The 72,089-nt window shown below is 43.7% G+C and overlaps 1 long non-coding RNA gene across 1 annotated transcript; it reads left to right on the plus strand.

Annotated features, from left to right (window-relative positions):
* Nucleotides 1-10,911: 10,911 nt before the first annotated feature.
* LOC118556642 lies at nucleotides 10,912-27,258 on the plus strand. Its single transcript, XR_004927267.1, has 4 exons — nucleotides 10,912-11,631; nucleotides 16,933-17,041; nucleotides 26,803-26,867; nucleotides 26,977-27,258. It is a non-coding gene; the product is annotated as an uncharacterized LOC118556642 (long non-coding RNA).
* Nucleotides 27,259-72,089: the final 44,831 nt, after the last annotated feature.

Below are 72,089 nucleotides of genomic sequence, written 5' to 3' on the forward strand. Positions count from 1 at the left end.
CCTTGGAACGTTAAACATTTTTGTGTCGGGTTGAATACCGGGTTCACCTCAGAAATCCTTACATGTACCTGCCTGAGTCTGACTGATAACGTGTGTTGCCTAATCTAAGTTTGTCCCTGGACTATCTGAGCTTGCCTGATCCCCGTCTGTTACCTTGCCTGTTGTGTACTGAACCTGACCGGCTACCCGACCACTGAGCCTGCCTGACCTCGTTTAGCCTGTAAGCCTGCACTGATATCGACCTTGGATCGGTTTCGTTACTCTGTGCCCGGATTCCGCTCTGAATTGTCCTGCTTTTTTGATCACCCGGTATTTGACTTGGATCTGTACTGACTACAAGCTTTGTCTTGCCCTGTACTTATCACAATCTGTCCAGGAATAAACCTTCTTAAAACATATGTCCTGTTTGTCTGATTCAAATTCTGGGTCCACCCGTTCAGTTCATGACATTGCTGTCAACTCTTTCTGTAAGTAATAAAGTGATTTTAGGATTTGCATGGAATAGAATAGATGATATAATATGCTGATATAATAAACTGGGTACATAAAGCCAGTTTAAAAAAATCCATTCCATTATTTGTTTACCCAGGTTGAGGATAGAGGATGATGCCCATGCCAGCTGGCCCTTAAAGTACTTTAAGTGCCACAAGTCAGTCACAGCCTAGAGGTTCTTTTTTCTTAGCACCCTTAGAAGAAGATAAAACACCTGACATTACAGTGAGTAAACACAAAAATAGCACAGACAGAAAGTGGCTTTCGTGCTGTGTAGAGAACCATACACTGTTTTATGATTTGTTATAACTCATAGTATGTGTCATATCTCTCAGAGACCTGTTTCGTATTGATTCAGAGGGACTGAAGTGTGATGATATCTTTATTTCTTTGTAAGACTTGCCTACTATGCTCTTAACTCAACATCTAGCTAACATCAGTGCTATTGCGGTAATTTGGATGGTATAGTGCCATGAGGCTAGTATTGTGACACCCGTTCCAGGCATTGATGACTTTCTGTGTAACGATTGTTATGGGCCGGCTGTCTCACCATCCAGGGCTGTTTTGTAGTCCCGGTCTGTCCCTGCCACAAACTACTTCTCTGCTGGTTTGGTTGTGCAAGGATCCCTTTTAAGTTCAGCCTATTACACATGATAAACATCCTAAAGAGAAGGCGATGATTATACATCAGCATACATGTTTTATTCAATAGATAATGTGTGACCATATCGTAATGATTGGTTTTAAAGATGAGATGTGGACTTTGGGGGTGAGGCTGATTGGTTAAACAGGAAAATGGGTAGTGGAGTCACTGGGTTAGACCTCCAGCTCTCCTTTATAGATCCTTAATCTATAGACTGGGTTAATATTAATTGTTGCTGGTCAGTCCTCCTCTTCAGATAAATGCTGACATCAACATCTTTATCATATGAGGTTCAGAACTTGCACCACTGTAAGCACCTATCAGTGTAGGTCATATTGTCATATGAAATGCAGTATGAGGGCTCTGCTAGATGCTGTGATGTCCTATAACTGTGATGTTAAGAGTGTGATCTCTGCTGCCATCATCTGTTAAAATATCAGCATAATAGTCAGTGACTTGAAAAATCTTAACAAGCTGACAATTTTAAGTCCGTTCTGTTTGAGGGATTGTTCTAAAACCTCTGGAGCTGATTCTGCGAATAAGGATTGTTCATAAAATGAAGAACATTGTGGAAACCCCTTGAGCATTATACATACAAACACAATGTTTTCAGAGAGAGGCTTCTTCAAACCTGGAGTAATACAATCCACTACCATCACCACCTACGGTGATTTCTGAAGAAATCTGTATAATATGAGTTACAGCAACATTTATTTTCCCTTGTGGATTTATAAAGTAAGAATTGTGATTCAAATTAATGGCCACATTTGACCTGGGCTGGAACCTTTAAAGTAAAATAAAACAAACTGGACTCCACATTCATGCAAAACTGGCTGTGGCAGCACACGCCTGAGTCAGCATGCTGGGCTCCTGATTGGACCATCTCTTGAAGCCATGGTTCAATTTAGACCTTCCACCACCTTTAAAAGACTCTCAGAGAAACAATTAAATGGGGAGCCGCATTAGGAACAGCTGACATTAATTGCTCCTCCCGTACTGCTTGGAAGCTCTTTGTGAAACAGTTGTGTTGAGACCTTAGTCGTTGCTTCACCTTTTGAATATTGACTGCTTGTGAATTTGCCACCAGTTAACTTTAGCTTCCCTTCATTGGCTTCCTGTTAAATCAAAAATATCATTTTAAATTCTCCTTTTCTCGTATAAAGCCCTTAATAATCAAGCTCCATCATATATCAGAGCTCTGATTACCCCGTATGTTCCTAACAGAGCACTTTGCTCTCAGACTGCAGGTCTGCTGGTGGTTCCTAGAGTCTCTAAAAGTAGAATGGGAGGCAGATCCTTTAGCTGTCAGGCTCCTCTCCTGTGGAACCAACTCCCAGTTTTGGTCCGTGAGGCAGACACCCTGTCTACTTTTAAGACTAATCTTAAAACTTTCCTTTTTGACAAAGGTTATAGTTAGAGTGGCTCATGTTGCCCTGACCTACCTATGTGTCAGGGTTCTCTGTGCTTCTCTGCTCTAACTCTACTCCTCAGGTGTGTCTAGTTGGCTGAGGGGGCGTGGCCCACACCTGCGGCTCGTTGCAGGCGGCTTCCTCTGGCTTCTTAAGCAAAGCGCTGACAGATGGAAGACGCCAGAGCCTTAACCAGTCGTGGTACGACGTGGCCTCTGTCCCAACTCTTGGAAACCAGCTTGTGAGTTTTTTCGCTCTTTTGACTTTGACTAATTTTGGTTCTCCCTGTTTTTTGTCTCAGTTTTTGGTGCTTGGAAGCACTCACCTGTCTTGACGTCTAGTCCGAAGAAACAGACCTGCAGAATCCGTCTGCTCAGATTTTGCTCTGGCGCTCCCCTCATACTTCCTGGATGTTACCCAGCGAGGCCTGAGATCCCCTCTCCCGGATTCTGCTGGTTCTGCTCTCACTCTGGTCAATCCATCTGTCACCATTGCCGACGAGGCTCGCTCTGGATCCCTCGCCAGTAACATCTGCCGTCCTCAGCCACTAGCTGCCTATCATCAGCAGAGTAGAATCACAGAGTTTCCCCGACGCTACTTCTTCCCGGTTAGGTCCGCCCAGCCCAATGGTAAGCAGCGTAGCTTGTAGCAGTTCTCCTGGTTCTCCTTTCAGAGTCACTAATTCCCTCTCTCTTGCAGACTCTCCAGCCGTGACGTTCTGACCCTGCCGAATCGTCTGTAGTTTCGTCCGTAGATCTGCCTGTTTCCAAAATAAACATCTTAAAACTGTGCTTTGCTTCCCGATCGTATCTGCATGTGGGCTCGTCACCTGAAAACCATGACACTATGGGGGTGTGCTTTCATGGGCTTAGGCTACTGGAGGACATCAGGATTTATTTTTCTCACTCTATCGAGTTCTACTGTTCTTCAATTATGCATTGCTTGTCAACATTTTGTGCTCTCTCTTTTTTTTTCTTCATAGTAGGTACATCTGGTCTGACGTTCTGTTATCTGAGACATCATCCAGAGAAGATAGCTCACCCGCTACTACCATCTAATGTAGAACAGATTACTGGATCAATGTTTGCTTCTGTGCTTGTTTGTCTCTCTTGTTGTGTCTCTGCTCTGTCTTCTGTAACCCCAGTCGGTCGAGGCAAATGACCGTTCATACTGAGCCCGGTTCTGGTTCTGCCGGAGGTTTTCCTTCCCGCTAATGGGGAGCTTTTCTTTCCACTGTCGCTTCATGCTTGCTCAGTATGAGGGATTGCAGCAAAGCCATGTACAATGCAGACGACTCTCCCTGTGGCTCTGCGCTTCTCCAGGAGTGAATGCTGCTTGTCGGGACTTTGAAGCAATCAACTGGTTTCCTTATATAGGAAATTTTTGACCAATCTGTATAATATGATTGATTTTGACTTTGTAAAGTGCCTCAAGATGACATGTTTAATGAATTGGCACTATATAAATAAAATTGAATTGAATTGAATGTATTTACATATATGTGTACACATATATATATATATACACACACACACACACACACACACACACACACACACACACACACACACACACACACACACACACACACACACACATATATATATATATATATATATGAATAACATGTAAAATATTTCAGCACCTAATTTCCTAGTAGTTGATAGTGTTATTACATCCACTGACTGTAGAATTACCTGCTTGTTGTTGCAACCAAATCCTATGGGATTCTGTGAGAGTAGGAGTAGCAAGATGGCGGCCAGTGACTTCAGTTTTTTGGCAAAATCAGCAATCCAGTGTATACTAGAGATCAGTGTTCAACACCTGGTCCATGTTGTTTTTGTCATGCAGACTGTTTTTTGAAATTACAATATCTTCATTGATATCTTATGACTCCTCTTACCTCCACATTTAGTCATAATGTTCTCAGGCTCTTCTGTGCAAGTTGTTAATATAGCTAATTTTGACATAATTACAGGTTTATAATTATTCATTAATAACACGAGGCCAGAAGCTTTCTTTTGAAGTGAAATAATATTCTTATGAAATATTTATAAGCCCCAGGTCTGCAGATCAAACTGATCTTCATACATTATAACAGCCTTAGAGGGTGCTAAGAATGAGGATTATTTAATTTGTAATGACTTTACAGTGACTTCAGTTTGGAAGGTAAAACCACCTGGACACTGTGGTGTAAATTTCTCCAATTGGTAGGAGTGGCCTATTTCAGGTAGCTGAAGGTTCAGTTGTTATCAGTTGAAGTCAATGGCATGTGGCAAGCTTAAATTGTGAATATTTAGCTTAAGTAACACCTATGTTTTTTATGTAAAATTGAATTTGGGTGAAACAAAGTTATTCTGCTTTAAAGATGGTTGAGCTGACTTTGTACTGTCTCCAATCATTTACAAACAGAAATATAATCTGAGTGGCTGAGTCAGAGGGAGCCTATTTGAAACAATGTTCTTTTCTGTTCATCCTCCTGTTATTGTGTGTCAGCTCATGCCTTCAACCTTTGAATGGTTTATTTTCCAAGACAGTCTGACAAGTTCGTTTTACCTGCAAATGAACTCTGCAGCTCCTCCTATAGCTGGGGGCTTTGGGAGAACTTTGTTATCCACTAAACAAACAGTGAATTCTAGGTCTGTGTCCTGAGGCTGTGATATTTCCACCAAACATGACTCTGCTATGGTAGTACTTGAAGCTTCAGTAATAAGTTTAGTCAACTTTAATCAGGGGAGAGTTGTTTGAGATTATATTTACTACAAAGTTAAAACGAAAGCAGAAACATGGTTAACAAAATACTTGTTAATAAAACATTGTGAAAATTTCCCCCTAAAAACCAAAAAAAGTGGTCATGTGAACTAGATTTGCTTGATTCTTGAGCCATTGCTGGGGGCTGAACATAATGATTACTGCAAATAGCCCCTGGGCCACTCTTTGGAAACAGCTGTCCGAAGACCACTGGATCCTTGTCCTTTTATCTTGAGACTTTATGTACACCTTTACCTTGTTTTACATAGTAACAATTTCACAATTTAGAAACTTTGTAAAAAACAAAACAAAAAAACAAACAAACACTGTTATCAGTGCAGTATAATCCAGTCCAGAATTCATGTCTATGTGTTGTATTTTTTGATTGTCTAATTCAAAAAATAAACAGATAAACATGCTAATTACATAAAAAACATGAGTTAGTAGTAAAACAAAAAGTATTGGAACTCATTTTGTATTTACAGTCAGAGTATATTTGGGTTCTCAGGCAGGATTTACAATAATTTAATGTTGGAGAAGTCTTAATATAAATGGGGCAGTTTGTAAGCTTTTGAACAGCAACAGCAAAGGACTTGGCCTCGGAACAGCCAGAAGCATTTTCTACACAGATCTCAGTGATTTTAGAGTTATCTTTATTGTGATTACCATTTGCATCATCAATCACATATCTGGACAAGATTTTGTTTCTTTGCTTGAGAAAGGCACCGAAACAAACCACAAGAAAGCAGCATTATTTTTAATGGAAATTAGTAGAATTGCAATGGAACTAACTCTAAAAACAGTAATAAGGGAAAAATATGTACAAAAAATATAAATAACATAAAAAATACAAAGAAATAGAAATATACCCTATGTTGTACATTGTGACATAATGGAAAGTTTCTATATTCCACTTGGATAGGAAAGAAAAAGAGACAGGGGAGTTAAACCCCTGGAGCAAACTTAACCAGTAATCAGTCTTGGCTGAGTGGTGGAGAAAGAGGGTGAGGGGCAGGGGCTCAGGGTTAATTTGAGTTCAGCAATCTTTACAGGGTATGAGAAAAAGCTGTTGCGGAACCTGGCTTGTCTTCCAAGACTAACCCTAAGAAGCGAGAACCATTTGTTGTGTGGGTGGGAGGTGTCCGATATGATACTCTGGGCTCTGACAGGCAGCGTCTTTTCACAATATCTTAAAGTTTGTGTTTTCCGGGACACTCAATACACTGAATATGATTAAAGAGTACATTTAAATCAGCTCCCCAGTGTCTGTCTGGATTAACTACTATTAGCTTCCTACTAGCCACTTTAAGCATAATTCTAATTTGTCTAAACATAACGCCTGTTTTTGTTTCACTCCGCAATCATCCGATGGGCACAGAGTGGAACATTAATAATGATTATTAATAGTATGTTGTGTAACTTAAAAGAAAGCTACAGATGCCGTCTGTGTCCCTTCAGTTGCAAGTGATAGCATCAATACCTTAGAATCCATTAGGTTGATTCTAAGGTATTGGAGAAGTGAGATGAGCGGCTGAGATCTCGCGAGAGCTGTGAGCTGTGCGTAAGTAAAATGGCGGCATACATGTAGATCAAAATTAAACCCACTCAGGTAAGTAATAACCAATAACTGAAAATTAAACAAAGTAAAGTTTAAATATTAACAATTGTCTCATTTTCACGAGGGAACAAACTGGAAGATAAGACCTTAACGAGCCTGGAGAGATACCTCGACGAGTGTTTTGACAACATCGTGATGGGCAGAAAAAAAAAATCCCACAGCCACAAACACACCTTCACTCAAACGAACTCGGTCTAGCTCTACCAGTGTGTCAACTTCCACTTTGTCTCCTGACAGGAGCTACAGCGACATCCTGGAGTCCATCGACAAGAAGCTTACCAGCCTGGACGCTTGCCTCGCCTTGGTAGAGGTCCTTCATAAAGAGTTCCAGGCTCTCAGAGAAGTGGTCGAATTTAGCCAAGCCCAGCTAGCTTCTGTTGCCGCGGAGAACGACGCGCTGAGGGGGAAAGTCACAGAGCTCACCGAGGGGATGATGCAGCTGTCCGGCGAAAATAAGAAGATGAAAGAATCCATTCTGGACATACAGTCGCGAAGTATGAGAGACAATCTCGTCTTTGCAGGCATCCCGGAGCGCCAAGAAGAGGACCCTGAGTTTGCTATACGTGAGTTTCTCCAGCAGAAGCTGAAAATCCCGGCGGATCAGGTAAAAAACATCACCTTCCATCGCGTTCACCGGCTCGGAGGTAAGAAACCCGATAAAATCCGCCCTCGTCCCATTGTAGCCAAATTTGAGCATTATACACAAAAAGTGTTTGTTAAAAGCTATGGCCGCGAATTGAGAGGAACGGATTTCAGTGTTAATGACCAGTTTCCTAAGGAAATCCTAGATCGTAGGCGAGTGTTATTTCCAATCAAGAAAAAATACATTAATGATGGCGTAAGAGCTAACGTGGCAGTTGACAAACTTTATATCAATGGTCAGTTGTTCAGGGATCAGAAGATCAATCCTTGGCTTTATTAGATGCACAAAGGGTGGATTTAAAGCATGTCACACTTGTGAAAAAAAAATGTGTATAGATCGGAACACGGTGATAAAATAAATAAATGCACAGCTCAAGAGCACGTTGGCACGGTATGGTTGTTAGTCACGGTTGGGTACACGAGGCATGGGCGGTGTTTTTTTTTCTTTCATCTTTTCTCACTCTTTGCACTCTCTTAATTCTCTGTCTTTCTTTATTTTATTCCTCTGCTTCTTTCCTGTTGATCAGACAATCACAAGCACGTCAGATGATGCTACCTGGGTCTTTGTATAACTATTTTTCCGAGGACATGCACTTTTCAACTTCTCACTTTCACCTATGATGAATGTAAAGGTTGTGACATGGAATGTGCATGGAGCTGGCACCAGGGAAAAAAAAGCTAAAGATCTTTAACCAGCTTACAAGATTAAAGGCAGATGTTGTCTTATTGCAAGAAACCCATAAACCAGCTACAACTGTAAGTGATCTTAACTCACCTGAATCCAACTGGTTTAAATCTCTAGACTCTTCTATCTCTAAATTTCTTTGGATAGATAAACCACCCCGTATCAGCTTAAAGACGCTACAGAAAACTAAAGACAGAGGGGGACTAGATTTGCCTAACTTCCATAATTACTACTTAGCAAATAGACTACAATATATCACTAAATTGATGAAACATAATCCTTTAGTCGATCCCTGGATAGATATAGAACAGAAAATATGCAATAATATCATGATTTCAGATTTGCTGTTTATTAGCTCAAATATAAAACGGCATACATGCTTTAAAAATATCAATATCAGCTCTACTCTGACAGCATGGTGAGAGTTCCTTAAAATGACAAAGTCATCACTTATCCCATGCAGTCGTACACCCATCTGGAACAACCCTGACATCCTACAAAATAATAATATGATAAACTTTACATACTGGAAGAATAAAGGTATTGAATATCTGGAACATTTACTTGACGGAACCGAGTTCATCAATTTTGCCAAACTAAATATGCAATATGGCATTAGTAAAAATAAATTCTTGGAATATGAACAACTTAAATCTATAATTAGAAATAAGTTTAAGCATATTAAAGGTGGTTTACAAATCCCAACTAATAAATTAGAGTTGCTAGATTTAACCCCCCCCCCAAACTACTGTCTAAATCAGGGGTGTCAAACATACGGCCCGCGGGCCGGATCCGGCCCGCCGAACAATTTAGTCCGGCCCTGTGGCTAAATGCATTATCATTATAAAAAAAAAAAAAAAAAAAAAATAAAAATATTATTATTATTATTTTTTTTTTTTTTTTCCCAGTGTCCTGTCTGACAATGTGGCAATAAGATACCACAAAGAGCTCATCAGATTTGACTTTCACAAGTGGACAAGATAAAAGGAAAAGAATGATAAAACAATTATTGAAAAAAACATGTACTTTGTTTAATTGAAAATATGCAGTTCCTATATTGTCCACGAGGACGTGCTGTGTTTAAATTAGCAGATTAAGCTTCAGGTGTGGAAAAATTCAAATCATTTTTTAATTTTTATTTGTTTGATGTATTTTGTCATGCAGGACAGTGTTTTTAAGTTCCAAAAAATGTGAATAAATGTTTTTCAACATTGTATAATCACTGTGATCGGTTCTTATGCATAATGCACAAGTAAATGTTTAACTGAGTAAAAGTATTGTTGAAATTGCACATACTTTTCTTAAACACGCTGAGGTTATTCATAATATATTGTGAAATTAACTTAATATAAAAATCAACAAGTCCACATTTATTAGTTCTATTTAATCTTGCAATGAGTTTACTCGTGTGGCCCTCTTGAGATCAGATTAAGCTGTATGCGGCCCCTCAACCAAAATGAGTTTGACACCCCTGCCCTACAGGTATAGTGTAACTGTCAATCTCCTTTGGTTATTGAACATTTGAGGTGTCCAATCTTTTTGCAGAGGTGGTCAATGCCCTCTAGCTCCACCCGTGGTTACAACCCGAGCAGTGATGCACAGATGAGTCACTCACTATGACTGAAGTAATCACATTCTGAGGCACATGACAGAGAAAGACAGAAAAGCCCTCTTGCGTGCAGTATGATACTTTTGCTAATGACAATAGGAGCTGAGTTTAATGAGGAGACAAGGTTTACAAATGACAACAATTTCCAGATAAGTTCTTATTACAAATGTAGAACCACAGAGCACTGATTGGGAATAGAACTTAAATGTCTAAATATTTACCAAGATTGTTCTTCATGACTGAGGGTGGAGCAGTTGGCAGCCCTGTAACCTTGCAGCAAGAAGGTCCTGGGTTCAAATCCCTGGTTTCCTTCTGTGCATGTGTGGGGTCTCTCTGGTCACCCCAGCTTCCTCACACAGTACAAAAACATGACTGTTAGGTTAATTGCGCTCTCTCTGTCTGAGTGTGTTTGTATATTTGCTTGTCCGGTGTGTCCTTTGAAGGACTGGAAAACTGTCCAGAATTTAACCCACCTCAAGCCCAGTGACTGCTGGATATAGGCTCCTGCAACACTGCGTGGATAAGCAGGAATAAATGATGGATGTTCTATGAATACACAAGTGTGTCTTTAAATGTTTGATTTACCAAAACCATGAGGTGTTGATTTAATGCAGCCTTACTCCTGTGGTGCTCCAGTCTGGATCGGGACTGAACAGCACATAGGTGCCGGAAATGTGAGCTGCATCACAATTCAACATTTAAAAAAGGTGTAATTTCATTGATATTAATACATTTTGCATTTGCTTTAACAAATATCCAAAGATCAAAGAGTCCTATAAGTGAACACTTCCACCAAATCAGGAACAGAGAGCAGGTCTTCCTGTGATCTCTCATCCTCTCTTCTGTGACCCAATCAGCTGATCAGTTTTCCTTCAGACCAACAGCTGTCTGATAGATATCTAGGTGCAACAGATCTCTGTTCATTATTAACTGCAACCTGCAAAGCAAATAGTTTCTATATGGCACAGCAAAACAGCTTCTATGGTAAGTGTTGTCCTTACTTGAGATCCTGAGCAAAAAGAGATGCATGTTTGCATTTTTTTTGGGCTGTCAGTGGTGCATTACAAACTTAGGGAGTTTGTCCTGTAACCGGTTGCCAATTCGATCCTTCATCAGATGCCGATGTTTGGCAGCCCCGCTTCTGTCAGCCTGCCTCAGGGCAGCTGTGGCTACAAACATAGCTAATGTGTGCTTGAATGGGTGAATGAGTGACTGCAGTGTAAAGTGCTTTGGAGTCGTACAAGTACAAGCCATTTACCATTTGTAGCTCTATGTACAGAGTCAGGTCATCATTCAGAAATAATTGATCAAGCTGGGAGTGTTTTAGGAACCAAGTTCACCCTGTTTGGGAGCAAAGAACCCTGTCTACTGGGTAGGTTGGGTTGTGGTGGTGCCACAACCCCCCATCTTGATTTCAGGGTTCACCTACCGTGTCCGGGGGCCTGGTACCCCTTTAGGGTGCCGGTGCCCAGACCTGGGAGTATTGGATGTGAGTGGTATATGCGAATGTGTATACGCCGTCTTTTTTTTTTTTGTAGAGCCTGTGTGTTGTGCGTGGGGGCACTAAGGTGGGAAGGTGAGAATGAGACTGTATTTATTTTCTCATTTATTTTCTCTGTTTGTTTACTTGTCAGGGTTGGGTCTGAACTGCTCCCTCTCCCAAGAACATCTCAAGTCCCCGCTAAGTGTGGAGCCCATCCCCCGTCCTGCCCCCCTCCGCTGGCTGGTGCCTTGGCCCACTGCTGCATTGGTGGTACTTGGTGTCTGGGGGTGCATGCCCAGGTGGGTGCCGGCTCATTCCTGGAGACTACTTCACGGGGCCTGGGCCCCCGGGGCTCGGTTGGGGCTCCCGCCGGGGGGTGGGGCACCCCTGGGGCCTCAGGACCCTTGGGCCCATGGCTGGTTCCACTTCAGCATAGCTGGCTGCCTGTAGAGCCCATGGTATCGTCCCCGTGGCTCCTGGTAGCTTCAGCATTGCGGCAGCTAGGGGGATTTCCTTGGGGCCATCTGTCCTCTTCCCTTGGTGGGGATGGGGGGCAGATTTCCTGTGTTGGCACCTCTTGGGCATCTTTACTTTGGGGATCCCTTTGGGCATCTGGGGTTTTGGGTCCCTTGGTGCCTGCCTCGGTGCTCTGGGGGGAGGGGGGGGGGGGTCTTTTGCACTTCACAACCACTATTGAACATTTTTCTTTTGAATAAACATACACAAGCACACTCTCACAAACAACTACAGGTGCTGGGTTCCAGGTATTTAGAGATTCACTTCCATACAGAAAATCCCTGTTTTTATCTTCAGCTGCCACATTATACATGTCATATTAAATAATACTACAGATGCTTCAGCGATGGTATCAAGGTGTTACTTTATTGTATCTGTAATACTATGTTGGTTGTGCTGTTCTTTTTACATCTCTTTGCAGATAATGAAGTAGACTGAAGACGTATCATTCTCTCCCTTTCATCCCCTCTTTCACCTTTTCTCCCTTTTTTTTCTTGTTTTTCTTTTCCTCTTCTACTTTCTCATTATAGTGTCCATATAACATGAAATACTCCCTGCATGAATTATAATAAAACTATTTACAAGTTTTAAATCAAGCGGAGCACTATGGTGAAAGCAGTACTGCTCTACTTGTGAAAGCAAAATCTGTCGGGCTCTTTTTGGCATTAAGACAACAATTCTTATTGCCACATTGCCAGACAGGAAACTGTGAGAAAAAAAACTGTCCAGATCAAGTGTAATTTTCAATATTTTGAAAATGCCTCCTGATCAGCACAGCACACATTTACAAATCTAGCATTTTATACTGAAAGTGTGAAAGTAAATGCCTGACTTTTTATTTTATTCATATGAAACACTATGTTATAAAGAAACTATTTAGAGATAACTGACAGTTTTTTTTACTGGAATATTGAATTCCCAATAAAATGTAATTATTGCTCAAGAAACTGTAGACATTGATCACATTAACTGCATGATTACTTTTTTTAAAGGAAGAAGAATCAGTTTACAGGCAATACATGCAATTTAGAAAAATAAGAAGATTTTGGACATTATGAAATTAAATTTGGAACAAATAAATCTTATTTCTTTCAAGGTTTAGGTATCTCATTGAAGACAGACAGTGTAATTTTCCATACTTTTATTTTTTTGGTATGGAGAGGTTTTACCTCAGTTATTTTACTGTCTTGCTGTACTTTAATTTATGTTTATTTGTTCTATTATTGAGTATAAAGCAAGGCACTTGCATTTGCTTAACCATGAGAAGTAATTAAGTTGGTCGGTTCTATGTTGATATTTAATATAACATTAGATAGATTTTTGCATTTTACTGTCAGAAATTGGAGCAGCTTAGAGTCAAAGCTAAGCAGTTGCATATATCAAGTTTATATGTTCTTAAGCTGTAAGCAAATTTAAATCACTGTCAGAATTATTTTTTTTTTTTTTTTGGCTGTCCACCTGCTTGGACGCTTTTTCTTCTTTTTCTCCTGCTTCCTTGGATTTTCCTGTCTATAGCTTTATCTCCTTTTCATCTCTTAGGCAAAACTACAGAAAGTTGGATTTATTCCCTTACAATGCTGTCTGGATAAGAAAATCAGAAGTATTGAAGGAGGATTACAGTCGTCTGCTAAATTTAGTTGATGGCCTTAATGTCAAAGTGTTTCTCAGGTGTTTCTCTCGTGCCCATTAACTGTAGAGATGAGATTTTTTCAAGTGTTCTGATGCTAAACAAGTGGCTGAAAAAAACATGCAAACAAACAGCTGTCACCTTCATAGACAACTTAAACATCTTTTGGGAGAGGAGACATCTGTTCAACAGAGATGGTTTCTCTCTAAATAGATCAGGTGCAAAACGCCTGATTTCAAACATCCTCTATTGTATGAACCATGCCCCATCAGCTTTGTGCCAAAAAGTACAGCAAGTGCAACAGCAAATTATGAGTCCAAGAGGTTTTTAAGATGGGCCTGCAGCTAACATCGTCTCTGCATAGCCATTATGATAGCCCTATCTCTGTGACTAAACCAGCAACTTCCAAAGGCTGCAAAGCCCCCGATCGTCCTCCTCCTCTACATATCTGGGAACAGGCCTGTGCTTAGGACCTTCAGAGGACTTCTCTGTGATACACACTGGGCCGTAGCAGCAACCTTATCAGACTTGACAGTTTCCAGCAGCTTGGGCCTTTTCTCTGTGACAGTTGTGATATACTTGTGATGATATGTGGCAGAAATAAGAAAGCTAAAAAGGATAACAAACACGAATAAATTGTCAGATACAACCAGCCACAGAGACAACATTAACTACTAAGTCATACAAACTGGCTTTATTAAACATTAGATCTCTGTCAGGAAAATCCTTGTTAATCAATGACTTCATTACTGAGAATAATCTTCATGTAATCATGTTTCTGTTTTTAACAGAAACATGGTTACATGAGCTTAATGAAGCAGCTATACTGATGGAGTCGACTCCTCCAAACTAGAATTTTCTTTGTGAGGGCAGACAGCAAAGGAAAGGTGGAGGAGTAGTAACATTGTTTAATGATTCACTAAAGTGTAAAAAGGTGTTTTGGGAAAAATTTGACTGTTTTGAATATTTGGTTCTCCAGGTAAAGAGCCCGGTACAAACTGTTTTTAAAACCGTTTTTAATTATCTTAATGACCTATCTGTGATATCTATTGATCATGACTGTTTTATTATTATTATTATTATTATTATTATTATTATTATTATTATTATTATTATTATTATTATTATATCTCACCTTTACATTGACAACCCTGAAGACAGAAGTGCAAAAGAACTGTGTGACAAACTTAGAAACTTTGGTTTAACTCAACATGTTAAACAGCCAACACACGAACAGGGACATATTTTAGACTAAGGGTCTAAACATTTCCAAGGTCAGTGTGACTGATGTTGCCCTAATTGATCACTTTTCTGTTACCTTTAAAAGCATAATTTCCAATGACTAATTTAGCCAAAGGGACATCATAAGAAAACACATCTTTAAAGGAAAATGTCACAGAAAATTTTATCCAAGCTTATTCTGCTACTTCAACCTTGGGCTGTAACTCAGTAACTGAACTAGTAGATAACTTTCATTCTAAAGTTTCAGACATCATTGACTGCATTGCTCCAGTTAAAGTGAAGGTTGTTTCCTGGAAGAAAAGATATCTGTGGAGAAATGTTCCAGCAGCTAGATGTGAAAAAAGAGTGTGTCGAAAAGCTGAACGCAGGTGGAGGAAGACTAGACTCCAAGTTCACTATGACATATATAAAGAAAGACTTTATAGATATAACTTTAATATAATCTTTCTTCTCTGAGAACAACTTATTTACTGAAAAAATCCAAAAGATTAGAGGGGCAATCTGTACATCCATGTCAAGTTCATGCTTAGAAGAAATCATTTAGCAGCTTAGTTCCTCCTCCTGGTGCCTTGATGTTTTACCCATAGCTTTCTTTAAGAAACTTTTGCCTGTCATAATGTCTGATATGAGTCAGATAATAAACATATTCCTTCTGTTAGGGTCTTTCCCCCAGTCCCTAAAAACAGCAATTGTCAAACCACTGCTGAAACAACTACAACAATTTAGATAAATCACTACTCCAGAACTACAGGCCCATTTCAAACCTCCGCATTATCAATACGATTATTGAAAAAGCCGTATTTCAATTATTAAATACCTTCTTAATTATGAACAGCCACTTTGATGTTTTTAAGTCTGGCTTCCGTGCTCACCACAGTACAGAGACCGCCCTTATTAAGGTGTTTAATGACATCCATATAAATACAGACTGTGGAAGAACCACAGTGCTGGTTCTATTGGACCTCAGTGCAGCATTGATACTGTCGATCACTCCATTCTGTTAGAACGCCTGGAGAACTGGGTCGGCCTTTCTGGTACAGCTCTCCACTGGTTTAAATCCTACTTAAAGGACAGGGACTTTTTTGTATGAGTAGGTAACTTTACTTTAGAAATGACAAAGATCACACGTGGGGTTCCCCAAGGGTCCTCTCCTATTCAATATCCCTCTAGCTCACCAGGTGATTATGAATCTATTCAAGCACTGGGTAAATGCTTAGAAGAAACCAATGCATGAATGTGCCAAAAATTACTTCAATTGAATAAAAACAAAACTGAAGTAATAATCTTCGGACCAATAGAGGAGAGATCAAAAGTTAGCACACAGCTTCAGTCGCTTCAGCTAGAAACCACTGATCAGGCCTGAAACCTGGGAGTAGTGATGGACTCAGACCTGAACCTTCAAAAGCATCTAAAGACAGTTACAAGGTCGGCTTTCTATCACCTGAGGAACATTTCTAGGATTAAAGGACTACTGTCTCAGCAGGATCTGGAAAAACTAATTCATGTGTTTATATTTAGTAGAATTGATTACTGCATCGGTGTTTTCACAGGTTTGCCTAAAAAGTGGATCAGACAGCTGCAGCTGATCCAGAACGCTGCTGCCCGCGTCCTCACTAAGACTAAGAAAGTAGAGCACATAACCCCAGTTCTAAAGTCCTTACACTGGCTCCCTGTGTCTCAGAGAATAGACTTTAAAATACTTCTGTTAGTTTATAAATCCCTGAATGGCTTAGCACCTAAATACATCACAGACTTGTTATCAGGGCATCAACCCTCCAGAACACTCAGGTCTTCTGGCTCCAGCCTACTCTGCAGAACCAGAACCAGAACCAAACACGGAGAAGCAACATTTAGTTCCTATGTTCCTAGTTTCTTCCTTATCTGGAACAAACTTCCAGAAAACTGCAAAAGTGCTGAAAGCCTGAGTTATTTTAAATCAAGATTAAACACATTTGTTTAGGTTTGCCTTTGACTGTTTTAGTTAACCTATTAGCTGAAACATCATTAGTTTAAGTTTGTAGTCCAACAGTTTTTAAAAATCAATATTCACTTTTAGTTTCCATTTTTTCCATGTTTTTATTTTGTTAAAATTTTCTACATTTTAATCCAACTTGCTTTTGTTATGTTTTTTTATTTTCCTATGTTTTAATCATGTAAAACACTTTATGTTGTCTTTTTACTGAAATGTGCTATACACTTATGCCTTGCCTTATAGGGCCCTACTGCAGACAGTAGAAGTCAAGGCTGCATAGAGATGTATAGAGATGAGCACCAGGTCTTACTAGTAAGGACAGGACTCTGCAGGAATTCCCGAGTTGCTCTCAGTAAGTAGTAAAAACAATCCAACACATCCAGCCAGGACTCCCACACACAGTCAGCCCAGTGTAAAATGGTCATGCATCCTGGCAAATCTGTCACCAGATGCTTAGAGTGTCCCACAGTCGCTGACGGCCGTAGTCCATGTCCTTTGTCTGACTGACTGCTGCACAACAGACAAGATTCACATTCCCCACAATCTAAAGACTGCACTTTGCACCACTCTGTGGGGGTTACTTTATGAAACACATTTTGTCTCCTCAGTTTGTGATCCAGTAAAAGGATGTTTATTAGCTGTGGATGGGACTTGTATTCAGTTTGATGAACAGAAGCAGAGTATCTGCTGTTTGCGGTGTGATTGTCTGCAGCGACCTCAGCACCACGTCAGGCTGCAGTATCTGTCCATGGGAGCAAGAGGGATGTAAATCTGAGTGGCTGTCTGCTTTAATTCCCATTGAGTCAGAATTCATCAATACAGACTAGGAAAAGCAAAATAGGAGAAGCAAAAATGCCTTTTCAATAACACATATTTCTAGTAAACTGAATACTTAAGAAACACCTAACATAGTCAAGCTCTTCTTCACAATAAACGTCTGTGCATTACTATGCTTTGGGAAATTTATTAGCCTTAAATTCCAATGGAAAAGACAACACATACGCATTCCTGAGCTGACTTGTTACTTACAACAGCAAGAACTAACTAGAAAGCCCTGCAGAATGACCCAGGAAGCTGGAGTTTAAGTCAAGGGGGAGTTCATGTGGAATGACTCACACTCAAGGGTATTACTCCTGAAGATTCTGAATAATCCTTTTAGTATTCACAGTAAGTTAAAGGGGAGAGTTATTTAACAGTTAGATTAAAATATATTTGATGTACTTTTCAATGTGCAAATACCATTTAATTTTACACCATGAACCTTTTTAGAATTTGTCACATTACGTCCAAAGGTTTCAAGATATTTTGTCAAGATTTTGTGTGACATTAACAAAAATGAGCACAGGATTTTTTTGTTGTGGCGATTACCTTGTCTATTGAAAAATTCTGTCTGCAGCTGTTTCGGCCTATGTCAAGGCTGCCTGAATCATGTGAGGGGATATGTTGTGTATTCAACACTGGATGTAATCCTTGCACAGAACTGCAGGCCAGCTGGAGTTCCTGAACTCGCTGGTGGAAGGGAATATATCTTGGAGAAATTGGAAGCTCGGCTTTGGCAGAATGACCATCATTTTGGCTGTTTGGCTTACCATTGAGAAGCATCGGTGAGACTTTAAGGCAGACAGAAGAAAAAGAGTCAGCCTGCCCCCAAAACAAATGCTGTTTTCCGAATTTCATTTCCTATGTAATGTTTTCTCTTATGTTCTTTTCCTCTATATTCCAAAAAAAGTAAAAAACAAAGCAACTGGATTTGTTTTCCGTAGTTTGAAGACGTTTCGCTTCCTATCCAGGAAGCTTTCTCAATTCCTCTGAAGGTTCCCAAAGCTATCTTTTCCATTTCTTCCATGTAAAGATTGGCTACAATTGGTGACACTGGAGATCCCATGGCACAACCATGCTTCTGCCTGTAAAAATGGTCGCTGAACTTGTAATAAGTAGGTGAAAGACAAAAGGTCCAGTAGGGTACAGATCTGGTCCGGAGTGAAATTAGTTCTGTTATTTAGGTCACTGTCGTGTTGAAAACGTTTCCTGACTGTTTCTACTGCCTTTGATGTAGGTATGTAAGTGAAAAGTGAAGTGACATTGAAAGACTCCAGAGTTTCCCCTGGTGCAATCTTTAAATGTTTGACTTTGTTTGCAAAGTCCTTGGAGTTTTCTATGTGATGTGGTGTGTTCCCCACCAGGGGGGCTAAAATACTAGCAAGCTGTTTAGCAATGTTATATGTTACTGAGTTAATGCTGCTGACAATGGGTCTGAGTGATGGTCCTTCCTTGTGAATTTTTGGGAGTCCATATAAGCATGGGATAACTTCCCCTGGATATAATCTATAATAAGATGAGCGGTTAATTACCTTGTCTTTTTCTAGTTGTTGGAGGTAGTCAGTGATTTTTTTTGTAGGTGTTGGTTGAATCTCTTTTCAAAGACTCATATGTGGTGGTGTCACTCAGTAAAGTGTGCATTTTGTCCTGGTAATCTGAAGTGTTTAGGACCACGGTGCATCCAATAACGACTCTAACGACTCCTCGTTACAGAGGAGTGGACCAGTTTCAGTTCAATCTTCTGGCTTAATGTCATTAACGACCACCCTTTACTAAGGGGTGGACCTGTTTCTGTTGAATTTGCATGTTATCTAATCCATTACAAGGCCTTTGTTGGGCAGTAGTATATAGCTTGGTACTACTCCAGACTTTTTGAATTGAGAATGCGGATGACTGAGGAGCTCAGTCATCCGGGGAGGACTCAGAGTAGAGCCGCTGCTCCTCCACGTCGAGAGGAGCCAGTTGAGGTGGCTCGGGCATCTGGTCAGGATGCCTCCTGGACGCCTCCCTGGTGAGGTGTTCCGGGCACGTTCCACCGGGAGGAGGCCCAGGGGAAGACCCAGGACACGCTGGAGGGACTATGTCTCCCGGCTGGCCTGGGAACGCCTTGGGATTCCTCCTGAGGAGCTGGCCCAAGTGGCCGGGGAGAGGGACGTCTGGGCCTCCCTACTGAAGCTGCTGCCCCCGCGACCCGACCCCGGATAAGCGGAAGAAGACGGACGGACGAAAGCTTCCTGGAGAGGAAGCGAATCATCATCAAACTACGGAAAACACGTCCAGTTGCTTTGTTTTTTTACTTTTTTTGGAATGACCATGACCTGGATGACTGAGAATCTTCACCAGCACTTTTCCTCTATAATACTGTTCTGTTCATGTACAGCACTTTGAATCATCTTGTTACTAAAAATTGATTTATAAATAAACTTGCCTTACATCAAGATACTCTCCATAAATCTAAATGCTTCTCTGGTTGCTTCCCTGGTTGCTTCCCTGAATTTGCTATATTTTTAATTCTCCAAATGCCACCATCATCACTCATCTGCTTGTCCACCCAGCAATGCTTCACCATCCTCTCCAGCTCTCCTTGGAAGAAAGAACATGATTTGATTACCTGCCCGCAAAGGTTAACACAACCTGCTGATCTGCCTCTGTGGGTAGATTCACCCCTCCCTGTAAACTGCACCACCTCATCAACAATATAAGATCCACCATTTTCATAATCTTTATCCTATATTAAATTGTATTTCCTTCAATAACATCTTATATCTCCGCAGTGCCATCCTGAATTTTTTTCACAGCACATCTCTTGCCAAAGTGAAATTCAATTAAATCATCCAGAAAGATTGGTCAAAAAGTTTCCCATCTATTGTAATGATCTTAGGAGGAAATGAACCCGATATTCAGCCAAACACTTGAGGTAATGCTCAACAGGATTTATTGAAGTGATGAAGAGGGTGAATCAGGCAAGTAGGCAAAAATAATCCAAGCAGGGTACAGAGCAGACTATGGAGATAAATTCCAGCCAAAACGTTGCACACAAAAAAAGTTTTGCACACAAATAAAACTTGTTTTGCACACTAAAAGATATGTTTCACACAAAAAAATTGTTTTGCAAACTGTTTGCCAACCTTGCACTCAAAATATCATTAATAAGTTTTCGTTGAGTACAAAACGGTCTCTGCTAGCACAAAACAGCCTCTGCTCAAGTACGAAACAATCCCACCCCAGCTGCGGTAAATTTGTGCCAAAAGTCACGTGATGCATTAAGAGTTGTTGTTGTTCAGACTTCCCGACAGCAGGGGGTGCACCCAAAATAAACTGAAACGCGCCGGTTTGGCTGAGGAAGAAGACCTGTTGAGAGTGATTTCTCAGAAGTATTTTCTATCAAATGTTAAATGGCTTTAACTAGTCTTGACTACCTCCAAAGCGCTTCACACTACAGTTCAGTCATTCAGCCATTCACCCACACATTCACACCCTGACGGTGGTGAGCTATGTTAGTAGCTACAGCTGCCCTGGGGCAGACTGACAGAGGGCCCGGTGGCTGCCATACACCGGCGCCACCGGGCCCTCAGACCACCACCAGAAGGCAAGTGTCTTGCCCAAGGACACAGAGACAGCCACAGTGGGGGATTGAACTGGCAACCTGCCAAATGCAGCTTTAGCGAAAATTCAAACTGAAGAAACACTATTGCCTACCTCCATCAATCAGGGACTCATCCGCCTCTGACGCAAGCCAATCAGCTTTGAACTGCTCCTCCTCAAAGCCAATCAGCATCCTGGGTTCATCTTAAAAAGAACTCCACATCCTCATCTCGGCCTTGTCCTCAGCGAGCAAGCAGTGGCTGCGCGTGTCCGGTTTGGACTCTGTCGACCGGTTTCAAGAGACAATAACTTATCCTGAAATCCTCCTGCCATAGGAATACCGTCTAGCTGCACATCTTCCTTTCCAACCTCTGTTTTCGTCAGCTCCGGTTCCTGGCGCAAAGAACTCGCAAGCAACGCAGACGCGTCGCAACTCTGCCTAAGTTCCGGTCAGCTTCGCTTCATAGCGCGCCGGGGTCTTTCTCAAACTGATCCCGTGGGGCTGGCTCTTGGTTCGCGGATCCGCCGACTCATCCGGGACCTTCTCTGGTTCTCATCGGCTTTGCGGCGCCACCTTGCCGCTCGTCCCGGCCGCATCTTTTCAGCCGGATCTACTCTCTCATTCACTCGCTAATGCGTTCGGAGCCAGCTCAGGTAATATGTATTCACCCATGTTTGTTTTCGTTTTCTTCTTCTTCTGGTGTTGCCGGTAGCCACCGGGCTTGTGGTGGCATTGCTGCCACCTACTGGTTGGAGTATGAAGTGCATTTTAAAATTCAGCAATTGATACCAATCGTTATTAAACCGCTGCAACTCTGGTGCAATTTGGCATCCGCTTGGACTGGTCTGTATTGGGTTCAGACTTCTCATTTATGCTGACCAGGCCACTTCTGTCACTCTTGTCATTTCAATGTTTTGCCAATCAATTATTCAGGTGTTGTGAAATGATACATGTTAAAGTTATTTAAGGTTTAGTTAGTAGGTATTATCTGAATGTCAGCTGGGACCCTACGTACGGATGGCTGTGGGGGATGGTTTGAGTATTGGGCGATCTTTAACAGCAACTTGCTCATGTATTTAGGGATTGTCTATTTCTTCTTTTAGGTTCAAGGATTCATTCAAGATGAATAACCGGAGAGCATCACTGAAGGTGCTGTTGTCTGGTTGATACTATTTTCAATTACGGATCCTCTCTGCAGTTGTGAGGCTAACTAAAGCTACTAAGCAACGAGATCATCAGTCAGCAGGATGCAGTGCAGAATCTGAATTAAATTATTAAATTCATCCAAATGACATGGAATAAGCTAAATAGCTAATCGATTCATAACAGCATTTGGTATGCGTTTAGCACTCTACGTATTTATGAGCTAAGCAAACATTATCGTTTATGTCTTAAGAAGTGTTAACCGTGTTTAATGGTCCTTCATTTTCTGGATGTTTTCTTCTTATAGATATTCTTTTCACTATTCCCAGTTATTTTCTCAAACTAAACCTGTCAGCCTGCATTGAGTTCTACGTATTGATCTTAACCTAGTTCCATGATGGCTTTTGCCTGCAGACAAGCTCTCGAATTCTGGATATCAGTTTCATTCTCATATCAGTTATTTCTGAGCGTCAGCTGCTCTCCTCGCTCGGTCACCTCAATCTCGCAGGTGCATCATTTCAAGAGTCACGTTTTTATTTCCAGGCAGCTTGAGCTCACTAATTCCGTTTCCTTCCCTCCTAGAACAGGATACTCTGGTTAAGAGTTGCTGTTCTGAACTTTCCTTCTGGTCTGGCATGCTTCCCGTCCGGATTTGGAACACACTTTCTATAATGTATTTTGTCTGTAGATGCGTTAAATTTTACGGATGTGCATCCGTAAGTTTTGGAGGATTCTAAAAACAGTTGGTTTGCAGATTCGTGAAATTGTCAAAGAAATCGTTAATCTTGTGACCTTTCATCTAGAGTTATTTCAGCATTCAGGATGTGAGCTGCGCAACAGCAGACGCTTGTGGAGCCCAATCGTAGGTGATGGCTATCATCAGCATGCCTCACATATCTGCTCTTACTTTTCATCTTAGCCGCCTAATGCTCATCTTAAAGGTAATCTAACTACGAATACTGGTGGTGGATTCAATCTCATTCAAGTCTCATTAAGCCCGCGTCCTGTCCTGTTCATTCCCTCTTGGTCACTCATTCATTTATGTGCATCATCCCTAAGCATCCTCTGTTATTTATTCTGTCATCCAGGCGTCCCGCCATGCAGGCATCCTGTCGTTCTGTTCATTCTTTCATGGTCATTCATTTATTCATGTTCCCTGCCATGTTCCCCACTACGTTCCTTGCATACTCCTTGCATGCTTCCTGCATGCTCCCAGTGTGCTCCCTGTGTGTTCCCTGCCATGCTCCCTGCCATGCGGCCTTCCCTGCCATACTCTGCCATGTTTCCTTCTACGCTCCCTGCCGTGTTTCCTTCTACGCTCCCTGCCGTGTTTCCTTCTACACTCCCTGCCGTGTTTCCTTCTACGCTCCCTGCCGTGTTTCCTTCTACGCTCCTTGCCGTGTTTCCTTCTACGCTCCTTGCCGTGTTTCCTTCTACGCTCCTTGCCGTGTTTCCTTCTACGCTCCTTGCCGTGTTTCCTTCTATGCTCCTTGCCGTGCTTCCTTCTACGCTCCCTGCAACGCGGCCTGCCCTGCCATGTGTTTCCTTCTATGCTCCTAGCCATGTGTTTCCTTCTATGCTCCTAGCCATGTGTTTCCTTCTATGCTCCTAGCCATGTGTTTCCTTCTATGCTCCTAGCCATGTGTTTCCTTCTATGCTCCTAGCCATGTGTTTCCTTCTATGCTCCTAGCCATGTGTTTCCTTCTACGCTCCCTGCAACGCGGCCTGCCCTGCCATGTGTTTCCTTCCATGCTCCTTGCCGTGTTTCCTTCTATGCTCCTTGCCATGTTTCCTTCTACGCTCCCTGCAACGCCCTCCTCCCTGCCATGCGGCCTGCCCTGCCATGTGTTTCGTTCCATGCGGCCTGCCCTGCCATGTGTTTCGTTCCATGCTCCTTGCATGTGTTTCCTTCTATGCTTCTTGCCGTGTTTCCTTCTATGCTTCTTGCCGTGTTTCCTTCTATGCTTCTTGCCGTGTTTCCTTCTATGCTCCCTGCCATGTTTCCTTCTATGCTCATTGCCATGTTTCCTTCTATGCTCCTTGCCATGTTTCCTTCTATGCTCCCTACGTTCTCTGCCATGCTCCTTGCGTGTTCCATGCGTTCTCAGCCATGCGTTCTCAGCCATGCGTTCTCTGCCATGCGTTCTCTGCCATACTCCCTGCGTTCTCTGCCATGCGTTCTCTGCCATACTCCCTGCGTTCTCTGCCATGCGTTCTCTGCCATACTCCCTGCGTTCTCTGCCATGCGTTCTCTGCCATACTCCCTGCGTTCTCTGCCATGCGTTCTCTGCCATACTCCCTGCGTTCTCTGCCATGCGTTCTCTGCCAAGCTCCCTGCGTTCTCTGCCATACCACCTGCGTTCTCTGCCATACCACCTGCGTTCTCTGCCATACCACCTGCGTTCTCTGCCATACCACCTGCGTTCTCTGCCATGCTCCTGTGTGTTCCCTGCCATATTTCCGGCCATGCTCCTGTGTGTTCCCTGCCATGTCCCCTGCATGCTGCCCGCCTTGCTCCCTGCCATGATTATTCATTCATCACGTGCATCAGCCCAAAACTGACCATTAAAATCACTCTCCACCTCTCCATCAACCTCACCTCATCTTTCCATTCATCTTGTTTAATCCTGGTAAGCCTTTGCAGCAATGGCCCTCTTTGCTAAGCTTTCACATATTTTCTCCTTCTTTACTCATCCTTCTCTCTGCCTTCTGAACTTGCTGACGCTCTGGCCTGGACCTCGGCATTTTTGGGGGGTAATTTCCCTATTCTCATACATCTGCTTATCTACGTTTATGTTCCTGCCGAGGTCCGAGCGCCAAAGTTTAAACTATTGTATCAATAAATTCCTATCGCTTTTCTCTCTTTGTGAGTCTTTAGTTTGAAATGATGCTAAAGCGGAAATACAACCGAAGAACTCTTGCTTACTTCCATTCAATCAGAGGCTTGTCCGCCTCCGATGGAGCATTTGCTTCAAGCCACACCTCCTCGAAGCCCAATCATCCAGTGTTCACCTTAAACAGCAACTCCAAATCATCTCTCAGCCTGCTTTTGGCAAAGCGCAAGAACCATTGCACTAATATCGTATTTCGCTTCAGACATTCCCCTTTGCAAGCCTTTCAGTTCCAAGTATCATCCCGTGACCGACCATCTCTATTCATGCACCTTACCATACACCTCATCTTCCCATTCATCTCACTCAACTTTGGTAGGCCTTCGCGGCAACCGGCCCTGTTTGGTAAGCCTTCGCAGCACTTTTCCTCTATAGCTCATCCTACTTGTCTCTGTTTTTAGTTTAATCCAAGTCTCATTGTCTTTCAACCATGCAGACGCATCGGCCTCGACCTCGGCAATTTTTGGGGGGAAATATCCCTATTCTCATACGCCTGCTAATGCATATTCAAGTATAATTCAGCGTGAATTTTTCCTGCCGAGGTCTGAGCGCCAAACTCTTAAAATATTGTATCAATAAAATTCTTCTAATTGCCTTTTCTTTCTGTGTGAGTTTTTCAGATTGAAATGCAGCTTTAGCGAAAATTCAAACTGAAGAAACACTATTGCCTACCTCCATCAATCAGGGACTCATCCGCCTCTGACGCAAGCCAATCAGCTTTGAACTGCTCCTCCTCAAAGCCAATCAGCATCCTGGGTTCATCTTAAAAAGAACTCCACATCCTCATCTCGGCCTTGTCCTCAGCGAGCAAGCAGTGGCTGCGCGTGTCCGGTTTGGACTCTGTCGACCGGTTTCAACCCACCTCCATCCCCTTCTCCACCATCGTACCAAGCTTCGCCTGGCTTTCCTACGGTGCTCCTTCAACCTCGTTCCTATCAGAGTGTAATTCCTGCTGGACTCTCATGGAATTCCCAGCCACTCATTAAAACGGTCCGGCAGAAGACCGCCATGCTGAGCCTGGTTCTGCCAGAGGTTTCTTCCCAAGGGGGAGTTTTTTCTCTCCACAGTCGCTTCATGCTTGCTCATCATGGACAGTTCATGCAAACCTGTGTTTATCAAGTTGGACATCAAGCTCAAACAGATCATCATATGGACTGAACAAACTTTATTTATCTCCACTCCACCACCAGTTTCAGACCCGGGGGGAAATATCCCTATTCTCATACGCCTGCTAATGCATATTCAAGTATAATTCAGCGTGAATTTTTCCTGCCGAGGTCTGAGCGCCAAACTCTTAAAATATTGTATCAATAAAATTCTTCTAATTGCCTTTTCTTTCTGTGTGAGTTTTTCAGATTGAATTGCAGGATGTACTCCCTAACCTCTGCACCACCGTCGCCCCAAAGAACAAATGTTTTTACAAGCACAGGATGTTGTTCTTGATGCACAAATTAAACTTCTTTTGTTTCAAACATACAATATAGATTAGTATTTGCTGTATTATGCGGGACGGTAAAGGGTAAGTAATGAGGTGTTTGAGGGTTCAGTATTAGGTGTACACAACTGATTTGAGTGGGGATGATGGTTGTTATAGTAGAACTACGTCTACAACAACTACACAATTGCAAGATTATGAGATTGTTTTTTAATTATTTAATGTATTTTCTTTTACAGATTGACCCTGTCTGACTCTGACTGGGAGCCAGACACAGAAGACCTAGTTGAGCAGACTCAGCTGGGTAAATGAAGTTGTATATTGATGGACGTAATGCAAAAGGCTGTTTCATGTGTTTGTTTTTACATAACTTCATTTCAGTAATAAAATTTTCCTTTTTCGTTTCCATTTAGGGGGTTAAGGGGTCAAAGAAACAGAGGCCTGGGATGAGCTAGAATTCAAGCCAGGAGCAGAGCAAGAGAAAGAGCACCAACTCAGCCAGCAAAGGGCTGATAACTTGATGTTGAGAAGCCAGATGTCGCACACATCCAGCTCATATTTCATCCCACAAAGGGCCCAGGTTACCAGCTTTTGAGCACATTGAACTACAGTCTCCTTCAACTGTTTCCTTTCAACAATTAGCATGGCAGAGCTACACAGTCGACAGTACAGAAGGGCATTACCATTCAAGAGCAGTGTTCATTTTGGTAATAATACTTTGCACAGGCTTCATGAAGGCTTCCGCTCTGACAGACTACTGGCAACATCAGAGAAGTATGTCAAAACCTTTATCAACCCCACCAGCAGATTGCAATAAATGATTAGATGGTAAAGTCAAAGGCCCACATATTCTTCAAACAATACCTAAAAAAAGAAATTCAAGGAGGGATTCTAGTTTTTTGTACTTGCTGAGTCCACGAGTAGTTAGACTACTCGTGGACTCGTGTAGTAGTTACATGGATGAATCTTGCTTTGTGACTTTAAATAAAAAGTTACACTGGATTTTGTTTATTATGGTTTAAGAGCCAGAAATGCACCCTTAGCCTGTGACTAACCATATTTACCATTGCTTGCCATTTTTATGATGTCTTATCCATGTTTTTGGGGAAAAAAAGCGAAGAATCGTTAACTTGTATCCTGCATTCCATGGTAGTTTTCTTTCCTCGGCACAGAGCTAAAATAAATCACTTTGAAACTGAGCTGATCTCTCAAAGCCCAACAAGTGGCTTTGATTGAGGCCAAAGGTAATGTAGCATAATGTGTATGTGTGTGTTTCACAGAAGCAGTACCAGCACTGAAGTGGATTGCATGCCACACAGTGAGAGAGCACTGGCATCAGTCATCGAAAACATTATCCTTTGTTGTAGCTAGACCCACCTACGTCAGGTGATGAAAGTTCAGGTTAAAGTGCACTAGGCTGTGAACAACTGTCTGCTCTTTGGTTTTCCTAAACCCAAAATTAATTCAGCTTTGTAGGATGGAAGTGTTTGTATCCATTACATGACCACATGACTCACACAGCAAAGCTCTGCAGGAGAAGCTTTCAGGATACATTTTTGCGTGATCGCAAGTTAACATGTCCAGACATTCTTGGCATCTTAGTGACATTTAAACTAAGCATATTAACAGCAAGATAAGAGACAAATATCATGTATATTGAATGTTGGTATATCTGTTCCCAAAGTAAGATTATCTTTACTGCACTCTTCAGCAGGAAGTTACATGGGATAGATTTGTTTCTGTCAAGTACAAAACACTTTGAAATAAAGTAAATTCAGTTTAGTTTTTCTTCACAGAACCATTTCAAAACAAGGGTAGTATGAAATAAATCTTACATTCCCAACAATGTCCATTCAATTCAACTCTGTGTTAAACTATTTAAATTTCATTTAATTAAATTCAAAGACATGACTTCAAATTCTAATTCAATCTAAGCGAATGCACGCCTCCAGGAACATTATTCATCCATCCATTTTCTGAGCCGCTTAATCCCTCATGGGGTCGCGGGGGTTGCTGGTTCCCATCTCCAGCGTTCACTGGGTGAGAGGCGGGGTACACCCTGGACAGGTAGCCAGTCTGTAGCAGGGCAACACAGAGACAAACAGGACAAACAACCATTCACACCTAAGGACAATTTAGAGAGACCAATTAACCTAACAGTCATGTTTTTGGACTGTGGGAGGAAGCCGGAGTACCCGGAGAGAACCCATGCATGCACAGGGAGAACATGCAAACTCCATGCAGAAAAACCCAGGGTTGGATTTCAGTTCAATTCAATTTTATTTCTATAGCGCCAATTCATGAAACATGTCATCTCAAGGCACTTTAGAAAGTCAAGTTCAATCATATTATACAGATTGGTCAAAAATGTCCTATATAAGGAAACCAGATGTCGGGACTTGCATCAAAGTCCCGACAAGCAGCATTCACTCCTGGGGAACCGTAGAGCCACAGGGAGAGTCATCTGCATTGTACATGGCTTTGCAGCAATCCCTCATACTGAGCATCCATGAAGCGACAGTGGGAAGAAAAACTCCCCATTAACGGGAAGGAAAAACCTCCAGCAGAACCAGAACCAGGCTCAGTATGAACGGTCATCTGCCTCGACCCACTGGGGTTACAGAAGACAGAGACACAACAAGAGAGACAAAAAAGCTCAGAAGCACACATTGATCCAGTAATCTGTTCTACATTAGATGGTAGTAGCGCGTGAGCCGTCTTCTCTGAATGATGTCACAGTTAACAGAACGCCAGACCAGGTGTACCTTCTATGAAGAGAGAGAGAGAACAGAAAGTTAAAGCAGAAATGACGTCACGTAATGCATAATTGAAGAACAGTAGAACTCTATAGAGTGAGAAAATTAGACCCTGATGTCCTCCAGCAGCCTAGGCCTATCACAGCACAACTATAGAGATAGATCAGGGTAACATGAGCCACTCTGACTATAAGGTTTGTCACAAAGGAAAGTTTTAAGATTAGTCTTAAAAGTAGATAGGGTGTCTGCCTCACGGACCAAAACTGGGAGTTGGTTCCACAGGAGAGGAGCCTGATAGCTAAAGGATCTGCCTCCCATTCTACTTTTAGAGACTCTAGGAACCACCAGCAGACCTGCAGTCTGAGAGCGAAGTGCTCTGTTAGGAACATACGGGGTAATCAGAGCTCTGATATATGATGGAGCTTGATTATTAAGGGCTTTATACGTTAGAAGAAGAATTTTAAATTCTATTCTTGATTTAACAGGAAGCCAATGAAGGGAAGCTAAAATTGAGAAATATGATCCCTCTTGTTGATTTTCATCAGAACTCTTGCTGCAGCATTTTGGATCAGCTGAAGGCTTTGAACTGCATTTTGTGGACTTCCTGATAGTAAAGAATTACAATAGTCCAGCCTTGAAGTAACAAATGCATGGACCAGTTTTTCAGCATCACTCCTGGACAGAATGTTTCTAATTATAGCGATATTCCTGAGGTGAAAAAAGGAAACTCTGGAAACCTGTTTAATATGGGATATAAATGACATGTCTTGGTTGAAAATAACACCAAGATTTTTTACTTTATTACCAGAGGCCAAGTTAATGCCATATAGATTAAGTGATTGGTTAAGAAGTTTATTTTTTGAGGACTCTGGCCCAAAGATTATAACTTCTGTCTTGTCAGAATTTAAGTGCAGGAAATTTAAAGTCATCCAGCTTTTGATGTCATCAAGACATGACTGCAGTCGAAGTAATTGATTGGATTTATCAGGATTTATGAATAAATATAGCTGAGTGTCATCAGCATAACAGTGGAAATTAATCCCATGCTGTGCAATGGGATTAACATCAAGTTATCAGCTGTGCTAACCACTGTGCACAGTGCTAACTTTAAATTTAATCAAATTTAATTTAATTAAATTCAAACACATGACTTCAAATTCTAATATAATTATAATTCAGTTTAAGTGAATACATGCCTCCAGGAACTAATTAATTTCAATTCAAACACTACTGATGAATCATTTAACTACAGAATAAATTTAAAGCAAATTCTGTTTTTACCTTCATTTTTTGCCTCTTGAGAACATACAATCCTCACTCAATGTAAGAAAGAATAAATCTTTATTTTTCATTGCAGTTGTACATTACAATGAAATTTGTCTTCTGCATTTAACCCATACCTTAGGGAGCAGTGGACAGCTTCTTTCTTTTAACAGTGCCCATGGAGCAATCTGGGGCTATGGGTCTTGCTGAGGGACCCATACTGGCATGTAAAGATTAGCTTTCAAAATGTGTGCCATAAAATAACTTCTGCAATGTTCTCTTCTCTTTATGCAAGGGCCCCTTCACACAAGGTTAAGATAAAACAATTAAACAAAATGCGGGTCTTAACGACAACTTTTGAATAAAGAATGTCGTAGGCTCATTATAACAGGACCTTGCAATAATATTCATACCCTGTGATGTTTTATAATTTCATCTGATGTCAACTTTAGACTTCAGTGATTCTTAAATGGATTTTATGTCACACAAAGTAATGCGTAATGTCAAGATTTCAACATGATTTTGAACATGGTCTTCAAATAAAAATCTAAAAAGTGTGACATGCTTAGACTGTTCTTTTGCATAGACTTTAAAGGGTCGTCCGGGAGTCCACCAGGAGAGGGAGCGAGCCAATCAGTAAAAGGAACTGAAACAAGAGGAATTTCCCCGCAAACACACAATAAAAAAAAGACAACTGCAGGAGGGTGAAGGCAAGGGCAAGGCAAGGCAAATTTATTTACAGTATATAGCACAATTCAGTACACAGACAATGCAAAGTGCTTTACATGATTAAAATACAGGAAATAAAGCAGAAAAAAAGCAAGTAGGAAAAAGCAGTTGGAAAAAAAAGTAAATAAATAAATAAAATAAAACAATTTTTTTGCATTCGACTATTTAACTAGTGCAGTCGAATGCAGTCCTAAACAAATGTGTTTTTAATCTTGATTTAAAGGAACTCAGGCTTTCAGCACTTTTACAGTTTTCTGGAAGTTTGTTCCAGATAAGTGGAGCATAGGAACTAAATGTTGCTTCTCCTTGTTTAGTTCTGGTTCTGGTTCTGCAGAGTAGGCTGGAGCCAGAAGACCTGAGTGGTCTGGAGGGTTGATGCCCTGATAACAAGTCTGTGATGTATTTAGGTGCTAGGCCATTTAGGGATTTATAGACTAACAGAAGTATTTTGAAGTCTATTCTCTGAGATACAGGGAGCCATGGAAGGACTTCAGAACCGGATCCATGTTCTCTACTTTCTTAGTCTTAGTGAGGACGCGGGCAGCAGCGTTCTGGATCAGCTGCAGATGTCTGATCCACTTTTTAGGCAAACCTGTGAAAACGCCGTAATCAAGTCTAGTAAATATATGGATTAGCATGGATTAGTTTTTCCAGATCCTTCTGAGACATTAGTCCTTTAATCCTGGAAATGTTCCTCAGGTGATAGAAACCCGACCTTGTAATTGTCTTTAGATACTTTTGAAGGTTCAGGTCTGAGTCCATCACTACTCCCAGGTTTCCGGCCTGATCAGTGGTTTCTAGCTGAAGCGACTGAAGCTGTGTGCTAACTTTTGATCTCTCCTCTATTGGTCCAAATATTATTACTTCAGTTTTGTTTTTATTCAATTGAAGAAAGTTTTGACACATCCAGGCGTTGATTTCTTCTAGGCATTTACTCCGTGCTTGAACTGGTTCATAGTCACCTGGTGACATGGTGATGTAAAACTGTGTGTCATCTGCATAGTTATGGTAGCTGATGTTGTTGTTTTTTATTATCTGAGCTAGAGGGAGCATGTAGATATTGAACAGGAGGGGACCCAGGATGGACCCTTGGGGAACCCCACATGTGATTTTTGTCATCTTTGATGTAAAGTTACCTACTGATACAAAAAAGTCCCTGTCCTTTAAGTAGGATTTAAACCAGTGGAGAGCTGTACCAGAGAGGCCGACCCAGTTCTCCAGGCATTCTAACAGGATGGAGTGATCGACAGTATCAATGCTGCACTGAGGTCCAATAGAACCAGCACGGTGGTTCTTCCACAGTCTGTATTTATATGGATGTCATTAAACACCTTGACAAGGGCGGTCTCTGTACTGTGGTGAGGAAACCTGACAGGAAAACATCAAAGCGGCTGGTCGTTGTTAAGAAGGTGTTTAATTGTTGAAATACAGCTTTTTCAATAATCTTACTGATAAAGGGGAGGTTTGAGATGGGCCTGTAGTTCTGGAGTAGAAGTTTGTCTAAATTGTTCTTTTTCAGCTGTGGTTTGATAATTGCTGTTTTTAGAGACTGGGGGAAAACTCCTGGCAGAAGGGACGTGTTTATTATCTGAGTCAAATCAGACGCTATGACAGGCAGAACGTTCTTAAAGAACGCTGTGGGGAGAACATCAAGGCAGCATGAGGAGGAACTTAGCTGCTGAATGATCTGCTCCAAGGTTTTGGAGTTTATTTGGCTGAATTGGGACATTTTGTCAGGATAAGTTTCAGTTGGATACAGCTTTGGTTCTGGTGTTGATATGAAAGTACAACCTGATCCTCTAATTTTTAGGATCTAATTTTTAGGATTAAAGAAGTTAGCACATTCATTGCAGGCCCTGGTGGAGTGGAGTTCGGAAGCCACGGACACAGGAGGATTTGTTAGCCTGTCAACTGTGGCAAATAAGACACGAGCATTATTAATGTTCTTCTTGATGATCTCAGAGAAGAAAGTTTCTCTTGCATTTTTCAGTTGTAAGTTATATCTGTAAAGTCTCTCTTTATAGATGTCATAGTGAACCTGGAGTCTGTTCTTTCTCCACCTGCGTTCAGTTTTCCGACATTCCCTTTTTTCATCTCTAACTGCTGGAGCATTTCTCCAAGGAGATTTTTTCTTCCTCACATTATGATGAAAAATCACATTATGATGAAAAATCCCAAAGTATAGAAAGAAATTTTTGTGTTTCTGGTAGGAGAAAAAAACCCTGTTGCAATCAAAGCCTTAGAATATGAACTTCTTAGTTATGACTGGCAAGAAATCTATGTTGGAAATGTCAATGAGTCCTATAATACATTCTTGGAAATATTTCCAAGACCCTCCCTGGGCTGCCACCTTACCGTGGTGGAGGGGTTTGAGTGTCCCAATGATCCTAGGAGCTATGCTGTCAGGGGCTTTAAGCCCCTAGTAGGGTCACCCAAGGCAGACAGGTCCTAGGTGAGGGACCAGACAAAGTGCAGCCCAAAATGCCCCTTATGATGAGTAATATTATTGGACCTCGTGTTCCCTCGCCCGGACGCGGGTCACCGGGGCCCCACTCTGGAGCCAGGCCTGGAGGTGGGGCACGTTGGCGAGCGTCTGGTGGCCGGGCTTTTGCCCATGGAGCCCGGCCGGGCTCAGCCCGAAGAGGCAACATGGGTCCCCCTTCCAATGGGCTCACCACCTGTCGGAGGGGCCAAAGGGGTCGGGTGCATTGTGCAACGGGTAGCAGTAGAGGGCGGGGACCTTGGCGTTCCGATCCTCGGCTGCAGAAGCTGGCTCTTGGGACGTGGAATGTCACCTCTCTGGTGGGGAAGGAGCCTGAGCTTGTGCGCGAGGTTGAGAGGTTCCGACTAGAGATAGTCGGACTCACCTCGACGCACCGCTCTGGCTCCGGAACCAGTCTCCTTGAGAGGGGCTGGACATTCTTCCACTCTGGAGTTGCCCATGGTGAGAGGCGCCGAGCTGGGGTTGGCATACTGGTTGCCCCCCATCTCGGTGCCTGCACGTTGGGGTTTTCCCCGGTGAACGAGAGGGTGGCCTCCCTCCGCATCCGTGTGGGGGGACGGGTTCTGACTGTTGTTTGCGCTTATGCGCCAAACAGCAGTTCAGATTACCCACCCTTTCTGGAGTCCTTGGAAGGGGTACTGGAGAGTGCCCCTCCTGGGGACTCCCTCGTTTTGCTGGGGGACTTCAACGCTCACGTGGGCAATGACAGTGGGACCTGGAGGGGCGTGGTTGGGAGGAATGGCCCACCTGATCTGAACTCGAGTGGTGTTTTGTTGTTGGACTTCTGTGCTCGTCATGGATTGTCCATCACAAACACCATGTTCAAGCATAAGGATGTCCATATGTGCTCTTGGCACCAGGACACCCTAGGTCGCAGTTCAATGATCGACTTTGTTGTCGTTTCATCTGACCTGCGGCCGTATGTCTTGGACACTCGGGTGAAGAGAGGGGCGGAGCTCTCCACCGACCACTACCTGGTGGTGAGTTGGCTCCGATGGCGGGGGAGGAAGCCGGTCCGACCGGGCAGGCCCAAACGCACTGTGAGGGTTTGCTGGGAACGTCAGGCAGAGTCCCCTGTGAGGCGGAGCTTTAACTCCAACCTCCGGGAGAACTTTAAACACGTCCCGAGGGAGGCGGGGGACATTGAGTCTGAATGGACCATGTTCCGCGCCTCTATTGTTGAGGCGGCTAGTTGGAGCTGTGGCCGCAAGGTTGTCGGTGCATGTCGCGGCGGCAACCCTCGAACCCGCTGGTGGACACCAGCGGTGAGGGAAGCCGTCAAGCTGAAGAAGGAGTCCTACCGGGCTTTTTTGGCCTGTGGGACTCCGGAAGCAGCTGATGTGTACCGGCAGTCGAAGCGGCAGGCGGCTCGGCTGGTCGCCGAGGCAAAAACTCGGGCGTGGGAAGAGTTCGGAGAGGCCATGGAGAAAGACTTCCGTACGGCTTCGAAGCGATTCTGGTCCACTATCCGGCGTCTCAGGAGGGGGAAGCAGTGCAGTACCAACACTGTTTACAGTGGGGGTGGTGTGCTGCTGACCTCGACTCGGGACGTCGTGCGTCGGTGGGCGGAATACTTCGAAGACCTCCTTAATCCCACCAACACATCTTCCATTGAGGAAGCAGAGCCTGAGGACTCTGGGTCGGGTTCTCCCATCTCTGGGGCTGAGGTTGCCGAGGTTGTTAAAAAGCTCCTCGGTGGCAAGGCCCCGGGGGTGGATGAGATTCGCCCTGAGTACCTTAAGGCTCTGGATGTTGTTGGGCTGTGTTGGTTAACGCGGCTCTGCAACATTGCGTGGACATCGGGGGCAGTTCCTCTGGATTGGCAGACTGGGGTGGTGGTCCCCCTATTTAAAAAGGGGGACCGGAGGGTGTGTTCCAACTACAGGGGAATCACACTCTTAAGCCTCCCTGGTAAGGTCTATTCAGGGGTTCTGGAAAGGAGGGTCCGTCGGATAGTCGAATCTCGGATTCAGGAAGAGCAGTGTGGTTTTCGTCCTGGCCGTGGAACACTGGACCAGCTCTATACCCTCAGCAGGATTCTTGAGGGGGCATGGGAGTTTGCCCAACCAGTCTACATTTGTTTTGTGGATCTGGAGAAGGCATTCGACCGTGTCTCCCGGGGGACCCTGTGGGGGGTACTCCGGGAGTATGGAGTACCGGACCCTTTAATAAGGGCTGTCAGGTCTCTGTACGACCGGTGTCAGAGTCTGGTCCGCATTGCCGGCAGTAAGTCGGACTCGTTTCCGGTGAGAGTTGGACTCCGCCAAGGTTGCCCTTTGTCACCGATTCTGTTCATAACTTTTATGGACAGAATTTCTAGGCGCAGCCAAGGTGTTGAGGGGATCCGTTTTGGTGGCCTTAGGATTGCGTCTCTGCTATTCGCGGATGACGTGGTCCTATTGGCTTCATCCGGACGTGATCTACAGCTCTCACAGGAGCGGTTTGCAGCCGAGTGCGAAGCGGCCGGGATGAAAATCAGTGCCTCCAAATCCGAGACCATGGTCTTGAACCGGAAAAGGGTAGAGTGCCTTCTCCGGGTTGGGGAGAATGTCCTGCCCCTAGTGGAGGAGTTCAAGTATCTTGGGGTCTTGTTCACGAATGAGGGGAGGATGGAGCGGGAGATCGACAGGCGGATTGGTGCAGCGTCTGCTGTGAAGCGGGCGCTGTACCGATCCGTTGTGGTGAAGAGAGAGCTGAGCCAAAAGGCGAAGCTCTCGATTTACCGGTCGATCTACGTTCCTACCCTCATCTATGGTCACGAGCTTTGGGTCGTGACCGAAAGAACGAGATCCCGGATACAAGCGGCTGAAATGAGTTTTCTCCGTAGTGTGTCTGGGCTCTCCCTTAGAGATAGGGTGAGGAGCTCAGTCATCCGGGGAGGACTCAGAGTAGAGCCGCTGCTCCTCCACGTCGAGAGGAGCCAGTTGAGGTGGCTCGGGCATCTGGTCAGGATGCCTCCTGGACGCCTCCCTGGTGAGGTGTTCCGGGCACGTCCCACCGGGAGGAGGCCCAGGGGAAGACCCAGGACACGCTGGAGGGACTATGTCTCCCGGCTGGCCTGGGAACGCCTTGGGGTTCCTCCTGAGGAGCTGGCCCAAGTGGCTGGGGAGAGGGACGTCTGGGCCTCCCTACTGAAGCTGCTACCCCCGCGACCCGACCCTGGATAAGCGGAAGAAGACGGACGGACGGAGACGGAAATATTTTTGAATATTTATAATAAGCATTGCTAAAAAAATGTTACCAAAAAAATTTGAAAAATTTTAAAGCAGTGCATGACATAAAGTTTGGGAAAGGCTTATAAAAAGAAGAACAAATTGTATATGAACTTTATAAAAAAGTCAAACAAATGATAAAGAGAAACAGTACAAAGAATATAAAAAGAAAATTCACAGCTATGATATGAAGCCACAAAAAGATTAGTATGTCACTAATTGTTGCAGAAATATAAAAATAATACTAAGGCTACATGAACAGTAGTGAGTAAAGTAATAGAAAAAAAATCAGATTTTTCCCTCAAGTATTAATAAAGAAAACACAACCATTGAGAGTAAATTCTTAAAGCCTTCGATTATTTCTTTGTTATTGTAGGTCTAAATCTGGCTAATCAGTTATCGAATGTTGGAAAGTTTTATTTCATCCCTACTGACCACCAGAGGCGGTGCTTAAAGCACTGAATGATCACTCTTGCGCATGCACAGGCCGAGAATCTTATACCAACATAGTCACGTGTGATCCCCGGTGACACCAATAAGTCCTTATAGTCACGTGACAATGACAGCTCAGTCCCTTTTCGTCTTCTCGCATGCAGGTTGAACAGGTGGTAAGACATTGATTATTTGCTTGTCACTGGCAGCCTCGAGACTACGGTCGGAGCTGCGAGGATCATCTCGCCCTCCAGAGGCTGCACAAACTCCTCTTTGACACAACTTTGTTCTCCGTTTGGTAAGTTGTTTTTCCTTTGATTGGCAGGAGCAGGGACGCGTTCGCTTACCGTGTTGATTTCCCTATTGCTGGTGGTAAGGCCGGTTGGCCAATTCCGACCAGCTTGTTTGCTTGTGCAGCCGTGTTCGGCTTGCCACATTGAGTGTTACAACCTTGCTGGTTTGTACTTCTTCTGTAACTACGGGTGTCGTAGTGCTCCTTGCAGCTGTTTACGCTGCTGGGGAACCCCTGGTGGGGTTTTCTGCTCGAAAACCCTGGCCTATTCGCTTGTCAAGTGTGGCGATTTCAGCTCGACCTAACCTAGTCCTGTGAGTGTGAGATGCTGGACATGCCGTGTTGCAGAGCTTGTTTGGCCCCTCTCCAGTTGGAGGATGAGCATGATCTGTGCCCCTCTTGTTTGGGACCAGATCACCTAAGAGAGGCCTTGACTGATGCGGCCTGCCCTAATTATTCTGTCCTGCCCTTGTCCCTGCGTACTGCTCGTTTGGCTGACTTTCAAGGCTCCAGCCAGCCTGAGAAGCATATGGCTCCTGAAGCTATAGGTCCTCCGCGGAACAGGACCAAGAGCTCCAGGGATTCAGAGGGCCTATCTGGGCAGATGGCCCATCTCACTTCTGAGCTGGAGGAGATGAAAGCGCTGCTGGCCTGACTGGAGAACATGACCCAGGGCAGAGCATGGGTTCAGGACTCTCTGCTTTATAAGACGATGCTATATCCCTGGCAGCATCTGGCACTGATTTTCAAGATCAATTTGATTCTGGCTCGCATCTGTCGGCAGCGAGTTTGTGTATCTCTTCCGGCTCTCAGTCGGAAGAGGATGGTTCAATAGTGGGCACTTTGAGAACTGCTCTTGCCTGGTTGCAGCTAGACGCTCCACAGAACCGACCTGCGGCTTCCAGTGCTTTCTTTTGACGTCCTACTTCTAGGTCATCCTTTATGGTTCCCTGGTCTACTGAATATGTGAAGGAGGTTCATGCCTGTTGGGCAGACACTAAGGCCTTTTATGGCCGACCTCTGATGCCATGCAAGATGCGCCCATGTTTGGCTTGGGCCATATGCCTTCTGTCAAACCTGCCATAGCATCCCTCATTGTGGCACCAGATGAGACTTTAAGAGCTAATGCCAGGTGTCCTCGTCTTCAGTGTCGAGTGACTGATGATCTGCTCTGTAGAGCCTATGACTCGGAGTCTCGTTTGGGGCGACTTGGTAACTCATTGTCGCATTTATTACTGGGTCTCTGAGCCTCTTTGGAGGGCTTTGCGATTGATGCGTCTACTCAGGGGTTGATGCATTTGCTCTTTTGTCAAGGGCAATTGGCCGTGTCCTGTCTACCCCTGTTCAGGCACGCCACCAAGTTTGGCTGGCTCAGTCTCCTCTAACCGAAGCCTATAGAAGGACACTGATGAGCCTTCCAGTGGTTCCTGGGGAGTTGTTTGGCTCTGCTGTGCTTGCAGCCTTGGAGCGGTCGGCCCAGGCTTCTCGTACCAGGCAGCAGTTGGCCAGCCTTCATCGCAGACGATTGCAGCGTCCTGCTAGGAGTGCCTTTCGCATCTCTTTTGCACACTTATCCTGGCCCGACTACACCCTCCGTGGGGCAGCCATGGCCTGCTGAAGGGCCTACTGCAAGGCCTGCTCACAGCCAGTGGGATCTACCCAAGGGTTTGGCTCACATCGCTTCTCAACCCAGGCAGTTCACTCGGCAACCCTCCCGCCCTCCTAAGGCCAGGGGGGCTCGGAAATGACCTCACCGAACTGGCGGTGAGACACTTTACCTCGGACCAGCTCAGTTGCTGGACCATTCTCATTTCCATCGAAGGGTGGTGTCTACACTTACCCGGGGTTACACGCTATAGTTCCATCGCCACCTTCCTGTTCCTGGTCGAGTCAGGATGATGGTGATTCACAATCAGGTAAAGTCTCAGACTCTGAGCCACGAGATAGACTCCTTGCTGGCCAAGGGTGCTATATTGCCTGTCGACCCCCTGCGGGATCCAGGGGGCTTTTTCTCAAAGTATTTTTTAGTCCCAAAAAACACTGGGACACTGGGACTCCGCCCAATTTTTGACCTAAGATGTCTGAATGTTTTTTTGAAGACCATCTCTTTCCACATGTTGAGCATCAGGGATGTGCTTCAAACAAACTCCCCAGGCCACTGGTTCCCCTTGGTCGACTTGAGGGACACATACTTTCATGTCCTGATTGCACCACATCATTGGCAGTTTCTGCGCTTTGCATTTAAGGGCAAGTATTTTCAGTTCAGAGTTCTTCCATTCGGTCTCTCTCTGTCCCCACTTGTGTTCACGCCATGTGTCCTCTGCAGGCCAAAGGTTTGAAGATCCTGCCCTACTTAGACGATTGGCTCATCTGTGCGCCCACAGAAGCTCAAGCAGCTGCAGACACATGCACATTACTCAATCATATAGACCTATTGAGTCTTCATGTGAACTGACAGAAGAGCAACTTAGTTCCATCTCAAGAGGTCACGTTTCTTGGAATCACGATGGATTCCCTCACTACGACTGCTCGCTCATCTTCTCAGCATGTTGAGGGCATTCTGCAAATGCTGCTCGCCTTTCTGCCTGGCCGTGCACCCCCTTTATTGCTTATCTTTGTCTGTTGGGCAAGCTGACTGCTGCCACTACAGTAATACCCCTGGGACTGTTGTCTCTGCGACCACTGCAGATGTGGCTCAACAGCCTAAGGCTGGACCCTTCTCGTACGCTGCACCGTCACAAGAAACTGCGGGTGTCCTCTCATTGCCTTGCATCACTGGCTCAGTGGCGAGATGCAGTGTATATGATGAAGGGGGTTCCACTGGGTTCGCTGACGTCTCAATGAGAGGTTGTCTCTACCGACGCATCCACCACAGGATGGGGGGTGTTGTGGTAATGACAGATTGCCCAGGGGACATGGTCTCCGCGGGAAAAGCTGCAGCACATCAATGCCTTGGAGTTGGAGTCTGTGCAGTGGGCGTTGCAACACTTCCTCCTAGACCTGCGCGGAAGGCATGTCCTGATGCGGTCGGACAATACTTCAGTGGTTTTTCATATCAACCATCAAGGGGGAACACAGTCGATAACATTGCTGAGGCTGACCCAGAAGCTCTTGACCTGGGCAGCCTCTCTTCTTGCCAGCCTGAGGGCAGCCCACATTCCAGGGGTGCAGAATGTTCCGGCTGATATTCTGTCTCGGGGACACCCACCACCGGGGGAGTGGAGGCTCCAGCCGGAAGTAGTGGGGGTCATTTGGGAGAGGTATGGCAAAGCAGCTATTTGCGTCCGCAGAGACGACACATTGCCCACTTTGGTTCTCACTGGGAGACAATGCCAGTCAACTGGGTCAGGACGCACTTGCACACGACTGGCCAAGAGTGCTGCTCTATGCTTTTCTGCCGCTTCCCCTGATAGGCTCAATACTCCTGAGGGTCCTTCAGGAGGGGCATCAGGTCCTTCTAGTGGCCCCCCAGTGGCCAGGGAGAACTTGGTTTCCATTGCTGCACAGGCAGCTCTGTTGCAGCTCTCCAATGCCTCTTCCCCACAGGAAGAACCTTCTGTCACAGCTGGAGGGGTCAGATCCTGCATCCCAATTCCAGTCGCAATGACATTGAAATGAAATAAAAGTATAGTAAAAATATTTCTTGACTACAAATTTGTCAGACCAGCAAACCTGTTTTCCAAATGAAGTATGGGATGACACTGGATGATCTAGAGAGGTTTCAGCGCCAGGTCTGGCCTTCATGACACGGTGGTAGGGAACATGAGCCTTACAAAGTCAGTGCACAAATTTCCCAAATTTCTCAATTATAAAGACAGATTCACATACCTGAACAGGTGGATTTTAATATATTACTCATGTACGCAGTGAATTGCTGCTAAAAATATTTCATCAGAATGTTGAACTGTTGAACTCTAAACTAGATTCTGCATCACACATGCACAGAACTGAACTTTATAAGGTCATTTTACACTGTTAGTTTGCACTGCCAACGTTGCCGAACTTTTATAATCCATTTAAATAGTACACAACAGAATGTTTACTGCATTTTTGCACCATATTATTTTGCACTGCACTGAACTTTTTCATATTAATGCCTTTTTGCACCATTATTTTTGCACCATAAACATGGAGGAGCATTCTTCTGCACACTTTAAAAAATAAAAATAAAAAAATAACTTTTCTCCTGCATTGTTCTTATCACTACTGATAAGAAACAGCTCCAGGGAATATTCTTTTCCTACTCTAATTTTCCATTTAAACCTCATGCATAAGCAAATTTGGTGGATGACCTGGGCTGGCAACAGGCAGTGTAAAATAATCCCTTGCCTTGGAAACTTTGAATAGTAAACAAAAAAAAAATATTTAAGTTACTGTGTATTAGCAGGGGAAAATTTTCTGAAGACAATGAACTGATTTGGTGCCATACTCAAAATTAAGGTGGAACAACACACTACACGCAGAGCCAGCGTTGAGGTAATGTCCTTAAAACAAGTCAAAATGAGTCTCAGTAGCGTGTGTGGTCTCCACGTGTCTGTATGACCTCACTACATACTCCTGATGGTCTCCTGAGGAATCTCCTCCCAGACCTGGACTAATGCATCCGCCAACTTCTGGACAGTCTGTGGTGCAACGGGACATTGGTGAATGGAGCGAGACATGATATCACAGATGTGCTCAATTGAAAGCAGGTCTGGGGAATGGCCAATCTTGGTGTTCTCTGGCAAATGCCAAATGTCCTGCACAGTGTTGGCCTTTAAGCATAACTCCCACCTGTGGATGTCGGGCCACCATACAATCCTAATGGAGTCTGTTTTGGATCATTTGAACAAACACATGCACATCTGTGGTAGAAATGCACCAATCTGATACCTAGAGTGGATATCGGCTCCGATATTGACTAGTTAGCTTTATCGGATATCAACACTACAGACTTAAATAAGCACCTCCTAAAGCATCATGCTAAAGAGCACACGGATTTTTAACAATGTTTATGTCAAACCTGATGCCTAAAGTCACACGGCGAGGTACACGGTTCATTCATTCAACAGTAGTATCGGATCAGTATCTGGTATCAGCCAATAAGCTCATAGGTATTGGTATCGTATTGGATTGGAAAAATCTGAATCAGAGCATCTCTAATGTGTGGCCTGCTGGAGGTCATTTTGCAGGGCTCTGGCAGTGCTCCTCCTGTTCCTCCATTCACAGAGGATGTACTGGCCTGTCTCCTGGGAGCACCTCCATGCCCTGGACACTAAACTGACAGGCACAGCAAACCTTCTTGTGACAGCTCCATTGATGTGCCATCCTGATGAGCTGCACTACCTGAGCCACTTGTGTGGGTTGTAGACTCCGTGTCATGCTACTACCAGTGTGAAACCACCGCCAGCATTCAAAAGTGACCAAAACATCAGCCAGAAAGCACAGGACTAAGAAGTGGTCTGTGGTCACCACCTGCAGAACCACTCCTTTATTGGGGGTGTCTTTCTAATTGGCTAAAATTTCCACCTGTTAACTATTTCATGTGCACAACAGCACGTGAAACTGATTGTGAATCAGTGTCGCTTCTTAAGTGGACAGTTTGATTTCACAGAAGTGTGATCGACTTGGAGTTACATTGTGTTGTTTACCTATTCCCTTTATTTATTTTTGAGCAGTATATATTAATATACTGCATGACTCTGCTCTGAGATAAACACAAATGCCATAAAGTGAGGGAACATTGAGAGCCGCGCTGCCAGTGATGGGCACAGCTAATCAAGAAATTGGGAAACTCCTATTACGCAAACAAAAATAGTACCTTCGCTACCTTTAAATAGATTATAAATAAGGAAATTTCAGGAAGCTAACTCTAGCCGTTAACCGACAATAAATGACTGTCACTCAGTCTGAGTCACGTCTTCAGACAAAAGGTACTGCACTAGTGATGGGCACCACAGTTCTTTTGAGTGTACTGTATCATTAGGATCAGTACATTAAAATTAATCGGTTAAATGATTTGTTGACCAAATCCATAAGTTCATAAAACTAAATTTTCGTTTCCTTACATCATATTAGGCAATTAAACGGCTCTTGGTGCGTTCAACAAAGGCTTTACAGGCTGGGCATATTCACGCTGTACAAATCAGCAGTCTGTCCAGTAGGTTCCCGAATCTTGACTCAGTGATAGCTGGAACAAAACACCACTAATTCAGGAGTGCTGAGTGAATCACTCAGTGCTCAGTGATTCTGTCTCCTGCTGCATTCAGTAGTACCCTAGAATCCCAAATCAGTGGCAGTTTATGTGTCCAGGAGATTCACGAATCTCAGGAACAGCAGGAACAAAGCATGAACAAAGCACTGTTTCAAGCAGTACAATAGTGAGTGACTCAACAACTAATACTGTGTTGGAAGTGGTGGTGCGGTTTCTGCAAGTCACCGCTATATGAATCAGGATGTGAATTAACATTATATGTGCATGCATGTGAAAGAAACAAATAAATGTAATGTAACTAAATGTCTGAGTTTTAAATTAGTTTTATTGCACTCAAATGAAAACAATAAATATATAAAGTAAGTAAGTAAGAAATTATAAAAAGCAAAAGGAGGAACACTCTTATGAATACTGTACATTTTGATACTAATGAAATATTAACTTAAATGCCACCAATATAAAATAAATATTTTTTTATATTTAGTGGAAAATCAAATATTAAATTAAGAACAAGAAATGCCAAGATAGATTTAAAGCTCTGTGTGGCCTACATTAAGAATATAAAAAGAAAAAGAAAACGATTACCTGCTAATCCTAATTCTTCTCCTTTCTCCTCTGCCCTCAGCTTGACTCGTGATTGTTTGCTTGGCGAACCAGATACCATTCCCTGTGGCATAACACTGTATCCCCTGCAAGAGGAAATAGTAGAATGAATCAAATGAGGCAGTGAGTGTTCAGATTCAGAAGAGTGACAGAATGCGGAAGTTTCAGTACCTGCCAGAATTCCAAAAAAAGTTAAAAACAAAGCAACTGGACTTGTTTTTCGTAGTTGAAGACGTTTCGTTCGGTTCAGTTCTTTCACTCAAATGATTTGAACAAATTGTTCAAGGATTACAGAACACTTCTGCACACACATATGGCACATGATAACCGTGGACAGAGCAGCATGTTTGAGGGTAAAACTGTTTTAGTTCAGGAAAAATTATTTGAGAGGAATATTATACCTCTTTGTGCCCAGGCAACTGAATTTTACAGAAAAAAACAGTGCAAATGTGGACAGCCAGTTCCCAGTTCTTGCGAGAGAAACAAGCAACCAGCTCTATTAACCCTACCTTGTAAACAGTATGAACAAACAAGTTTAAAGTCGCTTACAAGACGCAGATGTGGCATCACTGCTGGAAGCTTGGAACGTAGGACTGAGTGTTTCTGGATGTACCTTCCCCCCTCTGTCATCAGACTCTTTAACAAACATGCAATAAATCATGATATTTTTTGGGGGGTACTTATTGTTGTGACATTAATAATATCGATATTGTTATTTTTAATGTGCACTATTTTGGAATTGAAAAGCATTAATAAAAATGGGTTTCATCATTGCTGGGTAAAAACACAATTTTCTAGGCTAGACACGTTGGTTAAATGTCCCTTGGGGATAGCCGGTGTTTTGCACGGTGTTGGAAAATATAAATGTGTCCCACTGAGCCACACAGCTAAAAGCCCAGCTGCACGTCCAGTCTCCTTCCACCTCATGCAGTGCATTACAAGAGTTCATTACTGGCACTACAATGACACCATTAATTTAAGGGTAAGAGTCACACAGTGGCACACGGTTTACAACAAAAAAACCCAACCATATTATAAAAAGAAGAAAGGTAAGAAGAAACAGCACAATTAACAATGGTTTTTGTGGAGCCATGGCAGCTACTGTTGTGGAGAAGTCCAGTAAGATGTGTAGAGAAAACCAGGACAGTGACGTAAATGACAGATAAATATCCTGTTGTGAACATTGTTATACATTTGAACGTTGATTCTAAACTCAGTATTAATGATAATGCAATTAATGAAAAGTTAGCATCGCAATAATCTGTTTGTGGATTAGCGTGACTGTGCCTATCACTGGTTAATACACCAAACAACTGATCATTTAGACTTTTCCACTTTTAGCTCCAGCATTCTTGAGCTTGGACTCCCTGGTTCCACTTAATTGTTACCAGTGGGAAGATCTAAAAAGCAACACGTACCAAAGTGAAGCACCCTAAGTTGGTACAAGTGGAAAAGGAGCATTGGAGAAGAGACAAAATGTTTCAGCAAAAAAGTACCCATACAGAGGACCAACTAATGTTTTCTTTGAGTGCTTTTCTGTGTAGTGTTGATTGATATTTTGAGGTTAACCTTTATTGTATAAGCAGATATAAACTTAAACCATATGGTGCAAACCCATACAATCTCTTGCCCCCTCTTGTTTTTCTAGAACAGCCCTTGACAGCATAAAAACAGAAAATAAAAAAGTCAAAGCTTTAAACTAAAGAATTCTGAGCCGTTAAACACATTAGCATCAACATTATCAAATATACTTATTTATGTTTAGAAAATTGCCAATCTAAATTTTACTTTTTTCTCTTGAAACATCGAGAATTTTTTTTTTTGTCAGTTTAAACCATTAGATTCAGTGTTGTCGTATTTACCCGTTGTTAGATGAAACAGATTTACAAAATGGATCCTTCTGTTTAACAAACAGAGTTTTGGTAAATAAGACTGCCACTTCAGAGGCAAAGCTTGGTTTTAAAAGGGAATTAAAAGGAAACACAAAGTGATGTGATGAAAGACAACTGATGGAACGGAAGCTGAGCTAAGCTTTGTTGGCTGGTCAGGTGTCACCGGTCTTGCCTCTGAACCCTGCACTGCATACCAGTCAGCCAGCAGTCACTTCAATGTGGGGTATTTTTTTTATTCAAATCCAAAGACAAGAACTTAATACTTATACATATGAGAACAAAGTTGGATTTTTTATCACACAGGTGCTTCTTTAAAGCAATACTGATATGTTAAAAATGTTTTGAATTTATTTATAATGATCATCATGATTTTACATCACACAAAACTGGCACTTTAATAGACTTTTGAGAGCCAATTAAACTGTAAAATTAGCAAGACAGGGAGATTCTTTCCTAGAAAATTGCTTGACTTTTTGCTTTAGAAAAATCACATATTTCCTTAAAGGAGCAATAAGCGAAATCTAATTATTTTAGACAGAAATAACTAAAACAAAATGTTTTGAGAAGAACTAAAGGTATCTTTTTAGATTGACTATGGTTAATCGTCATACAATACCTCCCTGTATTGTTCTCCAATCTCTTGTTTACATAGCCGAGCCAGCCGCACATGTGTATACGTGCACGTGAACAGCTGCCACTCAGGGCTTACCCACTGTCTGCCCCTAAAATGCCAACATCAGGCACAAAATGGCAGAGAACATGCCCATCGGATCAACGCTTTCTCTTACTAACAGCATTATAAAGTTATAAGCTACTTACTTCTAAATTATATATGTTCCTCTGAAAGGTGATGCTGTTCTGATGTGTATTTATCCTTCGCAAATAAGCTGATGAGCTGATGGGCGAGAAGGGGGAAATGGGTGCCGAGTGTTAGAGTGGAGATAGAGAGAGGCGTGGCTTGATACACATCTTGTTTTGGTGTACACACACTGCTCACCTAGTGGTGAAAAATTGCTTATTGCTCCTTTAAAGAAAAACGCAACAAAAATACTTCCTGGAGAAAGAACGTTGACAGTTTAACACCTCTAAATTAAAGAGTAAATCTTATTGGTGTAGTTTGGATTTGTAGACGTGAGTTTCTGGGAACTCATTATCAGTAATATTCCCCTTACATGAAAAAAGCAGCTGTTGTGTTACTGAGATTGTTGAAAAGTAAAGAAACGATGGTAACAGTGGAAATCCAACAGCTGATTAGAAGGATCCCCACATTTCAGCTGAATTTTGTAATTTGAAAAACTGAAAAATGTTTATATAAATCTGTGGGATTTTACACAGAATTAGTGAGCATAGAAAATCAAATCAAAGTGCATGTTCTGCACTTTGATTTCTTAAGTGCATCTAACACCATTCAGTCTAATATTACTATGTCAGAGGCTCCACACAACATTGGTGGAGATAACAACAATCACCAGGATCAATGACTACCTGACAAATAGACCACGGTTGAGAGTGAGAGGTTCTGTATCTGACAAGGTGGCCAGGAACATCACAGGGGACTGTTCCTGTTTGCTCTGTACACCTTAGACTTTCAGAACCAGTCAATGTCCTGATTATGACATGTACAGGAGATCCTTTTCCATTTGTCACATTATGTTATACATACACTTTTTATCAAAAAAAGTTGAGTAGGTCCTCTGGACAGGCTCTTTTTTTTGAAATGCTTAAGCTATTCTCCAAGAGACTTAGCTACTTTACTTCCCCAGCCACTGGCCAAATGGATGGCCCAGCACAGAGGAGTAATGTCAGCAGGCCAAGATCAAGTAGTAAACGCTCATCTGCAGGACAGTGGTCACTCTTTCAGGAATTAAGACGTTCTCAAACGGAATTGGAAATAATGTTGGTTTGAGAGAGGAGTAAAGGAAGCAATTTTTGTGAAGAGAAGCAGGCCTTCCTTAAACAGGTGTGGAGGCCTCTGTCTCCAATTGTCCACATCTTACAATGGTGTTATTGTGAGCATGACTCATCCCTTGGTGTACAATAAACGGCAATCACAACACTACCAATCGGTTGGTAGGTGGATGGAGTCATGATTTGTCTTCGGATGAACCCGGACACAGCACGCACACACAGAGCTGGTTTAAGAGAGTTTATTGCAGACAGTGGATGATGACGATGACATGAACCAGAGTCAGTTACCGATGGAGTTGTAAGATACAGGAGCTGGCTGACAGGAAAGGAGCAGAGAGGCTGACCAGGAAACGGAGGAGCTGAGCTGCTGCAGAACTGGGAGTGAAGCCAGAGACCAAGAAGACGGGAACGGAGTTACAGCAGCGCAGCAAACAGGAACTCAACAGAACAGACGGGAACCAAGACATGAGGACATGAACGGATAGACAGGCGTGGTGTTGGTAGACTGAATACGAGCCGGCAACGAGGAACAGACTGAAGGAGAGTTATATAGGGGTATGAAAAGGTGGAGCCAGTCATTAGTTGATTGCAGCCTGACAGGTGATCCTGATCAGGGCTGCACAGAGAAAGGAGGAGGCAGGAAATGTTTAGAGTGCAGCTTTCAGGCTGCATCATGACAGATGGCATCATGTTCAAAGCTACCACTGTGATTCTCTTCCGGTTGGCTGCTGTAGTCATTTGCAGCATTCTGGATTGTTCCAGCTAAATCTCCTGACTGCATGCACCTGTTACTGCCCTGATTACTGGCTTGGGTTCACCTGTGTCTGGCACCACTTAAGCCTGCCTTCTCCTGAGTTCTGGTGCCAACGTTTTATTAGAAATGTTTCATACATTATTTAGAATACTCGCGACCCCATGAGGGATAAAGCGAGTAAGAAAATGGATGGATGGATGGATGGATGGATGGATGGATGGATTATTTAGAATACAAAATATGGGTTTGATAGTTATATTTGTGTGGGTTCCAGCACATATTGGAGTAGAAGGAAACTAGAGGGCAGATGAAATGGCAGAGGGCAATTCAAAATCCTATTAATTTTACAGTTAAAACAAGTAAATCTGAGGAAAAGAGTATTATTAAAGGCATACTATGCAACATTTTTCAGTTAATTAATATGTTCCATACCGTTTTGGATGATTAAATGAGTCATTTCAGGTTGAACAAAGGTTTTCTCGGCCGCCCTGGTGGTCTGTGGGGGAAATACCGCACTTGCAATGCGGTACCGCGCGTGAGCTATTTTTAGAAACACAACGTCACGATGACGTCACATCACGTGGTACGCAGTAGGGCATGCTTGCATAGTCCGCCGCTGTGTCGCTGTAAAAGAGACGTGCGTTACCCTTGGTTTTACTCGGTAAACAAATGCTTTTTCCAAATCTAAGACCATGGTTTTTAAACATTGTTGCTATGGAACGGGCAACAGCGACTCGAGTTACGCTGATCGGCCGCATATGAAGGATGTTTTCTTCAAGACTGCCAAGGAGAAATGTGTGCGCTGGGACCGGGGCGGTCGGCCTACACAACAGTTCAACCCGGAAAAAGTTACCAAATTCAAGTACATATGTAGCAAGCATTTTGTCGGAGGAAAGGGCCCAACCAAAGAACATCCTGACCCAATTCCAGCGACATCAAGTCAAGGTAAGAGTATTTTGGTGGCCGACATGTTAATAAAGTAGCGCCTGCTACCATGACAGCATATAGGCTATCATGGTAGCAGACGCTAACATGATAGCCTGCTACCAGGATAGCTTACTCAAAAACATTTCAAATGAGACAAACATTAAACATATACCCATTCCTGGACGGTGATTGCAAACAACAACAAAAAAAACGGCCGACGCTGCCTTGATCGCCGCGCAGGAAAAAAAAAACAAAGCTTACCGTTCATCAACTCGGCCAGTTTTCCAGTCTTTTTTTAAGCCCTCGAACCTCAAGCCATCGTTTGAGCTGAAGGTTGGTGTGTTCTTCGACAGTGCGACCAGTAAACCGTGTGCCTGGGACATCGTCTTGGGAAAGTTTAACGGCTGTAAAGTCGGTCATATCTGTTATCCGTGCGTTCTCTCCTGTATGCGTTCTCTCCTGTATGCCCTACCTAAGCGGCAAAAGGGGCGTTGCTCTTGAGACGGTGACGTCACGTGCGCGGTACCGCATTGCAGGAGCCCTCGGCCCGCACTCACAGGCTCAGAAGTCTTGTGTGCATCGCGAGAGTCGGTCTTGCTTTACGGCGAGAACTGCTACACGCCCGCAGTGAAAGGTGTGCTCGTTGCTAGCGCAGTGGCGATATTTGTGCAGTTATCATGGCGGAACCAGCGACAAAACAGCGAAAGCCCATGTCTGAGCAGGCAAGAACGAGCAAAAAGGCTCTGGACAGAGAGGAGTCCTACACGGGTGAACATCGGGCAAGCTTTTTCTGATTGGCAAGAGCTAAAAGAAAAAGAAGGCTGCAAGGCTGACGCGGACCTCGCGTTTCTGCTGATGCGATTGAAAGTAACATTGTAGGGTTTCCCTCACGCTACCGCCTCACAGACATTCCAAAAAAATAATAATAAAAAAATAAAACTAACTCGATATGCGTGCAAAGCTTGTCTCCCCCGCTCCGCTCAGCGGCGCAAAGTTTGTCTCCCCCTCGCTCCGCCGGTCGTCCCAAATTCCTAGGGGAAACACTGCATTGGAATGGTTTCTCTCTCTCTGTGTGCATGTTCATACTTTCACTGTGTTAGTCATTGTTTGTACTGCCGTTTTTTCGACTTTTGTATTCGTTGCGTTCGCCTGTCTGCTAAGCTCAAAACAACCGCGCCTGGCTTGACGGAGAAACCAGAACAGCTGAGCATCTTTATGACAGTGCACTTTTACTTTCGCCCTCTGGGGGGAGCCTCGCTGGAAAATCAACCCCGGTTGCATAGTATACCTTTACAGTAAATAAAAACTGATGGAAAATGGCAAAAAAGGTGGGATGAAGAAAAACAGGAAGATGGTTTTATAGAATTCAGAAGATAGTAGAAGAAAGAAGAAAGGGAAGATGAAATAGAAAGGAGGAGAGAGTGATAACAAGATTAAGATTTGGGCATACAGGACTTAATTATGCACTTTTTAAAATTCAAAAGCATACTACTGGTAAATGTGATTACTGTGGAAAATATGAAACAATAGAACATGTTATACAAGAATGTCACAATAATGAATGAGAGAGGAGATATATGAGGAAAGAGTTTAAATTTATTAAGTAACAGGTTAATTTATTAGATATTTTGAGAATTTGGGGAGTAAACATATACAAACAGTTATTTGACTTTTAAAGAAAACTAAATTATTTAATAGAATTTGATTATAGAAGGTGTGTTTATTAATGTGAGTATGATATAGATGGGTAGAATACAAAGGTATGTATGTGTGTGTGTGTGTATATATATATATATATATATATATATATATATATATATATATATATATATATATATATATATATATATATATATATATGTGTGTGTGTGTGTGTGTATGTATATGTAGGATTGTTTTTTTTGTGTGTTTTTTTTGTAGAATTTATATATATGTTTATAAGTAGATAGACCATCATGAACCACACTCCATACCAGTAAGTGGGGTTAATGCTACTAAAAGTATGTTGCCAACCGGCAGTAAACCCAAGAAGAAGAAGTTCTGGTGCCACCTTCTCGAAAACTCTTGAGTGAGTAGACCATCCAGCATTCTTAAGCTTGCCTTTCTGTGAGTGACCCTGTTTGTGTTTTTGGATTTCTGCCTGTTTGCCTCACCCTTGTCAGACCAGTCAAGACCTGTGCCTGTTTTCTGTCTCTGCCTCTTTGCCAAGCCCTCCTGTACCTTTCAAAGCCTGTTGGAGTGTCTTTGGACTTCTGGACCCTGGACTGGACTCAGGACTCTGCCTGTTGGATTTCCCCACTGGAACCTTTGCTTGTGTCTGTCTGCATGTGTATGACCTTGGACTGTCTCTGGATCCCTGCTCCTTCTTCCAGGCGATTGAGGAGATTAATTCCTGCTAGCAGAAACACTTCTGGATCACGTTATAAAACCCCTTGTGCATTCTGTGCCACTTCTTGGATCCAAACAAGGTTAGTGGCTTCCATTTGTTACATCATCTCCTCCCCTGAGAATAAACAGACTCCTTGCAGTGGTGCCACTTCCCGAGGATTCCCGCACCGGCCACACCAATCTTTAATAAAATCTTTTAACTTTACTCTGGTGTCAGTTGATTTATTGGGTCCACACCCACAATTGTAACAGATGGTCCTGTTATGCAATAATATGGCTACTAGGTCTACAGCTTCCAGCATGGCTTGAAACCTGTCTCCCATCATACTACATGCCTAGGCCGTGACTTTGACTCCACCCAATAGTATAACCTGAACCGGGGTGGGCACCTTGCCTTTTCCCACAGTTCATACTGTAATGGAGAGAACCCCACCACGTCACCCAAGGATCCCACATCTGAACACGCGGTGGAACTTGTGACCGACGTTGTGCGGAAAAAGCCAAACATCACCTTTACCCTTTGTGGTTGTATTGACAGAGGAGGTCCTGGGACTCTAATTAGGTTGAAATGCACAACCCTCTCCATCAACAGATGAGGCAATGTCTTTTCTTCTTTGGCCAGGCAGGTCAAAAAGACTGCGAAGCCGCCTCTCACACACCTGGCGAGCCACCGCATCTCAACAGGCGCTGATCTCGGTGAGTCATGGCAGGGAGCAGCCAACCTGGACCGAGCCATGTTACGTTTATGGACCAAATCTCCCGCCCAGGAGCACCACCAGGGAAGAAACACTTTCTTTTCTTATAGATATAGAAATTGATACTTGCCTGGGCAGAGTTTTATTTAGAATAAGGTTTTAATGCCAATGTTTTACTCCACAAAGAGTTTGTTGAACTGTTGAATGTTTACACGGTGTGACTGAATTCAGGCTATAGGCTTTTTATTGTGTTTTAACTTTAGTTTCCATGAGACAACAGTGCTGATGGTTGAAGGTTGTTACTCTGCATCTTACCATTACTTTCTGTGGGACAGCTGAGTGGAAGGAAGAAGTGGGGTAGGAAGGTGCACCGACAACCAGGAGAACCACAGTCTTTAGAGGATTGTCAAGGGAAATCCATTCAAGAATTTTGGGGAGCTTCACACGGAGTAGACTGAGGCTGGAGTTAGTGCCTCAAGAGCAACTACACAGACGAATCCTACACACGGGCTACAAGCATTTTACCTGGGCTAAGGAGAAAAGAAATTGGACTGTTGCTCAATTGTCCAAAGTCCTGTTTTCAGATGAAAGTAAATTCTACATTTCACTTGGAGATCAAGGTCCCACGGTTTTGAGGAAGAGTGGAGAGGCACGGAAGTGTAGTGTGTAGTTTCCACAGTGAGTGATGGTTTGCGGTGCCATATCTAAAGTCCACAGTCAATGCAGCCATCTGCCAGGAAATTCTAGAGTGCTTCATGCATCCCTCTGAAAACAGACTATGGAGATTCTGATTTTATTTTCCGGCAGGGCTTGACACGTTCCCACACTGCCAAAGGTACCAAAAGCTATCCAAAGACCATTCGGTTCCTGTTCTTGATTGTTCAGCAAACTCCATAGAAAATATCTGGGCTTTTGTCAAGAGGAAGACGAGAGACACCAGACCCAATAAGGCAGATGACCTGAAGGCAGTTATCAAAGCAATCTGGGCTTCCATTACACCTTGACAGTAGCACAGTCTAATCGGCTCTATGCCACGGCACATTCCGGCACCTTCCTCCTCCCATACACCCCAGTTTCCACTTCACCTTTTCCACCTGCCGTCGTCAATTAAGGAGACTCAGTCCACCTGCAAGCCCTGCTATAAAGACTCTCCAGTCAGCTCATCCACACAGGTTCGTCGTTGTCCTTGCCTTGTCTGCTCTCAAAAATCCCTCGCCTCTCATCTCCCAGCGTCCTTCGTCGTCTTCCTCACTGCCTCCTCCGCCTCAAGTCTGCTGCACTCCCCTTCCTCGTGCCTGCCTACTGTCCCCCAGCACCAAGAACTCACATTGCTGCGCTGTGGCTCTCCCTCGACTTCAGCGATCTTCCGCCTATCCAGTAGGCTTCCTGGCTTTCAGCTAATGCCTGGCTTCGCAGCGCAGCATCCGCGGTCCTCCAGCTCCTTCTCGCTTCAGCCGGCATCATCCACCTGCTCCAGACTGGTACAGCTCTCTGGTTCTCCTCATTCACTATCCATCACTTTTCAATAAACTCACTTAAAATGTGGCTCTGTGTGTGGCTGAATTTGGGTCAACTACATCAGTTCCTGACACATGGACATGCTTTTGTGCTTAAAACATCCTTTTTTGATTGGTTCAATGTGATATTGAAATTTTCTGAGACATAGAATGTTGGAGTTTCTTTACATGTAAGCCATAATCATGTAAGCTTGAAATATTTTACTCTGTCTGGAATGAATCCCTATAGAATAACAGTTTGACTTTCTGAAATGTCAAACTATATTTGTGTAAAAGTGCAAATATATTGCACTTTTACACAATATTCATTGTTTTTTTAGATGTACCTGTACATTGTGATAATTTTCAGAATTTTATTTTAGGTTTCTTCTTGTTTTATTTATTTGTATTTTTTTTGTATTTTACGTTCTATGTCTTTTATTAACAAATGTTTGTAAACTTTTTCATATTTACCAATACTGTTGTGCAGACTGGGAGGTTCACCCCCCCCCCCCTCCGCTCTATGTTCTCTCATCTCCTCCAATAAGATTGCTACTCACCAACAACTTGGTAATGAAATCATAGGTGATTTGTCATATATGAATTATAAGGGTTATATGTCTCACACTCTGATGAAAAACAAAATTCAACACAGTTATATATTTGCCAGAATACTTCACCATAAAACGTAGTTCAGACTCATACAGGTGATAGGAGCATACTAATACCAGCAAGCACAAGCAGGAGCACAGGCTTACTACAAATGAGCCTCTCATGTTTTCCGCTCCTTGATAGTGATCTGCAGCTTTGACTGTTTGCTTTGCATCAACGCAACCGTGAACATGTGGAATGCCCAGTTGCCGTTGTACGGTACCAAGCTCCCCTGAACGAAACCACTTTAAATAGGCGTGCTATGGTTTGGTTTGTAGCACAAAATTGTCTACCACCAGTGATCTGGCCTATTTATTTGGGTCCTTAGTGATGAAATGCATATAATATAAATCCATAACATTTCAACACCAACTAAGAACTCCAAATGATAAATCTGTGATGAGTCAGCTGAGCATGTCTAATTGATTATCAGTTGTTTGAACTATTGATTAACAATTAATTTTAGAATATCTGTCTTCTCTCTAATAAGGGCTGTTAGGTCTCTGACCGGTGTCAGAGCCTGGTCTGCATTAACGGCAGTAAGTCGGATTGGTTTCCAGGGAGAGTTGGACTCCGCAAAGGCTGCCTTTTGTCACTGATTCTGTTCATAACTTTTATGGACAGAATTTCTCGGCACAGCCAAGGTGTTGAGGGGATCCGTTTTGGTGGCCTTAGGATTGCGTCTCTGCTATTCGCGGATGACGTGGTCCTATTGGCTTCATCAGGGCGTGATCTACAGCTCTCACTGGAGTGGTTCGTGTCAAGTGTCAAGCGGCCGGGATGAGAATCAGTGCCTCCAAATCTGAGTCTTGAGATGGAAAAGTGTAGAGTGCCTTCTCCGGGTTGGGGAGGATGTGCTGCCCCTATGTGCTGCCCTTTGGTTCTTTTGGTCATGAACCTTTGGTTCATGACCAAAAGAACGAGATCCCGGATACAAGCGGTTGAAATGAGTTTTCTCCATAGTGTGTCTGGGCTCTCCCTTAGAGATAGGGTGAGGAGCTCAGTCATAAGATAAGATAAGATAAGATAGTCTTTATTGATCTCACAATGGAGAAATTCACTCGTCACATCGGCTCATACAAGAAGGTGCAGAGTAGGGAAGGTGCATTCAGTTATATACAGTGCATGTTCATATCTACAATGGATCAAAAGAATACCAAAAAAAAATAAAAATACAAAAAAGGAAATAGGAATGTAAATGTCTCATTTACATTCTTAGTGGTCTATATATATATATATATATATATATATATATATATATATATATATATATATATATATATATATATATATATATATATATATAAACATATCTATATACTTAAATATATACATATATCTATGCGCCTACATACATACGTAGCTACGCGTATGTACGTGCATATACATTGTATACATTTGTACATACATACATACATGTGGGCTGACTTATGTTCAGGTGGTGATAGCAGCAGAAGTCACTACATCAGGATTATTGCACGGGTTGTAGGACAGTGTATTAAATAGATTATTGCACCTTGGTTATTGCACATTAATTATTACAGTTATGGTCACAGTTGCAGTTACAGTGCAGCATTGTAAAATCTGATAGCAGCAGGAATAAATGACCTACAGTAGCGCTCCTTTTTACAGACAGGATGTCTAAGTCTGGCACTAAAGGAGCTGCTCAGCTCCTCTACAGTCTGGTGCAGGGGGTGGAAGGTGTTGTCCATGATGGATGTGAACTTGGACAACACCCTCCTCTCAGCCACTTCCTCCACAGAGTCCAGAGAGCAGCCCAGGACAGAAGTGGCCTTCCTCACCAGCTTGTTCAGTCTCTTTCTGTCCCGCTCTGTGCTGCCAGGAGCCCAGCAGACGACAGCGTAGAGGAGGGCTGAGGCCACCACAGAGTCATAGAAAGTTTTTAGCAGAGGCCGGCTCACTCCAAAGGACCTCAGCCTCCTGAGGTCCTTTTACATTTAAGCAGTTTGGACGCATAAACAAAATCATTTATATATAAGATAAATAGTTTAGGCCCAAGGACAGACCCATGGGGTACTCCACACTTCATATCATATAATTCTGATTTTACATCATTAATCTGTACATATTGCTTTCTTTTTCTAAATAGCTTGTAACCCATTGATGTGCTAACTATCTTATACCATATTTTCTCATTTTGTGAAGAAGAGTGGTATGATCATGATTGATTGCATTTCAAATTTTCTTCAGTAAGTTCCATAAGTGCCATTGATGTAGAGTGATTACTTCTGAATCCATACTGACCATTACTTAAGATATTGTATTTGTTTATAAATTTATCCAACCTACTTACAAATATTTTTTCGAGTATTTTTGAAAATTGTTGAAGCAGGGACACTTGTCTGTAGTTGGAGAACACATGTTTGTCTCCATTTTTAGAACGTGGAATTATTCTGGCTGTTTTCATGTGTTCAGGAAACACCCCTGTTATATAAAAAAAGGAAAACCCCTGTTGAAAATGATAAGTTACATACACATATATGTAAATGGTTCAATAACCCATTCAAGAATGTTCTTAATTAGTGTCATATCCATGTCTACATAATCAGTGGATCCTTTATTTGCATAACCATCAACAACACCTAGAATTTTTTTTTCTACTTTACCAAGAAAATACTGTTCACATTATCCATGATTGTGTTCTAATCTACATAATCTTTTATTATTGGTATATTTGCTGAAAGACTAGGGCCTACATTTACAACAAAATTATCTAACACATGGGCTATTAAAGGTTTATCATAAATGCCATGATTTCCTTTCACAAAGCAATTTGGAAGAACTGATTTTATTTTATCCTTTTTTATTACTCTATTCATTATTCCCCATATGATTGACATGATTCACATTCAGCGAACTCATCCTCTCCTGTAAACTAACACTGTGAAAGATAAGCAGAGAGAAAATCCAAGTGCCCCAGGGCTGAAGCCGAGCTCATAATAGCTCTACTGCACCCACTGTGGCATGCAGAGAGTAATTACTGAACAACCTGTACTTTCATGCTAACTTACAAAAATGTTTGAACACCTCTAGAGATTAAAATGAGAAGATGTTTTATTTGCACATTCATTTTATTTTTATTCATGTGATACCCATCTCATTACAAGATGCTTCTAAATTCAAAGTTAGGCTGGACTGTATTCACATCCTTATATTTAGGTTCAAATTCATCTTTTTGTTTGGACATGTTTCTTATATCTGGAAGTAACAGTTACATTTTGGAGCAACCCAGTCCTGACTTGAAGATGATCGACAATCTGGAGGGAGTGAAAGGTTAAGGCGATGGTAAGGAGACCTTTCAATATCAAAGATATCTCAAACACCAGTGAAAACATGCAGAAAGCTACTTAGTGATGATAGCTGTAATGCCAATAAAGATTTTTCCTTCATTATTGTGTAGGATATAAATACTTTTCAAAAACCTCTTTTAAGAAAACATATGTAAAAACATGAATTTATTTTTTTGAAAATTCATGTTCGCTTTACTTTAATTTATTTTTTTGCAAGACGCCTATTACCATATTAAACCATATTAAAATTAAACTTGTTTGAAGCAAAGTGACTTCTTAATTCTAAATATATCAGAGGTATGACTAGTTTTGACCTTAAGAATTCCACCTTTAGAGGTGGCAACAAAAATGACGGACCAATACAGAACTGTGAACTGAAAGTAAAATGCCACTGCTTTTTTTATTTTTAACAGAATAATCTGAGCAATCTGAGCAATGCGTTCAGCTTTACTCTGATAGCTCTAAATCTGGTTTAAATCCTACTTAAAGGAAAGGGACTTTTGTGATATTATCGCCATGATCACCAAAATTTGATTGAATCAGAGTGAAATCTAACCATTCAGCCACAAGGGAGAGAGAGAGACAGCCTGCCTCTCTCTCTCTCTCTCTCTCTCTCTCTCTCTCTCTCTCTCTCTCTCTCTCTCTCTCTCTCTCTCTCTCTCTCTCTCTCTCTCTCTCTCTCTCTCTCTCTCTCTCTCTCTCTCTCTCTCTCTCTCTCTCTCTCTCTCTCTCTCTCTCTCTCTCTCTCTCTCGCTCTCTCTGCAGGATGCCAGCTGGGGACCACTCCCCACAGATAAAAGTGAGAGCACACTTCTGATCAGACCTTCTCAGAGCCTCTCTCGCAGACCACCTCTCCAGGACAAAGCTACCAGCCGTCACCTCCTCCCTCCTTTAGACAAAGGAGGAGAGGGAGGCTGGCTGAACCATGAGGCCACATGGCCTCCTCTGCGGGGACATCTGAAGGAATGTAGCTGGGCCAGCCACGCTTGATCCAGGGTCTGCTATAGTCGTCTGCCTGCTTCAAGAGAGGACTTGACTGAATCCAGATAAACAACACACAAATACAGAGCTAAGTCTGCTGTTTTAACCTCATCACCGGAAGCAGGAGGAAAGATCCTGCCTGCCAAAACAGCTCTGTGTATTTCTCCTCAGCCGTTACCAGGAAGCGAACCCCAGATGGAGCTGAAAGCTGTATGTCATTCCAAAAAAAGGTAAAAAAGCTGTATGCTGAGGAAAACCTCTGCTCAAATCGTGACTGCAACCGGGTCAGAGAATGTGGCAGAGACCAGGCTTCCGACCCCGACCACATGGTGCTGCAGAGCTAAACGCCTTGCCGCTGCTGAACAACCAACAACCTCCCTGCTTTCAACGCTCCTTCCTTGGAATGGCCAAACTGGACAAAACTCACACAAGGCAAACGACAGGTTTGGGCAGAAAGAGCTGAGGGTGAACTTAAATGGTTTGTCTGGAAATGTTTGGTAACTCGGTTGGACATATGGTTGCTTTAGAAGAAAGGGCTAATGGAAGTAGCTCACGCTAGCCTTCCATTTATGGTATTACTAACATCATTTGAGTGTGTTATGGTTACCACAAGGTTATCTCCACAAGGGTTTCATACATTGATAGGACATCAATGTTTACGTTATCCAGCCCACTCATTATGACTAAAAATAAAGCTAAAGCTGTTATTTGTTTGCGCCGAATGCCCGCTAGTCAAAATGCTATCATCTTGCTAACATCCGGTTTCGGACATTTCAAAAGGAGTGTTTTAAAGCATAAAAGCTTAACCGTTCTGCTCGGCCATCCTTCAATAGTGCTATGAGCCTTATCCCCGCATTAATATTGAATATTAACGTTGGTGTAAAGGCAATTTTGATAACTTTATGCTGTAACCTTTTATCCACCGATTTGCTACAGCGACCCCAGACGCCCAGACGGGGCTGGTGCTAAAAAAAAGTCTTTATTGACAGGACCCAAAGGACAAAAGCAATCTTCAGGCAGACCAACAGAACCAGACAGAAACTAAACAAACTCAGGAAACATAAGCGCAGGTAACGGCTAAGGCACAGACTGGCAAACGGACGAGAAAAATAACTGAGGCTGCAAGGCTCTTACCGGGAGGTTGCGAACAGGGACAAGAAGAGATTTTCCGGCAACTAACAGAAAACAAAGGCGGGCTTAAATAGGCGACAGAACCGGAGAGCAGGGCGGGACTAATTAACAAAAACGGGTGGAAATAATTAAGGGAGCACACTGACTGATAGACAAAAAAAACCTAAAGTAGACTAAACAGACACAAGCTGAAATAAAAGCTAATGACGCTAACAAGGTAAACCAAGACATTACACCAACTAAACGAGGATCCAGACAAGACAGAACTCAAAAACAACCAGACAATCAAAAACAGGAGAGAGGAGGAAAACTAAAACTAATAACATAAACCAATACTAAACTCGGAATATTACAGTTAGGCTAATTTAACCACGATTTACATTCTTTAAAGTGAACTTTGGTTCTTTAACTTAAACAAAATATTATTTAATTAAATAATGTTTTGTTTAACTTGGGCTTTGCATTGTGAATGGATTGAAACACATGCCAAATGTTTTTAACTCCATTCCATGTTTTTTTTCATCAGATCTGCAGTGAACAAGGATTCACCGAATTATTCTGATTATGATCATCCACTTTTGTTTGTTTTTGCATGTAAATAGTTCCTTATCTTAGCTACTTTTTATCTTCATTTTGCTTAGTAGGTTTCACTAGCGTAGTTGAGAGGATTTGTTAATCAAAGTATTGTGTTAATTCAGATAAACAGCATTACATAGTGATGTTCTCTGGATGTTAATTTTATTTCTGTTATTAAATTCTTCAACTTGAAAAGAAGCTGTCACACCTTTTATTTTATGTGTGTGCAGGTTTTGCTGTTAAAAGATCGCTGGTGCTCAAATTCATCCCTTTTAACCATTGTCTTGATATCAGTTTAAGAGCTGATCATCACCAGACAATACTGTATATATAATTGCACAACAGTAACATTACATCAGAGATGACAAAAATCACATGTGGGGTTCCCCAAGGGTTCATCCTGGGTCCCCTCCTATTCAATATCTACATGCTCTCTCTAGCTAGGATCATAAAAAACAATATCAGCTACCATAACTATGCAGATGACACACAGCTCTACATCACCATGTCACCAGGTGATTATGAACCCATTTAAGCACTGGGTAAATGCTTAGAAGAAATCAATGTATAGATGTGCCAAAAGTTTCTGAAGTAATGATTTTCGGACTAATAGAGGAGAGATCAAAACTTAGCATACAGCTTCAGCTAGAAACCACTGATCAGGCCCGAAATCTAGGTGTAGTGATGGACTCAGACCTGAACCTCCAAAAGCATCTAAAGACAGTTACAAGGTCGGCTTTCTATCACCTGAAGAACATTTCTAGGATTAAAGGACTGATGTCTCAGCAGGATCTGGAAAAACTAATCCATGCATCCATTTGTAGTTTTCACAGGTCTGCCTAAAAAGTCGATCAGACAGCTGCAGTGGATCCAGAACACTGCTGCCCATGTCCTCACCAAGACTAAGAAAGTAGAGCACATCACCCCAGTTCTAAAGTCCTTATACTGGCTCCCTGTATTTCAGAGAATAGACTTGGCACCTAAATACATCACAGACTTCTGTTTAAACCCCCCAGACCACTAAGGTCTTCTGGCTCCAGCCTACTCTGCATACCTAGAACCAGAACTAGAACCAAACACGGAGAAGCAGCATTTAGTTCCTATGCTCCATTTATCTGGAACAAACTTCCAGAAAACTGTAAAGGTGCTGAAAGCCTGTGTTCTTTTAAATCAAGATTAAAAACACATTTATTTAGGATTGCTTTCGACTGTTAAACTGTTTTACTGCAACATTATTAGTTCAACTTTGTAGTCCAACTGTTTTTAATATTTGCTTTTAGTTTCTGTCAGGATTTGTATTCAATGAACTCAGAACCAAACACAGAGCTAAAATTAAAAGTTTATTGAAAGGTATATGGAGTAGTGGATGATGAAACCAGAACGGTAAGACTAAACTGGAACAGGGGTGTAGATGATGGCAGGAGCTGACAGCCCAGAGAGTTCTAGGAGACCAGAGCACAGCAGCAGGTTCCACAACACAGCAGAGAGTGAGCCAAAGCACAGCAGCAGGTTCCACAGCACGGCAGAGAGTGAGCCAGAGCAGAGCCACAACGGGATAGTAGCTTGGCAGGTTGAATACTTGCAGGTCTGAGTCACAACAGGATTGTTAGCTTGCCTGGGTGAATACTTGCAGGTCAGAGTCTCACATAATCAGCCCTCATGAATTGCGAGATGTTTTCATTCTGCTGACAAAAAGTCAAATAATGACTGTTCTATCCCTCTCCGAGGTCAATCCGTTTTTCTTCAGCTCTCCAGAGCTCCTTATCTGCTTTTACCCTGCCCCTTCTCTCCTGCTATTTTCTTCGTTTTTTTGTCTTTTGTGCCATTTCTTCATAGCAACCAAAAGCTCTAAGCAACTTATGGATCTCGTCAGCTGGTCTCTCAGCGCTATTGATCAAATTTTTTCAACTGGAAAGCAAAGGACCGGGGAGCGTGCCTGTCCAGACGGAACTTTTTTTGCAGGATACATCTTAGACCCGTGGGAGAAACGGTCCACGGTGTGCCTCTCAATTCTTTCTGTTGTGGACGCTGAAGATTAGACCCGGCGGCATGGGCGGGCATTGGGGGGCCATGCCCGCCCGCTGAGCCAGCCGTGCCGCCCTGGACTGGAAGCTATTTCTTCCTTTTTTAACCTCGGAGTGGCCATCTTTTTCTATTAGTACTATCTTTGATGTGTCAATCATACAATTTAACCAATCAAATCAATGACTGAAGGCAACATGCTAGCCAATCACTGCGTGAGAGGGGCGGGTCTCTTGGTCATACAAATAGCCTTCAGAGAAAAGCCTGCGTGGCTCGGCTGTGGTCACCGTCGGTGTCGGTAGTGCGGGATGGATATTCGGTCTGATTACCAAATAATTACAAGAAGAGACAAAGAAGCAAACGAGAGAGAGCTGGAGGCAGCGCTATTAATTTTTGTTTGAAAGGTCAACATTGAAGTCAAGACTGGAGTAAACATTAACGCTAGGAGGGTTAGCTAGGACAGCTAGGAGCACAACCAAGCAGGAAAACTGCCAAACTGAAGAAACCTGGGTTACTTGCTGGCAGAAGGGGACTGTGCTTTGTTCTGGTCCTTGTTCTTCTAGCTGCTGTAATTACAGAACCCCTGCTAGTATGAATTTTTACTTCAGTCAGTGTTCAGCTGACACCAGGGCTCATGTTTATCAGCGTGTAGCTTATGCTGGACTTTTGAGTCAAGACACAGCACTACAGGTTGTCTCACTATTAGTTTCCAGTAACCCAAACCCAGCGTTAAACCTGCCCAGCTTAAAAGAAAAAAACAAGCCCAAATCATAACTCTCTCATGTTAAAAGCACAGAACTATCAAACACATCAGAACATGCCATTAGCACACAACTGAGCTGAAGCAAAGAAAAAAAATCTGCACAAAATGTACAATCAGGCAACCAAATAACACACAAGATCACTTTGACAATCATGATATATCAACCGGAAAAAAAAGAAAAAAACTTTTATCAATAGCTTCCCAACATGAGTAATAAATCTACCTTAATATAAACTTAATTTATCTTACAGAGCTCAATCAAACATTTATCTTTCACACAGCCATGAAATATTGATTGATCAGTAGAACTCAACTCCTCTTGGGGCGTTTACATTTACCAATACAATTGTTCTCACAACAAATTCTGTTTTTAATCAGACTTCCCACTATCTAAATTCTCCCCTGAGTTGTGTTGGCGAGATCGCATCCCATCCCCCCGGCCCCCTCCTCCCCCGCTGACATCTGTGGATGTTTTCTGAACTGTTGGGAAGCTGATAACATCAAGGACAAATGGCCTCTGGAGAGCTTCCACGGAAATATGAACACTTCACCCAAGCAGACACACATAAACTGATGCTCACAAATACAGATGAACAAAGCAACCACTCTCAAATGTTTACCTTTCTGCATATATGTGTCTCGTGATTATTTGTCCCCCGCCTGTCCCGAGGGAGGCGGGGGACATTGAGTCTGAATGGACCATGTTCCACGCCTCTATTGTTGAGGCGGCTAGTTGGAGCTGTGGCCGCAAGGTTGTCGGTGCATGTCGCGGCGGCAACCCTCGAACCCGCTGGTGGACACCAGCGGTGAGGGAAGCCGTCAAGCTGAAGAAGGAGTCCTACCGGGCTTTTTTGGCCTGTGGGACTCCGGAAGCAGCTGATGTGTACCGGCAGTCGAAGCGGCAGGCGGCTTGGCTGGTCGCCGAGGCAAAAACTCGGGCGTGGGAAGAGTTCGGCGAGGCCATGGAGAAAGACTTCCGTATGGCTTCGAAGCGATTCTGGTCCACTATCCGGCGTCTCAGGAGGGGGAAGCAGTGCAGTACCAACACTGTTTACAGTGGGGGTGGTGTGCTGCTGACCTCGACTCGGGACGTCGTGCGTCGGTGGGCGGAATACTTCGAAGACCTCCTTAATCCCACCAACACGTCTTCCATTGAGGAAGCAGAGCCTGGGGACTCTGGGTCGGGTTCTCCCATCTCTGGGGCTGAGGTTGCCGAGGTTGTTAAAAAGCTCCTCGGTGGCAAGGCCCCGGGGGTGGATGAGATTCGCCCTGAGTACCTTAAGGCTCTGGATGTTGTGGGGCTGTGTTGGTTAACGCGGCTCTGCAACATTGCGTGGACATCGGGGGCAGTTCCTCTGGATTGGCAGACTGGGGTGGTGGTCCCCCTATTTAAAAAGGGGGACCGGAGGGTGTGTTCCAACTACAGGGGAATCACACTCTTAAGCCTCCCTGGTAAGGTCTATTCAGGGGTTCTGGAAAGGAGGGTCCGTCGGATAGTCGAATCTCGGATTCAGGAAGAGCAGTGTGGTTTTCGTCCTGGCCGTGGAACACTGGACCAGCTCTATACCCTCAGCGGGATTCTTGAGGGGGCATGGGAGTTTGCCCAACCAGTCTACATGTGTTTTGTGGATCTGGAGAAGGCATTCGACCGTGTCCCCCGGGGGATCCTGTGGGGGGTACTCCGGGAGTATGGAGTACCGGACCCTTTAATAAGGGCTGTCAGGTCTCTGTACGACCGGTGTCAGAGTCTGGTCCGCATTGCCGGCAGTAAGTCGGACTTGTTTCCGGTGAGAGTTGGACTCCACCAAGGTTGCCCTTTGTCACCGATTCTGTTCATAACTTTTATGGACAGAATTTCTAGGCGCAGCCAAGGTGTTGAGGGGATCCGTTTTGGTGGCCTTAGGATTGCGTCTCTGCTATTCGTGGATGACGTGGTCCTATTGGCTTCATCAGGGCGTGATCTACAGCTCTCACTGGAGCGGTTCGCAGCCGAGTGCGAAGCGGCCGGGATGAAAATCAGTGCCTCCAAATCCGAGACCATGGTCTTGAACCGGAAAAGGGTAGAGTGACTTCTCCGGGTTGGGGAGGATGTCCTGCCCCTAGTGGAGGAGTTCAAGTATCTTGGGGTCTTGTTCACGAATGAGGGGAGGATGGAGCGGGAGATGGACAGGCGGATTGGTGCAGCGTCTGCTGTGAAGCTGGCACTGTACCGATCCGTTGTGGTGAAGAGAGAGCTGAGCCAAAAGGCGAAGCTCTCGATTTACCGGTCGATCTACGTTCCTACCCTCATCTATGGTCACGAGCTTTGGGTCGTGACCGAAAGAACGAGATCCCGGATACAAGCGGCTGAAATGAGTTTTCTCCGTAGTGTGTCTGGGCTCTCCCTTAGAGATAGGGTGAGGAGCTCAGTCATCCGGGGAGGACTCAGAGTAGAGCCGCTGCTCCTCCACGTCGAGAGGAGCCAGTTGAGGTGGCTCGGGCATCTGGTTAGGATGCCTCCTGGACGCCTCCCTGGTGAGGTGTTCCGGACACGTCCCACCGGGAGGAGGCCCAGGGGAAGACCCAGGACACGCTGGAGGGACTATGTCTCCCGGCTGGCCTGGGAACGCCTTGGGATTCCTCCTGAGGAGCTGGCCCAAGTGGCTGGGGAGAGGGACGTCTGGGCCTCCCTACTGAAGCTGCTACCCCCGCGACCCGACCCCGGATAAGCGGAAGAAGACGGACGGTGATTATTTGTGCTTCTCGTGCAATGAGGTTTTTTGTCGGATGCTCCATAGTATATGTGGGAACATAAATTGTGAAGAACCTGTCTTTTTTATCTCCCTCCACTTCCCCCAAGTAAAATCTTTCTTCTACAGATTTCAAGGGCAGCGCCTGTGGACTCCGTGTAAGGCGGGGCCCGGGGCAGTTTGGAGGAACGCACCTAACGGCAGCGCTGAAACAGCAGCGGCCGACTGGCTACGTTCCTTGGCAACGCGAGGCCTCAGTCAATCGTTCCCCCAAAATGTTTGTTAAGTGTATGTGATGGACGGTTGTACTGGAACTGAATTTTCGATTGCAATGCAAATTGTAGTTGACAATAAAATTGATTGATTGATTGATTGAAATAAATGTAGCCTACCTGCACATACGCTGCAGCTGCTGGTATCAGGCCTGGACATTCAAGTGTTGGCTCCTTACCACCGAGGAAATGTAGAGAGCACATACATAGGTGTCTTTGGCCAGATTCCACAGTAAAGTCCTCTCGTTTACAAGCTTGAATCCAACACTGACATTTCTTGTCAATCCTTCGGGGTTTTGGAAAAATCAATGGAACAAAAACTCCATCCATATGGTAACAGTAATTATATCGAGAGTTACTCCGACAGATACCAATGCAGCGGTATTTTGTTGTTGCCATTAAATGTCTTTTGAAGTAATATTCATTATAAACATGGTTGTAGCCGATCAGAGTGTAGTCAACTAGGTAGAGCCACATATTACCGTACCCAACCCTTTCACTAAGGAGGGGAATCTGGCCTGCAAAAACAACCCCCTACAAACAGATGAGGTTATTTTTTTGTGAGTTTACATTTGCAGCAATATTAACTACACACAATAGTTTACAGAGTGATGTCATAGCCCCTTTAAGAGAATCTAAAGTTTAATTATAGCTACCTTAAAAGCCTGAGATGCATGTCCATTTACTAAAGGTGTATTATCCAAATTTAAAATGGAAGCGTAAATAAAAGGGAACACTTTCACTGCCAAACTATTCAGCACACGTGCTGAAATTGTAAAGTCAAATGCTGTCGGGGGTGTGAAAATTAATAAAAAAAATAAACAGTGTAATTTTTCTTACCTGCTCTCATAAGACCAGACCCCCCCCCCCCGAAGCCCTCTTTTTCTGAATTTTTGCTGAAATTAACATGCTTAAATCTAATAATGTTTTATTAATCAATTACAAACTCCATTTAAGTAGTCTTGGTTTAGATAATCTGTTGATACCAAATTTGATGTTTAACAAAAATAAAAAAAGGTTAAACTCCTCCCTAACTGGGGGAGGCTGGGCTTAAGATTAAGGTTGTATATAAGAATTAAAAGTTTCCTTCTCCACCAGCAGAGGCGGCTGGTGGGTCAAAACTTTCTACCACTATTGGGGAGGACACATAATCAGTTCAGGGGCCACTATGACCCCCGGACATGCCTGGTTTAGATCCATCCATCCATCCATCCATCCATCCATCCATCCATCCTCTTCCCCTTATCCGGGGTCGGATCACGGAGGTAGCAGCTTCAGTAGGGAGGCCCAGACGTCCCTCTCCTCAGGCTCCTGAGGCATTCCCAGGCCAGCCAAGAAACATAGTCCATCCAGCGTGTCCTGGGTCTCCCTCTGGGTCTCCTCCATGTGGGACGTGCCCGGAATACCTCACCAGGGAGGCATCCTAACCAGATGCCCGAGCCACCTCAACTGGCTCCTCTCGACGTGGAGGAGCAGTGGCTCTACTCTGAGTCCTCCCCGGATGACTGAGCTCCTCAACCTATCAATAAGGGAGAGCCCAGACACACTACGGAGAAAACTCATTTCGGCCGCTTGTATCCAGGATCTCGTTCATTCGAACGATCAAAATCTCATGATCATAGAAAAGGGTAGGAACGTAGATCAACCAGTAAATTGAGAGCTTTGCCTTTGGCTCAGCTTTCTCTTCACCACAACGGACTGCTACAACGCCCGCTTCACAGCAGACGCAGCAACAATGCGCCTGTTGATCTCCCGCTCCATCTTCCCCTCATTTGTGAACAAGACCCCAAGATACTTAAACCCCTCCACTAGGGGCAGCACATCCTCCACAACCCGGAGGAGGCACTCTACTCTTTTCCATCTCAAGACCACCAAGTCTCGGATTTGGAGGCACTGATCCTCATCCCGGTCGCTTCACACTCTGCAGACTTCAAACCGCTCCAGTGAGAGCTGTAGATCACGCCTAGAAATTCTGTCCATAAAAGATATGAACAGAATCGGTGACAAAGGGCAATCTTGGCAGAGTCCAACTCTCACTGGAAATAAGTCTGACTTACTGCCAGCAATGCAGACCAGGCTCTGACACCGGTCATACAGAGACGTACCAGCCCTTATTAACGGGCCCAGTACTCCATACTCCAGGAGTACCCTCTACAGGACCCCCTGAGGGACACAGTCAAATGCCTTCTCAAAATCCACAAAGCACATAAAGACTGGTTCGGTAAACTCCCATGCGCCCTCCAGGATCCTGTTGAGGGTGTAGAGCTGGTCCAGTGTTCCACGGCCAGGACGGAATCCACACATTCTCTAAAAGTAGAATGGGAGGCAGATCCTTTAGCTATCAGGCTCCTCTCCTGTGGAACCAACTCCCAGTTTTGGTCCGTGAGTCAGACACCCTATCTATTTTTAAGACTAATGTTAAAACTTTCCTTTTTGACAAAGCTTATAGTTAGAGTGGCTCATACCCTGAGCTATCTCTATAGTTGTGCTGTGATAGGCCTAGGCTGCTGGAGGACATCAGGGTCTAATTTTCTCACTCTACTGATTTCTACTGTTCTTCAGTCTACTGTTCTCCAGTTTTGCATTGTATTACATTGAAATGACTGTCGTAATTTCAGCTTTTAACTTTTGCTCTCTCTCTTTTTCTTCATAGTAGTTACACCTGGTCTGGCGTTTTGTTAACTGTGACATCATCCAGAGAAGACGGCTCACCCGCTACTTCCATCTAATGTAGAACAGATTACTAGATCAATGTGTGCTTCTGTGCTTTTTTGTTTCTCTTGTTGTGTCTCTGTTCTGTCTTCTGTAACCCCCAGTCGGTCGAGGTAGATGACCGTTCATACTGAGCCCGGTTCTGCCGGAGGTTTTTCCTTCCCGTTAATGGGTGGTTTTTCTTCCCACTGTCGCTTCATGCTTGCTCAGTATGAGGGATTGCAGCAAAGCCATGGACAATGCAGATGACTCTTCCTGTGGCTCTACGCTTCCCCAGGAGTGAATGCTGCTTGTCGGGACTTTGATGCAATCAACTGGTTTCCTTATATAGGACATTTTTGACCAATCTGTATAATCTGACCAAATCTGTATAATATGATTGAACTTGACTTTGTAAAGTGCCTTGAGATGACATGTTTCATAATTTGGCGCTATATAAATAAAATTGAATTGAATTGAATTGAACTGCTCTTCCTGAATCCGAGATTCGACTATCCGACGGACCCTCCTTTCCATAACCCCAAAATAAACTTTACCAGGGAGGCTTAAAAGGGTGATTCCACTGTAGTTGGAACTCACCCTCCAGTCCCCCTTTTTACATAGGGGGACCACCAACCCAGTCTGCCAATCCAGGGGAACTGCCCCTTATATCCAAGCAATGTTGCAGAGTCGCATTAACCAACACAGCCCCACAACATCCAGACCCTTAAGGTATCCATCCATCCATCCATCTTCCAAACCGCTTGATCCCTCATGGGGGTGCTGGTGCCCATCTCCAGCGTTCACTGGGCGAGAGGCGGGGTACACCCTGGACAGGTCGCAGGTCCTCAGGACCTTCTTGCTGCAAGGCAACAGCGCTACCCACTGCACCACTGTGCAGCCCGACCTGACCCTTAAGGTATTCAGGGCAAATCTCATCCAGCCCCGGGGCCCTGCCACCAAGGAGCTTCTTAACCGCCTTAGTGACCTCAGCACCAGAGATGGGAGAACCCGACCCGGAGTCCCCAGGCTCTGCTTCCTCAATGGAAGATGTGTTGGTGGGATTAAGGAGGTTTTCAAAGTATTCCGCCCACAGACACACAACGTCCTGAGCTGAGGTCAGCAGCACATCATCCCCACTATAAACAGGGTTGGTACTGCACTGCTTCCCCCTCCTGAGATGGTGGATAGTGGACAAGAATCGCTTCGAAGCCATACGGAAGTCTTTCTCCATGGCCTCTCCGAACTCTTCCCACGCCCGAGTTTTTGCCTCGGCGACCAGCCGAGCCGCTTCGACTGCCGGTACACGTCAGCTGCTTCCGGAGTCCCACAGGCCAATAAAGCCAGATAGGACTCCTTCTTCAGCTTGACGGCTTCCCTCACCACTGGTGTCCACCAGCGTGTTCGAGGGTTGCCTCCACGACATGAACTGGCAACCTTGTGGCCACAGCTCTGACTAGCCACCTCAACAATAGAGGCGCAGAACATGGTCCACTCAGACTCAATGTTTCCCCCCCCTCCCTCTGGACATGTTCAAACCTCTTCCGGAGGTGGGAGTTAAAGCTCCGTCTCATGGGCGACTGCCAGATGTTCCCAACAAACCCTCACAATACGTTTGGGCCTACCAGGTCTGACCGGCTTCCTCCCCCACCATCGGAGCCAGCTCACCACCAGGTAGTGGTCGGTGGAGAGCTCCGCCCCTCTCTTCACCTGAGTGTCTGAGACATGCGGCCGCAGGTCAGATAAAACAAAAATAAAGTTGATAATTGAACTACGGCCTAGGGTGTCCTGGTGGCAAGAGCACATATGGACACCCTTATGCTTGAACATGGTGTTTGTTAAGAACAATCCATGATGAGCACAGAAGTTCAACAACAGAACACAACTCGAGTTCAGATCAGGTAGGCCGTTCCTCCCAACCACGCCCCTCCAGGTCTCAATGTCATTGCCCACGTGAGTGTTGAAGTCCCCCAGAAGAACAAGGGAGTCCCCAGGAGGCATATTCTCCAGTACCCCCTCTAAGGACTCCAAAAAGGGTGGGTAATCTGAATTGCTGTTTGGTGCATACGCACAAACAACAGTCAGAACCCGTCCCCCCACACGTATGCGGAAGGAGGCCACCCACTTGTTCACCGGGGTAAATCCCAATGTACAGGCACCAAGATGAGAGGCAACAAGTATGGCCACTCCTGCTCGACACCTTTCACCAGGGGCAACTCCGGAGTGGAAGAATGTCTCCTGTCTGGAACCAGGAGACTGGTTCCAGAGCCAGAGCCATGCGTCGAGGTAAGTCCAACTATTGCTAGCCGGAACCTCTCAGCCTCGTGCACTACCTCAGTCTCTTTCCCCACCAGAG

This window comes from Fundulus heteroclitus, chromosome 20, assembly GCF_011125445.2.
Source record: "Fundulus heteroclitus isolate FHET01 chromosome 20, MU-UCD_Fhet_4.1, whole genome shotgun sequence".
Lineage (NCBI taxonomy): Eukaryota > Metazoa > Chordata > Actinopteri > Cyprinodontiformes > Fundulidae > Fundulus > Fundulus heteroclitus.